Raw genomic sequence first — 72089 nt, 5'->3', positions numbered from 1 at the left:
AGCTACTCTTTGCCCCTAAAGGGGCATTTGTATGGGCATTGTCGCGTACCTAAAAATGGCAGGGTGGTGAAAGAATCCACCTGGATGCAGGTGGATTCTTTCACCACCCTGCCATTTTCGGAATCCACCTGGATGCAGTGGTTTCCAAAAATGGCAGGGTGGTTCCGTCACCACAATAGACTGCCCTTCCGAAAATGGCAGGGTGGTTTGATGGTTCCGTCACCACAATAGATTGCCCTCTGGGCAGGCTTTCCCACTAGTATTGTAATAAAAATAATTTCAACATAAATTTAGTAAAATCCCTTAAATGTGGACAAATAAAGAGATATTTATCCTTCTTGAGATGGACAACTAAATAAATAAAGCATATAAAGTATTTAGATTATATTGCAAGTTTGTCCTTTGACGTCATAATAACTGAGACACTATTAAATTGAATTTAAATATTTTATTTATTATACACAAGCTCAGCCAATAAACTGCAAAATTACAAGTTGTGCGCTAAACTGAATGCATAAATAATGTAAAAAAATGAGCGGTATTGCACTCTCCATAGCGCTGCCATTACAAGTTACTGAAAAACCTTATTTTGTTGTGCAATATGGTGTGATAAGCTCCATACCACACAAAATCCAAGGCCTGACTTGATGTGCTTGTGCACGTTTTCCCCCATAGACATCAATGGAGAGAAAGTGTTAAATAAAAACTAACACCTGTGATCACGGAATGGCGATCGCCATAACGCAATCTCCATTGATGTCTATGGGGAAAAGAAAGTTATGTAACACCCTAACATAAACCCCTAGTCTAAATATCTCTAAACCGCTGCCCTTGCATCGCTAACACCTAAATAAACCTATTAACCCCTAAACCGACGACCCCCCATATCGCTTCTACTATAATAAACGTATTAACCCCTAAACCCCCAACCCCCCACATCGCTACTACTATAATAAACCTATTAACCCCTAAACCGCCACCTCCCCACATCGCTAACACCTAAATAAACCTATTAACCCCTAAACCGCTGCCCCCCCACATCGCTACTACTATAATAAACCTATTAATCCCTAAACCGCCGCCCCCACAGCGCTACTACTATAATAAACCCATTAACCCCTAAACCGCCACCCCACATTGCTACTAATAAAATAAACCTATTAACCCCTAAACCGCCATCCCCCACAACGCAATAAACCTAATTAAACTATTAACCCCTGAACTGCCATTCCCCACAACGCAAATAACTACTTGAATCACTAAGCCCCCTAACCTAACACACCCTAAATTAACCCCAATTACATAAAATAAAAAAAGTTAAAATTAAAAATCCTAACATTACTTAAAAAAACCAACCTAAGATTAAATTAAAATAAATAAATCTAAAATTACAAAAAAATAAAAAGTCTAAAATTACAGAAAAAATAAACCAAATTATCAAATTATCAAACAAAACAAAATTAAACCTAATCTAATACCCCTACCCCTATAAAAATAAAAAGCCCCCCCCCCAAAATAAAAACATCCCTTAATCTAACACTAAGATACCAATAGCCCTTAAAATGGCCTTTTGTAGGGCATTACCCTAAGTTAAACAGCTCTTTTACCTCAAAACGTCCCTCTAACAGTAAACCTCCCTACCCTCCAAACCCCCCAAAATAAAAAACCTAACACTAAAAAAACCTAATCTACCCATTGTCCCTAAAGGGTCATTTGCATGGGCATTGCCCTTAAAAGGGCAATCAGCTCTTTTGCAGCCCATTAAAATAAAAAAAATCCCTAATCTAAAAAAAAGAACACCCCCCCAAAAAAAAAAACAACTAAATCTAACCCCCAAATAGGTACTCCTCACCGTTCCTGAAGGTCTGCTTCCAGGTGGCACAAACTTATTTTGCCCAATTGGTAACCTGACTAGTGCAAAAATCTGAACATGGAATATCTACTATATCATTTTCACAATTGCACTAACCCAACATGAAAATATGAATGCAAACAAGAATACTCCCAGCACTGCTGAATATATTAATTTTTTCAATTCATATGTTTTTGACAAATTCATTGGCAATGAATAATAAGAATCTATCAAGAGGGACCCTCCTCATTCACTCACTCCTCCTCACACATACCCACATCCACCAACAAAAAAACAAAAAACATACTACAGTATAGACTCCAAGTTGGAATAAACCAACCAAAAAAATAAATAAAAATATTACAACCTCCAAGGCGTCCCAAGGGGGAAATGACTTGCATCACCTATTAGTATAGTCACTGTGATGTGTATGAACCCCAATTGTAATCCGGTATTTGATATGGAGTGGTTGTCTTTATAACCATCTATCAACACTCGCAAATAGATGTCCCGGTCAGTTCAATGTGTGTGGTTTTGATATGAAAGTATGAATAGTTCAATGTTCTTAACATAATGGAATATGTTCTATTTATTCACAATGAAATATTTCTACATATATCTGAGTTGTTTTTTTAAACAAATATATATATTTATACCTATATATATATATATATATATATATATATATATATATATATATATATATATATAAAATTTTATATATATATATATATATATATATATATATATTAGGGCTGAGTTAGACTAGTCGACTAATCGATTAGTCGATCGGTCTCTCATTAATCGACTAGTACAGCATTAGTCGATTACTGATATATTAAATTTTGCTATATTTTGATAGTCAAAAACAGCCCGTAGCCAGCCTACCGGCCCGTAGCCTTAGCCTAAGCCTACTACCGATTGCAGATTGTCTCCCTTGGCAGCAGTTATGATGACGTGTTATTACTAGGTTTTAAAAATAAATTTTAAAAAAATAACAATTTTGCAATTACATTAAAAATATTTTGCATTTAGTACCTATTTTCTGGCAAGAGGGGGTAATTTCGACTAGTTGAAAGCAACAGCCCTCGACTAGTCGATTGTAAAAATATTAGTCATGCACACCTCTAATATATATATATATGAATATCTATTAAAAAATAAATTATACTTATTGAACATATTCTGTACAGAACATTGTATTGTGAAATATTTACAGTAAATACAGAGTTAAACATATATATATATATATATATATATATATATATATATATATACATACACATACAAATACATGTTTAGCAATGTATCTGTATGTATGTCTACGTTAAAGTATTTTTTTTTTATAACACCCGAGATCTCAGATCTTTGAGTCCTTATAACTTTTTAGTGCAATTTTTTTATTAAATATTATGAGTGTAACTATAATTTGTAATGTATTTTTGATGTGTTTTGTGCAAGTTTTTAGGTAAGACTTGTAGTGTAAATTGATTTTGCTCAACTTGTAATATAAGCGCAATTAAAAAGGATCACGCAAACACGATATCGCTTGTCCAAAAACGTTTACGCCTCACTTGTAATCTAGCCCTTAGTATTTAAAACATAGAGTTTGAACACAATCCTTTAGATTTTGTATAATGATTTTTTCTACAATATTCACCATTAAAGTATTTGTAGATTTTTATAGATATAATTTAATAAACTTTTCTAAAGGTTTGTGCTGGACTGCATAAGTGGATGAATAATACAATACTACACTACTAGACAATCTTTTTGGTGTGTGCTTCCTCAGTCCCTTGATTTTCAGAATTCAAAATAATTAGAATAGTAGTAATTTGTCAGGATAGAAACACCAAATAATTTAGCTGAAAAGGTATCAACATTTGAAAAGGACTAAAAGACTCAACTAAGAAAGAGTTTTAGATTTTAGGAAACAAAATTGCATCTTAAAACACGCTTCCATTGACACTCTTTTTTTCCTACCATAGTACATAGTTTTCAGTGGTATTGCTGGATGGCTGTGGGGGGGCACAACCCCCACAATCAACTCAGCCACAATTCCCACCTATGCCCAGGCCCACCCCCAGCTCTGTTGGTGGCACACTGGGCCAAGCCCATGACATGTCCTGGTCCTCCCATGACATGCATGGTCCCATCCTCCCATTAAAGCCCAATTTACAAATCACAAGTGGAAGTGTCCCCAGATATAATTTCAATTTCTTTAGATGTCACTGATAGTCAATACATATTGACATATGATTTTATTGTTGGTTAAATAAACCATACAATTACCTATTAAATTACTTCTATCAGTAAAAATAAGCAATACATAATCAATAAAAGAAGTATAGTAAACTGCACTTCAGCCAATAGGATTGAGCTTCAAACCTATTGGCTGATCCACTCAGCCAATAGGATTGAGCTCACATTCTATTGGCTGTTCCAATCAGCCAATAGAAGGCGAGCTCAATCCTATTGGTTGATTGCATCAGCCAATAGGATTTTTTCAACTTTAATTCCGATTGACTGATAGAGTTCTATCAGCCAATTGGAATTCAAAGGACGCCATCTTGGATGATGTCCCTTAAAGGAACCTTCATTCTTCAGTAGTCGTCGAAAGAAGAGGATGCTCCGCGCCAGATGTCTTGAAGATGGAGCCACTTCGCGTCGGAAGGATGAAGATAGAAGATGCCATCTGGATGAAGACTTCTGCCTTCTGGAGGACCACTTCTTGCCGCTTGGATGAAGACTTCTCCCGGCTTCGTTGAGGATTTCTTGCTGCTTGGATGAAGACTTCTCCTGCCTTCATTGAGGATGGATGTCCGGTCTTCAAAAACTGTAAGTGGATCTTCGGGTGTTAGTGTTAGTTTTTTTTAAGGGTTTATTGGGTGGGTTTTATTTTTAGCTTAGGGTTTGGGCTGAAAATGAGCTAAATGCCCTTTTAAGGGCAATGCCCATCCAAATGCCCCTTTCAGGGCAATGGGGAGCTAAGGTTTTTTTAGATAGGATTTTATTTGGGGGGGTTGGTTGTGTGGGTGGTGGGTTTTACTGTTGGGGGTTGTTTGTATTTTTTTTACAGGTAAAAGAGCTGATTTCTTTGGGGCATTGCCCCGCAAAAGGCCCTTTTAAGGGCTATTGGCAGTTTAGTGTAGGCTAGGGGTTTTATTATTTTCGGGGAGCTTTTTTATTTTGATAGGGCTATTAGATTAGGTGTAATTAGTTTAAATATTTGATAATTTCTTAATTTTGTGTAATTTAGTGTTTATTTTTTTGTAATTTAGTTAATTGTATTTAATTAATGTAATTGATTTAATTGTAGTGTAAGGTTAGGTGTTAGTGTAAGACAGGTTAGGTTTTATTTTACAGGTAAGTTTGTATTTATTTTAACTAGGTAGTTAGTAAATAGTTAATAACTATTTACTAACTAGTCTACCTAGTTAAAATAAATACAAACTTACCTGTGAAATAAAAATAAAACCTAAGATAGATACAATGTAACTATTAGTTATATTGTAGCTATCTTAGGTTTTATTTTATAGGTAAGTATTTAGTTTTAAATAGGAATTATTTAGGTATTAATTGTATTTTTTATTTAGATTTATTTTAATTATGTTAAAGTTAGTGGGTGTTAGGGTTAGACTTAGGGTTAGGTTTTGGGGTTAATAACTTTAGTATAGTGGCAGCGATTTTGAGGGCAGCAGATTAGGGGTTAATAACAGTAATGTAGGTTGCGGCGATGTTAGGGACAGCATATTAGGGGTTAATAATATTTAACTAGTGTTTGCGATGCGGGATTATGGCGGTTTAGGGGTTAATATGTTTATTATAGTGGCGGCGATTTCGGGAGCGACAGATTAAGGGTTTGTAATTTTAGTTTAGTGTTTGCGATGCGGGAGGGCCTCAGTTTAGGGGTTAATAGGTAGTTTATGGGCGTTAGTGTACTTTTTAGCACTTTAGTTATGAGTTTTATGTTACGGCTTTGTAACATAAAAACAGAATTTATGCTTACCTGATAAATTACTTTCCCAACGGTGTGTCTGGTCCACGGCGTCATCCATTACTTGTGGGAATATTCTCTTCCCCAACAGGAAATGGCAAAGAGCACAGCAAAAGCTGCCCATATAGCCTCTCCTCAGGCTCCGCCCCCCAGTCATTCGACCGACGGTTAGGAGAAAAAAAGGAGAAACTATAGGGTGCCGTGGTGACTGTAGTGTATAGAGAAAGAAAATTTTCAAACCTGATTAAAAAACCAGGGCGGGCCGTGGACCGGACACACCGTTGGAGAAAGTAATTTATCAGGTAAGCATAAATTCTGTTTTCTCCAACATTGGTGTGTCCGGTCCACAGCGTCATCCATTACTTGTGGGAACCAATACCAAAGCTTTAGGACACGGATGAAGGGAGGGAGCAAATCAGGTTACCTAAACAGAAGGCACCACGGCTTGCAAAACCTTTCTCCCAAAAATAGCCTCCGAAGAAGCATAAGTATCAAATTTGTAGAATTTGGCAAAGGTGTGCAGAGAAGACCAAGTCGCTGCCTTACATATCTGATCAACAGAAGCCTCGTTCTTGAAGGCCCATGTGGAAGCCACAACCCTAGTAGAGTGAGCTGTGATTCGTTCAGGAGGCTGCCGTCCGGCAGTCTCATAAGCCAATCGGATGATGCTTTTCAGCCAGAAAGAAAGAGAGGTAGCAGTAGCTTTTTGTCCTCTCCTATTACCAGAGTAAACGACAAACAAAGATGAAGTTTGTCTGAAATCCTTTGTTGCGTCTAAATAGAACTTTAAAGCACAGACCACATCTAAATTGTGTAACAAACGTTCCTTCTTTGAAACTGGATTCGGACACAGAGAAGGAACAACTATTTCCTGGTTAAAGGTATACTAACCCCTCATTTTTTCTTTCAGGATTCAGATACAGCATACAATTTTAAGCAACTTTCTAATTTACTCCTATTATTAATTTTTCTTTGTTCTCATGTTATCTTGATTTGAAAAAGCAGTAATAAAAGGTTAGGAGCCGTCCCATTTTTTAGTTCAGCACCTTGGTAGAGCTGCTGATTGGTTTGCTACATTTAGCCACAAATCAGCAAGTGCTACCCATGTGCTGAACAAAAAATGGTCTGGCTCTAAAGCTTACAGTACTGCTTTTTCAAATCAAGATAGCATGAGAACAAAGAAAAATTGATAATAGGAGTAAATTAGAAAGGTGCTTAAAATCTCATGCTCTATCTGAATCATGAAATAAAAAATTTGGGTTTAGTATCCCTTTAATATTCTTGTTGGAAACTACTTTTGGAAGAAAACCAGGTTTAGTACGCAAAACAGCCTTATCTGAATGGAACACCAGATAGGGTGGATCACACTGCAAAGCTGATAATTCAGAAACTCTTCTAGCAGAAGAAATAGCAACCAAAAACAGAACTTTCCAAGATAGAAACTTGATATCTATGGAATGTAAAGGTTCAAACGGAACCCCTTGAAGAACTGAAAGAACTAAATTTAGACTCCAAGGAGGAGTCATGGGTCTATAAACAGGCTTGATTCTGACCAAAGCCTGTACAAAAGCTTGTACATCTGGCACAGCTGCCAGTCGTTTGTGTAACAAAACAGATAAAGCAGAAATCTGTCCTTTTAGAGAACTCGCTGACAACCCTTTATCCAAACCCTCTTGGAGAAAAGAGAGAATCTTAGGAATTTTAATCTTACTCCAGGAGAGTCCCTTGGATTCACACCAACAGATATATTTTTTCCATATTTTATGGTAAATCTTTCTAGTCACAGGTTTTCTGGCTTGAACCAGAGTATCTATCACTGAATTGGAAAACCCACGCTTGGATAAAATCAAGCGTTCAATTTCCAAGCAGTCAGTTGCAGAGAAACTAGATTTGGATGTTCGAATGGACCTTGTACTAGAAGATCCTGTCTCAAAGGTAGCTTCCATGGTGGAGCCGATGACATATCCACCAGGTCTGCATACCAAGTCCTGCGTGGCCACGCAGGAGCTATCAGAATCACCGAGGCCTTCTCCTGTTTGATCCTGGCTACGAGCCTGGGAAGGAGAGGAAACGGTGGAAACACATAAGCTAGGTTGAACGACCAAGGCGCCACTAATGCATCCACTAGAGTCGCCTTGGGATCCCTGGATCTGGACCCGTAGCAAGGAACCTTGAAGTTCTGACGAGACGCCATCAGATCCATGTCTGGAATGCCCCATAATTGGGTTAACTGGGCAAAGACCTCCGGGTGGAGTTCCCACTCCCCCAGATGGAAAGTCTGACGACTCAGATAATCCGCCTCCCAGTTGTCTACTCCTGGGATGTGAATTGCAGATAGATGGCAGGAGTGATCCTCGGCCCATTTGATGATCTTGGATACCTCTCTCAAGGAACTCTTTGTTCCTCCCTGATGGTTGATGTAAGCTACAGTCGTCATGTTGTCCAACTGGAATCCTATGAATCCGGCCTTCGCTAGTTGAGGCCAAGCCCGGAGAGCATTGAATATCGCTCTCAGTTCCAGGATGTTTATCGGGAGAAGAGACTCTTCCCGAGACCATAGACCCTGAGCTTTCAGGGAATCCCAGACCGTGCCCCAGCCTAATAGACTGGCGTCGGTCGTGACAATGACCCACTCTGGTCTGCGGAAACTCATTCCCTGAGACAGGTGATCCTGAGTCAACCACCAACGGAGTGAGTCTCTGGTTATCTGGTCTACTTGAATCTGAGGAGACAAGTCTGCATAGTCCCCAATCCACTGATTGAGCATGCACAGTTGTAATGGTCTTAGATGAATTCGAGCAAAAGGAACTATGTCCATTGCTGCAACCATCAATCCTACTACTTCCATGCACTGAGCTATGGAAGGCTGCAGAATAGAGTGAAGAACTTGACAAGCGTTTAGAAGCTTTGACTTTCTGAATTCTGTCAGGAAGATCTTCATTTCTAAAGAATCTATTATTGTTCCCAAAAAGGGAACTCTTGTTGACGGAGACAGGGAACTCTTTTCTACGTTCACCTTCCACCCGTGAGATCTGAGAAAGGCTAGAACAATATCTGTATGAGCCTTTGCCTTGGAAAGAGACAACGCTTGAATTAGAATGTCGTCTAGATAAGGTGCCACTGCAATGCCCCTCGGTCTTAGAACCGCCAGAAGGGACCCTAGCACCTTTGTGAAAATTCTGGGAGCAGTGGCTAAACCGAACGGGAGAGCCACGAACTGGTAATGTTTGTCCAGAAAGGCGAACCTTAGGAACTGATGATGATCTTTGTGGATAGGAATATGTAGGTACGCATCCTTTAAATCCACGGTAGTCATATATTGACCCTCCTGGATTGTAGGTAAAATTGTTCGAATGGTTTCCATTTTGAACGATGGAACTCTGAGAAACTTGTTTAGAATTTTTAAATCCAGAATTGGTCTGAAAGTTCCCTCTTTTTTGGGAACTACAAACAGGTTTGAGTAAAACCCCTGACCTTGTTCCACTGTTGGAACTGGGAGTATCACTCCCATCTTTAACAGGTCTTCTACACAATGTAATAATGCCTGTCTCTTTATTTGGTCTGAAGATAAGTGAGACATGTGGAACCTTCCCCTTGGAGGAAGTTCCTTGAATTCTAGAAGATAACCCTGAGAGACTATTTCAAGTGTCCAGGGATCCGGAACATCTCTTACCCAAGCCTGAGCAAAGAGAGAGAGTCTGCCCCCTACTAGATCCGGTCCCGGATAGGGGGCTACCCCTTCATGCTGTCTTGGTAGCAGCAGCAGGCTTCTTGGCCTGTTTACCCTTGATCCAGCCTTGCATTGGTTTCCAAGCTGGTTTAGCCTGGGAAGCGTTACCCTCTTGTCTAGAGGCTGCAGAGTTAGAAGCCGGTCCGTTCCTGAAATTACGAAAGGAACGAAAATTGGACTTATTCTTAGCCTTGAAAGGCCTATCCTGTGGGAGGGCATGGCCCTTCCCCCCAGTGATGTCTGAAATAATTTCTTTCAATTCTGGCCCAAAAAGGGTCTTACCTTTGAAAGGGATATTAAGCAATTTTGTCTTGGAAGATACATCCGCCGACCAAGACTTTAGCCAGAGCGCTCTGCGCGCCACAATTGCAAACCCTGAATTTTTCGCCGCTAATCTCGCTAATTGCAAAGCGGCATCTAAAATAAAGGAATTAGCTAACTTAAGTGCGTGAATTCTGTCCATGACTTCCTCATATGGAGTCTCCTTATTGAGCGACTTTTCTAGTTCATCGAACCAGAAACACGCCGCCGTAGTGACAGGAATAATGCACAAAATTGGTTGGAGGAGGTAACCTTGCTGAACAAAAATCTTTTTAAGCAAACCCTCCAATTTTTTATCCATAGGATCTTTGAAAGCACAATTGTCCTCAATGGGAATAGTCGTGCGTTTGGCTAACGTAGAAACTGCCCCCTCAACCTTAGGGACTGTTTGCCATGTGTCCTTCCTTGGGTCGACCATGGGGAACAATTTCTTAAATATAGGAGGTGGGACAAAAGGTATGCCTGGTTTCTCCCACTCCTTATTCACTATGTCCGCCACCCTTTTAGGTATCGGAAAGGCATCAGGGTGCACCGGGACCTCTAGGAATTTGTCCATCTTGCACAATTTTTCTGGAATGACCAAAGAGTCACAATCATCCAGTGTAGTTAGCACCTCCTTAAGTAATGCGCGGAGATGCTCTAACTTAAATTTAAACGTCACAACATCAGGTTCTGCCTGTTGAGAAATACTTCCTGAATCAGAAAGTTCTCCCTCCGACAAACCCTCCCTCACTTCCACTTCTGACTGGTGTGAGGGTATGACAGATAAATTATCGTCAGCGCCTTCTTGCTCCACTGTATTTAAAACTGAGCAATCACGCTTTCTTTGAAATGCTGGCATTTTGGATAAAATATTAGCTATGGAATTATCCATTACTGCCGTTAATTGTTGCATAGTAACAAGCATTGGCGCGCTAGATGTACTAGGGGTCGCCTGCGCGGGAATAACTGGTATTGACACAGAAGGAGAGGATGAAGAACTATCCCCACTACCTTCATTTGAGGAATCATCTTGGGCAACCTTATTAAATGTGACAGTACTGTCCTTACTTTGTCTGGACGCCATGGCACAATTATCACATACATTTGAAGGGGGGACCACCTTGGCCTCCATACATACAGAACATGTTCTATCTGAAGGTACAGACATGTTAGACAGGCTTAAACAGGCTAATAATGCAAAAAAAACGTTTTTAAACAAAACCGTTACTGTCTCTTTAAATGTTAAACAGAGCACACTTTATTTCTGAATGTGTGAAAAACTATGAAGTAAATATCCAATCTTTACCAAAATTTCACCACAGTGTCTTAATGCTTTTAAAGTATTGCACCCCAATTTTCAAGCTTTTAACCCCTTAAATGAGGAAACCGGAGCCGTTTAATCAATTAGCAATTTTAACCCCACTACAGTCCCAGCCCCAGCGTTTGCTGCGACTTCACCTGTCCTTGGGGGTTATACGATACCAAATTAAGCCTTCCAGGAACGTTTTTAATGATCACCAGACCCTCTCACATGAAGCTGCATGCACTGCATCCAAAAGAAACTGCGCAATTATGGCGCGAAAATGAGGCTCTGCCTACTATAGTGAAAGGCCCTTCCTGACTGGGAAGGTGTCTAAACGACTGCCTGGCGCCTAAAAACGTTCCCAAACACTAAAAGTTTAGAAAATCACTTCAAACTTCATAAAAAACTTAAATAAAGCAATCGATTTAGCCCACAAGAGTGTCAACCAGTGTATAGCCCATAATAAGCCTTCATTCTGTTAAGAGTCTAAGAAAATGGCTTACCGATCCCCAAGAGGGAAAATGACAGTCTTCTAGCATTACACAGTCTTGTTAGAAAATGGACTAGTCATACCTTGAGCAGAAAAGTCTGCAAACTGTTCCCCCCAACTGAAGTTCTCTGGGCTCAACAGTCCTGCGTGGGAACAGCAATTGATTTTAGTTACTGCTGCTAAAATCATACTCCTCTTTTAAACAGAACTCTTCATCCCTTTCTGTTTTAGAGTAAATAGTACAAACCGGCACTATTTTAAAATAACAAACTCTTGATAGAAGAATAAAAAATTACAACTAAACACCACATACTCTTCACCATCTCCGTGGAGATGCTACTTGTTCAGAGCGGCAAAGAGAATGACTGGGGGGCGGAGCCTGAGGAGGGGCTATATGGGCAGCTTTTGCTGTGCTCTTTGCCATTTCCTGTTGGGGAAGAGAATATTCCCACAAGTAATGGATGACGCCGTGGACCGGACACACCAATGTTGGAGAAAGCCATAACTACTGACTTTCAGTTTACGGTACGGATGTTGTAGTTATAGGCTGTACCGCTCACTTTTTGGCCTGCAAAACTCGTAATACCAGCAGTAGTGAAAAAGCATCGTTATGAAGCTTTTTCACTCATAATGCAAAACTCGTAATCTAGCCGATAGTTACTTGAGATGTCCAATACATAAAATCTCCCACATTAAACATGAACAGTCAGCAATAAGGAAAAACAATAAGTACAACTGGTGTATGTAAATATCTGTTTTGTTAGGTAAAGAAGTCTTACTGTATAGAATCAAAGGTGTCTCCAGGTGTCTGACTGTTGGTGTTTCATGGTGTTCCAGAGGCGTAGACAGGAATTTTCATCCATGCCTTATATATCTCACCTTAAAGGGATATTAAAAAGTAAACAAACTGAAGATAGAATGATGCATACCAAGAAAAGATTAGTTGTATCTTCTGCAAAAGCAAGCTCAGATTTATTCTTTCAAATAAGTTTAGGGGAGGGTGAAGTTTGGAAATTAATTGCAAAATCAATTGCAGCACAAATTTGTTTTTAAAATGTTTGGATTTGACTGATATGTATTTTATAGCAAGGCAGCAGAAATGTCTTGTAATTACAATCACCTGGATTACGAGTCTTGCGTTAGGGTTAAAAAGCAGCTTTGAGAGGTCCCAACACCCGCTGGTATTACGAGTCTTGCAGGTACAGGTGTACTGCTCACTTTTTTTCCGCGACTCAAACATACGGCAAATCCACTTACGTCAATTGCGTATCCCATATTTTTAATGGGATTTTCCTAATGCCGGTATTATGAGCGGTACAGCGTCTCCTGTCAAGACTTGTACCGCATTTAAAAGTCAGTAGTTAAGAGTTTTATGGGCTAATGCCGTAACATAAAACTCTTAACTAAAGTGCTAAAAAGTACACTAACACCCATAAACTACCTATTAACCCCTAAACCGAGCCCCCCCCACATCGCAAACACTTAAATAAAATTTTTAACCCCTAATCTGCCGACCGGACATCGCCACCACTTTAATAAATATATTAACCCCTAAACCGCCGCACCCCCGCCTTGCAAACACTAGTTAAATTTTATTAACCCCTAATCTGCCGTCCCTAGCATCGCCGACACCTACCTACATTTATTAACCCCTAATCTGTCGCCCCCAACGTCGCCACAACTATATTAAATGTATTAACCTCTAAATCTAAGTCTAACCCTAACCCTAACACCCCCCTAACTTAAATATAATTTAAATAAATCTAAATAAAATTACTACAATTAAATAAATAATTCCTATTTAAAACTAAATACTTACCTGTAAAATAAACCCTAAGCTAGCTACAATATAACTAATAGTTACATTGTAGCTAGCTTAGGGTTTATTTTTATTTTACAGGCAACTTTGTATTTATTTTAACTAGGTACAATAGTTATTAAATAGTTATTAACTATTTAATAACTACCTAGCTAAAATAAAGACAAATTGACCTTTAAAATAAAACCTAACCTAAGTTACAATTACCCCTAACACTACACTATAATTAAATTAATTCCCTACACTAACTACAATTAAATACAATTATCTAAATTACGAGAAAAACCCCCCCACTAAATTACAGAATATAATAAAATAAGCCAATAGGATTCAGCTTGCATTCTATTGACTGTTCCTATCAGCCAATAGAATGCGAGCTCAATCCTATTGGCTGATTGGATCAGCCAATAGGATTGAACTTCAATCCTATTAGCTGATTGCATCAGCCAATAGGATTTTTTCTACCTTAATTCCGATTGGCTGATAGAATTCTATCAGCCAATCGGAATTGAAGGGATGCCATCTTGAATGACGTCACTTAAAGGTACCGTCATTTAGTCGTCGGATCAAGACAGAAGAGGATGCTCCACGTCGGATTTCTTGAAGATGGACCCGCTCCGCTCCTTATGGATGAAGATAGAAGATGCCGCCTGGATGAAGACTTCTGCCCGTCTGGAGGACCTCTTCTTCCCGGCTTGGATGAAGACTTCTGCCTGTCTGGAGGACCACTTCTGCCTGGTTGGGTGAAGACGTCTCAAGGTAGGGTGATCTTCAAGGGGTTAGTGTTAGGTTTTATTAAGGGGGGATTGGGTGGGTTTTAGAGTAGGGTTGGATGTGTGGGTGATGGGTTGTAATGTTGGGGGGGTATTGTATTTTTTTTACAGGTAAAAGAGCTGATTACTTTGAGACAATGCCCTGCAAAAAACCCTTTTAAGGGCTATTTGAAATTCAGTGTAGGGTAGGGATTTTTATTATTTTGGGGGGCTTTTATGTTTTATTAGGGGGATTAGATTAGGTGTAATTAGTTTATTTTTTTTTATTATTTTATTATTTTCTGTAATTTAGTGTTTTTTTTCTTCGTAATTTAGATAATTGTATTTATTTGTAGTTAGTTTAGGGAATTAATTTAATTATAGTGTAGTGTTAGGTGTAATTGTAACTTAGGTTTTATTTTACAGGTCAATTTGTCTTTATTTTAGCTAGGTAGTTATTAAATAGTTAATAACTATTTAATAACTATTGTACCTAGTTAAAATAAATACAAAGTTGCCTGTAAAATAAAAATAACCCCTAAGCTAGCTACAATGTAACTATTAGTTATATTGTAGCTAGCTTAGGGTTTATTTTATAGGTAAGTATTTAGTTTTAAATAGGAATTATTTATTTAATTGTAGTAATTTTATTTAGATTTATTTAAATTATATTTAAGTTAGGGGTGTTAGGGTTAGGGTTAGACTTAGGTTTAGGGGTTAAGAACTTTAATATAGTGGCGGCAACATTGTGGATGGCAGATTAGGGGTTAATAATTGTAGTTAGGTTGCGGCAACATTGGGGGTGGCAGAGTAGGGGTTAATAAATATAATGTAGGTGTCGGCGATGTTGGGGGCAGCAGATTAGGGGTTCAGAAGTATAATGTAGGTGGCGGCGGTGTCCGGAGCGGCAGATTAGGGGTTAATAATATAATGTAGGTGTCGGCGATGTCAGGGGCGGCAGATTAGGGGTTAATAAGTGTAAGATTAGGGGTGTTTAGACTCGGGGTTCATGTTAGGGTGTTAGGTGTAGACATAAAAAGTATTTTCCCATAGGAATCAATGGGGCTGCGTTAGGAGCTGAACGCAGCTTTTTTGCAGGTGTTAGGTTTTTTTTCAGCTGAATCTGCCCCATTGATTCCTATGGGGAAATCGTGCATGAAAACGTTTTGCCAGCTCACCGCTAACGTAAGCAGCGCTGGTATTGAGGTGAGATGTGGAGCTAAATTTTGCTCTCTGCTCACTTTTCTGCGGCTTTCGCCGGGTTTGTAAAAATCCGTAATACCAGTGTTGTTTGTAGGTGAGCGGTGAGCTGAAACTGCTCGTTAGACCCGACAAAAACTCGTAATCTAGGTGAATCTGTTTTGTGTACCTTTAAAGGAGACACTAGTAGAAAGCATAAATCATTTTGCAAACAAATAACAAAATCAATGTACAATTGATACCTTTTAAAGGACAGTAAAGTCAAAATTAAACTTTTATTAATCAGACAGAGCATGCAATTTTAAACAACTTTTCAATTTACTTATATTATCTAATGTTCTTTGTTCTTTTGGCATTCTTTTTTGAAGCATATATCTAGGTAGGCTCAGGAGCAGCAATGTATTTACTAGAAGCTAGCTTTTGATTGGTGGCTGCACATATAAGCCACTTCTAAGTCGATTGCCCAGTGTGTTAAACTAGCTCCCAGTAGTGCATTGCTGCTCCTGAGCCTACACTTCTACAAAGGATATAATAAGAATAAAGCTAAATGACATTTTTCACTTTACTGTCCTTTTAATGGCTAAATAATAGTTGTTTTCTATTTTGTCGTCAGGAAGAATATATCACTATCCTGTTGTGCAAGTTTTTTCATTATATTAATTTGTGTACATTGTGGTATCCAACATATTCATGCAGAAAATACCTCTTAGTGATAATGTCCCTTTAAGGACTATAGAAGAATCGTTATTGAATGAAAAACATAAAAGTAATGTAGATTCAGTGAAACTGATCAACTAAAATTATTGTATGAATGGCAGATTTAGATTTGTACTCTTTCTAGTGTCAAGAAGCTTTGTAGTTATGCATATGTTGCCAGTATTCTATGCTTTATTCAAAGGGATATTTACATAAAGTGTCCTAACAAGTCATTCAGATTTATATCATAAGTAGTTAATATGGGTTGCAAATTTTAACATTCTACTACTTTAGTACCTGAATTACTTGTTTGGCTGCAATCTTTTTGTCTAATGTGTTTGCTTTGTCAGCAATTAGAACATAATATGTTTCTTTGTCCTGTGATTTACAGGTACATTGCGTACACAGCTTTGGTTTCAAGTTTACATGTTTGGGAAAATGTCCCAGGGCACATTCACATATTGTGTAATTGCCCCTTTTAGTTATGGCAATTGGCTGAGATCAGATTACTGGAATGGTAGGAAACTGTTGTGCCATACTCATTATGAGTGATGCTAGGGTGCTGAAGCTTTAGTGCTGACCACGCAAGATAGGATATGCTTTGTAGGTGAGAGGTAGCCTGGGAAACTAGTGTAATTACATGTGTATATTGTATGCACCCAGCTTGTGCTGTTCCATAGACAATTTATTGCACAGAGTTCTTTAATATACCCCTAGATATCAGGAAGGATATGTGCAGATATAATGCCACAGAAAAAAAAGCAATTCAAGGTAAAACTGCAGTATAGACAGGCCTTACTCCCAGATGTAAATCCTTGGTAAGTGCTCAGTAGTACTCACGGTCCCACTTTCACCTGTCTTCCGCGCTAAATTGTTTGTTTCTTCAGAGCACTGCACGGTGTCTCCATCTCAGCGCTCCCCTCGGGAGCTATTATGCGTTACTTAGTTCTGGTCCAGTCTGGTGCTCAGGATGCACGGAGAACTTCACCTAGTCCCCTAAACAAACATAAGCCAAATCCTTGCAGTAGTAGGATAGGTCTGGGTGGAAAAACAAGACGCCACTTCTTGCTTTAAAATAAAAGCTTCTTTATTGTCAAATCACATAAAAGGAAAATCTTTCCGTCAGGAGATTTAGGTTAGGTCAACTGACCTAAATCTCCTGACAGAAAGATTTTCCTTTTATGTGATTTGACAATAAAGAAGCTTTTATTTTAAAGCAAGAAGTGGCGTCTTGTTTTTCAACCCAGACCTATCCTACTACTGAGTGCAAGGATTTGGCTTATGCTTACTCCCAGATGCTAGCTACAAAGTTACCCCTATTTCTTCACTGTATGATGGGTATAAGGATTGTATAAGTACAATCAGGACCGGATAAGGAAATCAGATCAACCATGAACATTTTTGAAGACAAGCCCAGTCCCTGACCCTTCCCCACAGCCCATTCAACCATGCCCCCCCCCCCCCCCTGCAAACCCCCTATTACTTTTTGTCCTCAAGGATGCAGAGCTGCCTTGAATAGATGCGCTTTGCTGCAAATAAGGCTTGCTTTGTGTCCTGGCTGTGAAGCTCTTTCTGCACTTCTGGCCAGGATGTGGTCCTGTGGAGCTTGCGGCCCTCCAGGAAATTTCCTGGCATCCCTGTGGGCCAATATAGCACTTAGTACAATTCAATGTGGAAAGCAGACACTCTTCAGGACTCGAAAACAAATAGAATAGGGGGCGCCCTTGAGATCACTACATTGTTAAAGACCAAGTAGGATTAGACTATAGTAAGTGTTATAACCAACTATAAACTCTTCAGGACTATTGTAATCCTAATTGTCCGTGGACCTTCTTATAAGTGGGCCCAGGTGCAATTTTCTTTGCCTCCTCCACAGGTAATTCAGTAGTAAGCAATAGTAATACTATACATGCTGCTCTGTATAATGATTTCAAGGATAGGTAGATGATAGATAGATAAATAGACAGATGATAGATATATTATAGATAAATAGATATATGATAGATAGATAAATAGATAGACAGATGATAGATAGATTATAGATAGATAGACACATAGATGATAAATAGATAGAAAGACCTGCCACTTGCACTAATAAAAGGCACTAGCACATTAGGACTGTACATATTTTGCATAAAATCAAAATCATTAGACGTTTAGATGTAGATCTTTTCTTTTGATTGATCTAACTAATTCTAGCCCCCATCACATATTTACATATAATATAGTCTCCTTTCCCTTTAACAGTTCTTATATATATATATATATATATATATATATATATATATATATATAATATATATATAAAAGAAGACTGTGACAAAGGCGCTGTATAATCCAAAAGCACTATTACCAGAATGCTGCCCAAATATACCTATTAGGAAATAGAGGTTCCCTATAGACTCCTATCCCAATAAGCACCAATAAATAGAAAGGAAAGAGAGTGGTATTGAAATGCGCAAACTGTGAAAGAGCAATAATAAGTGCAATCTATTACAATTGCAACAAATAGAACTATGTATAGGTGCTCAAATGGAGATTGTAAGTAAATTCCGTTAAAAAATATAACACTAAAAATTGTCAAAATGGCTAAACACAAAATATTAATTAACTATACAGGCATAGCTAGTTGAAAATAAACTGATTGCCAGAATCATAAAAATATGTACTCATAATATAAAAAGGCATCAAAATATCGGCATAGGAGAGTCTATCTTGGACACCAGGATATTCCGCACCAGTTGATAGTAGTGAGACAGACTTGGAAATCCGTTCTAGGTCGTATTACATGGAAGGAGAAAAAGCAACAATAGTGCAATACTGTATATGTAATTAAAACATACACTTTATCCCAAATTAATGCTCACATTATTTAACCTCAATATCGTATGAGGTATTTGAAACACACATAAAAACAACATGAAAAACGTCCTAATGAGTGAACCGGGAAATCTCAAAGTCCCAAGAAGTAACAGCGTTAAAAGGTGTATCCCGATGCATTTCGAAGGTATTTACAGTCAGAACCTTCTTCCTCAGAGGATAATACCGATTAATTGCTGAGAAGCTGACTTTAAACCGGGGCGGCGGCATGCCCCTTCTCTCCCATTTTGCGCCGATTTAACTCCTGGTTCCGGCGAGCCTGAAACATTGCGCGGAAACCGAGGCATTGGGTCAAAAACGGCCCCCAAGAATGCAGCTAGATCTATATCTTTATGAAGTCCTAGTGTGGCAAGATTCTGTGTGTAAATCCAAAATGGTCTCTCTTTTCCGCAGTTGTAGTTCCCTGCTGCCCCCCCTCTTATTATTAGCTACACACACCAAGATGGTTCCTTTTAAATAGTTTGGATTTCTTTATAGTGTGCTGAAAGTGTATGACATTTTTCACCCATTTCAATGTTATTGATATGCTCCAATAGTCTTTTTTGTATGGTCTAATGGTGTGCCCAACATATTGTAGGCCACAGCTGCATTGCAGGAGGTAGACAACATACTCTGTTCTACAGTTGCAAAGGGTCTTGATCTCATTTTTTTTTGTTAGTGACCATTGATGTTATTTGGTTTATTGGTCATAAAATGATGTGTACATGCCACACAGTTTAACCTATTGCAGTTAAAAAAGCCTATTGTTGCCTTATTAAGCCAGTTAGTGTTCCTAGTGGTTCTACTTTTAATCTGGCTGGATGCTAGAACATTTTTTGGATTTTGGTTCTTATTAAGAATAGTCTTTCGGTTAATTTGCTGTAATATTTTTTTACAGGTTATCTTTTTTCAGGATATGCCAGCGTTTCTTTACAATCTTTTTGATATTATTAACCCCTAAACTGCCATCCCTAACATCGCCGACACCTAACTTCAAGTATTAACCCCTAATCTGCCGAACGAACCTCGCCGCTACTCTAATAAATGTATTAACCCCTAAAGCTAAGTCTAACCCTAACCCTAACACCCCCTAAGTTAAATATAATTTAAATCTAACGAAATAAAATAAATCTTATTAAATAAATTATTCCTATTTAAAGCTAAATACTTACCTGTAAAATAAATCCCAATATAGCTACAATATAAATTATAATTATATTGTAGCTATTTTAGGATTAATATTTATTTTACAGGCAACTTTGTATTTATTTTGACCAGGTACAATAGCTATTAAATAGTTAAGAACTATTTATTAGTTACCTAGTTAAAATAATAACAAAATTACCTGTAAAATAAATCCTAACCTAAGTTACAATTAAACCTAACACTACACTATCAATAAATAAATTAAATAAACTATCTACAATTATCTACAATTAAATCAACTAAACTAAATTACAAAAAATAAAAAAAGCTTACAAGAATTTTAAACTAATTACACCTACTCTAAGCCCCATAAAAAAATAACAAAGCCCCCCAAAATAAAAAAATGCCCTACCCTATTCTAAAATAAAAATTGTAAAGCTCTTTTACCTTACCAGCCCTTAAAAGGGCCTTTTGCGGGGCATGCCCCAAAGTAAACAGCTCTTTTGCCTGTAAAATAAAACATACAATACCCCCCCCAACATTACAACCCACCACCCACATACCCCTTATCTAACCCAAACCCCCCTTAAATAAACCTAACACTGAGTCCCTAATCGGATTGGCTGATTGAATCAGCCAATCAGATTGAGCTCGCATTCTATTGACTGATCAGAACAGCCAATAGAATGCGAGCTCAATCTGATTGGCTGATTGGATCAGCCAATCCGATTGAACTTGAATCTGATTGGCTGATTCAATCAGCCAATCAGATTTTTCCTACCTTAATTCCGATTGGCTGATAGAATCCTATCAGCCAATCGGAATTCGAGGGACGCCATCTTGTATGACGTCCCTTAAAGGAACCTTCATTCGTCGTTAGTCCATCGGTGAAGAAGGATGGCTCCGCGTTGGCTGCTTGAAGATGGTCCCGCTCCGCCCTGGATGGAAGAAGATAGAAGATGTAGCCTGGATGAAGATGTTTGCCGGTCCGGATGTCCTCTTCTTGCCCGATAGGATGAAGACTTTGGACCCTCTGGAGGAGCTCTTCTTGCCGGATAGGATGAAGACTTCGGACCCTCTTCTGGACGGATCGGTGATACCCGGCGTGGTGAAGACAAGGTAGGGAGATCTTCAGGGACTTAGTGTTAGGTTTATTTAAGGGGGGTTTGGGTTAGATTAGGGGTATGTGGGTGGTGGGTTGTAATATTGGGGGGGTATTGTATGTTTTATTTTACAGGCAAAAGAGCTGTTTACTTTGGGGCATGCCCCGCAAAAGACCCTTTTGGGCTGGTAAGGTAAAAGAGCTTTACAATTTTTATTTTAGAATAGGGTAGGGCATTTTTTTATTTTGGGGGGCTTTGTTATTTTTTTATGGGGCTTAGAGTAGGTGTAATTAGTTTAAAATTCTTGTAAGCTTTTTTTATTTTTTGTAATTTTGTGTTTTTTTTTTGTAATTTAGTTTAGTTGATTTAATTGTAGATAGTTGTAGATAGTTTATTTAATTTATTTATTGATAGTGTAGTGTTAGGTTTAATTGTAACTTAGGTTAGGATTTATTTTACAGGTAATTTTGTTATTATTTTAACTAGGTAACTATTAAATAGTTCTTAACTATTTAATAGCTATTGTACCTGGTTAAAATAAATACAAATTTGCCTGTAAAATAAATATTAATCCTAAAATAGCTACAATATAATTATTAGTTATATTGTAGCTATATTAGGGTTTATTTTACAGGTAAGTATTTAGCTTTAAATAGGAATAATTTATTTAATAAGATTTATTTTATTTCGTTAGATTTAAATTATATTTAATTTAGGGGGGTGTTAGGGTTAGATTTAGCTTTAGGGGTTAATAAATTTATTAGAGTAGCGGCGAGGTCCGGTCGGCAGATTAGGGGTTAATACTTGAAGTTAGGTGTCGGCGATGTTAGGGAGGGCAGACTAGGAGTTAATAGTATTTTTATAGGGTTTTTGAGGCGGGAGAGAGGCGGATTAGGGGTTAATAACTTTATTATAGTAGCGGTGAGGTCCGGTCGGTAGATTAGGGGTTAATAAGTGTAGGTAGGTAGCAGCGACGTTGGGGGGGGGGGCAGATTAGGGGTTAATAAATATTATGTAGGGGTCGGCGGTGTTAGGGGCAGCAGATTAGGGGTACATAGGGATAACGTAGGTTGCGGCGGTGTACGGAGCGGCAGATTAGGGGTTAAAAATAATATGCAGGGGGCAGCGATAGCGGGGGCAGCAGATTAGAGGTTAATAAGTGTAAGGTTAGGGGTGTTTAGACTCGGGGTACATGTTAGGGTGTTAGGTGCAGACATAGGAAGTGTTTCCCCATAGGAAACAATGGGGCTGCGTTAGGAGCTGAACGCCGCTTTTTTGCAGGTGTTAGTTTTTTTTTCAGCTCCAAATGCCCCTTGTTTCCTATGGGGGAATCGTGCACGAGCACGTTTTTGAAGCTGGCCGCGTCCGTAAGCACCGCTGGTATTGAGAGTTGCAGTGGCGGTAAATATGCCTGTACGCTCCCTTTTTGAAGCCTAACGCAGCTCTTCTGTGAACTCTAAATACCAGCGGTATTTAAAAGGTGCGGGGGAAAAAAAGCATGCGTAGCTAACGCACCCCTTCTAACGCAAAACTCTAAATCTAGGCGTAAATGTATTTACAAAAAACAGTATGTACTGTATGTGCAAGAATTAAAAAAAAGTTTAATAACACCAATAGCTACTTGCTATTTTAATGGGATGTATGAGGTTGATGGGATGAACACAGTTTCTAAATATTTGGTGGAATATTAGATAAAGACACTCACATTTCATCATCAAGCATTTTTAAGCTTCCACTTCCTATCCATATATCAGAAACAGGAGCAGCAATGCACTAGTTGCAAAAAACCCCCAACACTTTGGCTTCTGACTTCAGCTCAGCACTTAAAGGGACATAATACTCATATGCTAAATTACTTGAAACTGATGCAGTATAACTGTAAAAAGCTGACAGGAAAATATCACCTGAGCGTCTCTATGAAAAAAAAAGAAGATATTTTACCTCACAATCTCCTCAGCTCAGCAGAGTAAGTTCTGTGTAAAAAGTTTATACTTCAGCTGCTGAGCAGCTGCAGGTAAAAAAATAATTACAAAAATGAAGAAATGAACAGCAGCCAATCAGCATCAGCAGTGCTGAGGTCATGAACTCTTACTGTGATCTCATGAGATTTGACTTAAAATGAAGGTTAACTTTGGTGAATGAAAGCCCGTTTTTTAAAAATACTATTAAAAACAGGGGCACTTTCATTCATCAAAGTTTACAAAGCAGCCGTTTTGTTAAAAAAATTACCTTTTTTTCTATTCGCTGCTACAGCAGCTTCCCCCACCTAGAGATACTCTATTCAGACATCTGCAATGACTAATCCTGCTTCCTCCAATCACTGCTTTCCCCCCAGAGTAGGCATTGCCTGTGGGGAAGCTGTGATTGGAGGAAGCAAGATTAGTCATTGCTGACGTGTGAATAGAGGATCTCTAGGTGGGGGAAGGTGCTGTAGCAGTGAAAAGAAAAAAAAGGTATTTTTTTTAACAAAACGGCTGCTTTGTAAACTTTGATAAATGAAAGTGCCCCTGTTTTTAATAGTATTTTTAAAAAAACGGGCTTTTATTCACCAAAGTTTACCTTCACTTTAACTCTCATCAGATTTCATAGTAAACTTCCTTAAACTGAATAGGGAAATAACATGAGAGTGCACAAGGCTCAACCCCTTGGCTGTCTCGGGACAGACATACTGCTTTGCTTCTTAGAAGTCCTTTACAATGGGATGTGGCTACTGAGTAACTTTTGAGGTAAAATATCTTTCTTTTCTACATAGAGATGTTCAGGTGATATTTTCTAGTCAGCTTTTTACAGCTATGCTGCATCACTTTCAAGTGTTTCAACATTTGGGTATTATGGCCCTTTAAGCTGCCTCCCTCAGTGCTTGGTGAGTCCGATTGACTGCTGCCCACGCTGCAAACACACTGCTGTCCCACTCACTGATTACACATGCAGTCACAAGCCGATTAAGGAGACTACACGTGCAGTCAGGAGCCAATGTGTCGCCAAAGCCGCCAATGGGAATAGTTTCAGTTCCCAATAAGCTGCGCCAATGGGTTAAGATGATCTGTGACCCACTAGGTATCAATCACGTTTCAACCATGTAACATAGTAACATAGTAGATAAGGTTGAAAAAAAGACTGAAGTCCATCGAGTTCAACCTATACAAATCTAAAATACTTACAAAAAGCTCCAGTTAAGCTTAAATAACCCCATTAAAATGTGACCCATTTAATACTAGCAATCATATCCATGAATTTTGTTAGTATACAGAAACTTATCCAGACTATTTTTAAATGTATCTATGGTATTGGCATTCACTACCTCCTTTGGTAATGAGTTCCACAATTTTATTGCTCTCACAGTGAAAAAACGTTTCCGTTGCAGGAGATTAAATCTCCTTTCCTCCAACCTTAAATTATGACCTCTTGTCAGAAACAATTTTCTTGGAATAAACAGAGCTTCTGCCATCTCTGTATATGGGCCTTGAATATATTTATATAAAGTAATCATGTCACCTCTCAAGCGCCTTTTTTCTAAAGAAAACAGACCCAGTTTGGCTAGCCTCTCCTCATAGGTTAATTTCTCCAATCCCCTTATTAGCTTTGTGGCCCTTCTCTGAACTTTTTCTAGTTCTGCAATATCTTTTTTAGCAATTGGTCCCCAGAACTGCACTCCAAACTCAAGGTGAGGTCTTACCAGGGCTTTATATAATGACAGAATTATGCTTTCCTCCCTTGAATCAATACCTCTTTTAATACATGCTAGTATCTTATTAGCCTTTGAAGCCGCTGCCCTGCATTGTGCACCCATCTTTAGCTTGTTATCTATTACTACTCCCAAATCCCTTTCCTCCTGTGTTTGGCTAAGTCTTGTCCCATTTAAAAAATACGTAGCCTGCTTATTTTTACTTCCAAAATGTAGAACCTTGCATTTTTCCGTATTAAATCTCATTTTCCATTCACTTGCCCATAGTTCTAATTTTAGCAAATCCCTTTGTAAAGACAGTTCGTCCTGCTCTGACCTTATGACCTTACTTAACTTAGTATCATCTGCAAAAATAGAGATGTCGCTATTTAATCCTTGCTCCAAGTCATTTATAAAAATATTAAAAAGAACAGGGCCCAGTACTGATCCCTGGGGGACGCCACTGATTACCTTTGTCCAATCTGAGTATGATCCATTTACTACTACTCGTTGCTCCCTATCTTTTATCCAGTTATTTATCCATGAGCTAACATTTTCAGCTATTCCCAGTCCCTTAATTTTGTGCATTAATCTCTCATGTGGCACTGTATCAAATGCCTTTGCAAAATCTAAGTATATCACATCCACTGATTCCCCTTTATCTATATTTTGACTTACTTCCTCGTAGAATCTAATCAGATTAGTTTGACATGATCTATTTCTCCTAAAGCCATGCTGATTAGAACTCATAATCTTGTTTACACGAATATGCTCATCAATATAATCCCTTATAATCCCTTCAAATATCTTCCCCACTATTGATGTCAGACTAACTGGTCTATAGCTTCCTGGATCATCCCTGCTTCCCTTTTTGAAGAGTGGCACCACATCAGCTTTACGCCAATCCTGGGGTACCATGCCTGAGGATAATGAGTCTTGAAAAATTAAGAGTAAAGGTTTGTCTATAACAGTGCTAAGTTCCCTCAACACCCTTGGGTGTATTCCATCTGGGCCTGGAGTTTTATTTACCTTAATATTTTCCAGTTTTTTCCTGATATCCTCTAAACAAAACCCAGTTAGTGGTATGGACTGGCATGTTCTATTATGTTCAAAAGTATCATTCAATGGTTCTTCTCTTGTGTATACTGAAGAAAAAAACTGGTTTAGTACCTCAGCCTTCTCCCTGTCATTATTTATCATGCTACCCTCCACACATTTTAATGTACCTATATTATCCTTCTTAGATTTTTTGCTATTTATGTACTTAAAGAACCTTTTAGGGTTAGACTTAGAATCCTTAGCAATTAATTTTTCATTTTCAATGTGATATGTATATATATATAAATCAAAAGAGACAAGCACTCCAGGCTCCAGTCCAACTGCCCGGGGTACAACAGAAAAGTACATATCAAAGAACAGAGAGTGCACTCACCAGGACTTTATCACAAAATTTATTTCCTAAAAATGAACGTTTTCGGGGATTAGCACTCAAAAGTGCATTCTCTGTTCTTTGATATATATATATATATATATATATATATATATATAAATATATTTACAAAGATTGGTGTAAGTGCACTCTCACCAACTCTTGCAACTTGTCAGGGTGCTATGAGGATAATAGTACAATGTAGCAAAGAAGCACTCACTGAACTGTTCCAACTGTGACAAAAAATTTTTTTAATGCAAAATAGTGACGTTTCGGGACAGCAACAGTCCCTTGTCAGAGGAAGGGACTGTTGCTGTCCCGAAACGTCACTATTTTGAATTAAAAAAATATATGTATCCTACACTTTTACTATTTCATCCAATCTTTGTAGCAACATTGTATGTCCTCAGTCATTCATATATCAGGATGCATTTCTGAAATTTACTATATAGGGGGAATATGCAATATTGCTGGTAAGGAATTACTCATCTCATGCATTTACGATACATTGTATATATTTTTTTAATTAATTTAACATACAGGTGCATTGCAGGGTATTGCACTGTTTTTTTATTTTATTTATGATTATATTTGATTTTATTGCAAGACAGGAGGCTTCATATTTTGCATCACATCTTTACTGAATCCAAACAGCAGCAAAGAAAACTGAACAATTTTTTTTTACATAACTTTAGAACAATACTGCACCAATCAGCACACAGCATCAGAATTATCCATAACTTCCTCTTTTCTTTGCTGCCTTCCAGACAGCAGGTCACGTAATTATGATCTATTTATAATTCCTTTCTTTATAATTTTGTTTCTTACTCTGAACTTTCTGCTTTTTTTCTGATACAGTAAAAATATGATCTTATATACTTCTTATTTTATATTTCCTTTTACTATCTTGTATACTTTTCATTTCATATTTCTATGTTATTGTTTAGAACTTTGTATGTATCATGTTGTGATCATATACCACATAGTATAAGTGTGACATGTTGCAGGATTTTGTTTCTCTGGTCCCATTCCAGGGTTATTTTTAACCATCCTTATCTCTGCAGTAGATAATTCAATCTGTATCCTGGCTTACCGCTCATTGATGGTAGTGGAGTTTTCCCCTGAGGTGACCGAGCACATTACTTTTTCGCTCCGTTCACCTTCAGACAGCCGCCTTGTGGCCTTCTTTCTTCAGATGCCATCGTAAGGGTTCCCTGCAGACGCCTGCCTGACCAGTGATTTAACTCTGGTCGGTCGTGCAAGCCGCTCCTCAACACGACACCGAATCGCAGTGTGGATGTAGTCCCTTTTTACAAAAGAAATGCTAAGGTTTGTAGGCCAATATCCAGGCCTTTTCCCCATTAGGTACTGTCCTCTTCCTTTGGCCGCTGCGTCTGCAGCTTCACTCCCTCAATCATCCTTATAATTTACTAGGCAATAAGCCTCCGCTCCGCGCCGCCTTCGCTCCGGATGAAGACAGAAGATGATGGAAGAAGACCTTCTCCGCTGGACTTCAGCAACGGTGAGTACCTATTTGTGGGTTAGACTAAGAGGCTGTCAGGGTTTTTTCCCTGTTTTGTTTGCCATGTGCTGCTGGCAGCCATTTTACTCACCTCTCTTGCTGACTATGGTGCTTTGTGGGGGATGCTGCTCATTTCCTGCGCTTCCTTTTATGGCCAGACTGGTGTGCATCATCTGTGTGATACAGGATGCAGTCTCAGAATTGTGATGTTATCACTTATAATTTAAACGGCCTCTGTTCAGTATGCTTTGCCTTTGCGTTGTCTCAGACCTGTTTGTGAGAGTTCCTGTGTATTACCTGGCTGTCTGACGTCCTTCCTGGTTCCTGATCCCTGGCTTGTTCCTGACTCTGCTGTTTTCCTTGTTCCTGATTCCGGCTCGTCTGACTATTCGCTTTGGCTCCTGACTCGGCTCGTCTGACTACCAGCTCTGGTTTTTACCCTATTCCGCTCAGTACGGAACTCTTTGACTGCCTCAAGGGAGCTACGGTCTTTACTAAACTTTATTTGAGAGGAGCGTACAATCTCGTTAGGATCAAGGAGAGCCGCGAATGGAAAATGTTTATCACCAGGAGCGTGCATTATGAGTATCTTGTAATGCCCTTTGGCCTATGTAATGCTCCTGCTGTTTTCCAGGAATTTATTAATGATGTCCTATGAGATATGTTGCAACAGTGTGTTGTGGTGTACTTAGACAACATTCTCATACACTCACCCACACTTGAGGCTCATCGTTCTGATGTTACATGGGTTCTTCAGATACTATGTGAGAACTGCCTGTTGTAAACTCGAGAAATGTGAGTTCCATCAGACTCAAGTAACCTTCCTAGGTTATGTTATCTCTGTTGCAGGGTTCTCCATGGATCCTGACAAGTTATCTGCAGTTCTGCAGAGGCCTCGCTCAGTTGGTCTTCGGTCTATTCAATGTTTTTTGGGGTTCACCAATTACTATAGAAAGTTTATTAAAAACTTTTCTTCCTTGGTCAAACCTATCACAGACATGACCCGTAAAGGGAATGATCCACTCCATTGGTCACCTACTGCCATTAAGACCTTTGATAGTCTTAAGACTGCCTTTGCTGCTGCTCCAGTTCTGGCTCATCCTAACCCTGTCCTGCCTTTCATTCTTGAGGTTGATGCGCCTGAGACTGGAGTAGGTGCCCTCTTGTCTCAACGTCCTACGCCTGACGGTTCCTTGCATCCGTGTGGTTTCTTCTCTAAGAAATTGTCTCCAGCGGAGTGCAATTATGGAATTGGCAAAAGGGAATTATTGGCCATAATTTTGGCACTCAAGTAATGGAGGCATCTTCTCGAGGGTACTAGCGTGCCATAAGACTGACCATAAGAATTTAACTTATCTATCTGAAGCAAATCGTTTGTCGGCCCGACAGGCCAGATGGGCGCTATTTTTGTCTCGGTTTAATTATGTGGTCTCCTACCTGCCTGGTAGTAAAAATGTTAGGGCTGATGCCCTCTCTCGACAATTTTCACCTCTGTCCATGGAGGAGTCTGTACCTACTCCTGTTATACCTCCTGACCATATTTTAGCTACCATACGTACTTATTTGACTTCTCCCTTGGGGGAGGAGATCCTGGCTGGGGGATCCAGCTTTCCTTCTCCTCGGCATATCACCCTCAATCCAATGGGGCTGCGGAACGGTCTAATCAAGCTCTGGAACAGTTCCTCCATTGCTATGTCTCAGATCACCACAATAATTGGTGTGAACTGTTACCTTGGGCAGAGTTTGCTCATAATAGTGCTATTAATGCTTCCTCCAAGTTATCCCCGTTCATGGCGAATTATGGGTTTCAACCATCCTTGTTGCCCGATTCATTCATGTCTCAGGGTATTCCGGCTTTGGAAGAGCATCTCCGGCAACTCCGTTCCATGTGGGTGCAGATTCAGGATTGCCTTCATTGTTCTATGCAGCGCCAAAAGTTCCAGGCTGATCGTAGGAGTCTGCACGAGCCTTCCTACCAGGTTGGTGAGAGAGTTTGGCTGTCCTCCCACAACTTGAACCTTCATGTGCCTTCCAATAAACTGTCTCCTCATTATGTTGGTCCTTTTCGAATACTCCGACGGGTCAATCCTGTGGCCTACACTCTTGACCTTCCTCCTGCAATGCGCATCTCCAATGTTTTTCATGTCTCCCTCTTGAAACCATTGGTTTGTAATCGGTTTACCACTGTGCTGCCTTGTCCCCATCTTATCTTTGTTGACAACCATGAGGAGTATGAGGTCAGCAGCATTATTGAATCTTGTATGTCCAGGGGCCGTGTACAGTATTTGGTTCACTGGGGGGGCTACGGTCCGGAGGAGCGTTCTTGGGTTCCCTCCTCTGATGTTCATGCTTCCGCCCTCCTCCGTGCCTTCCATGCCCGTTTCCCCAATAAGCCTTTTGTCTTCCCGCGGGGGAGGGGTTGCTGAGGGGAGGGTACTGCCAGGGTTTTTTCCCTGTTTTGTTTGCCATGTGCTGCTGGCAGCCATTTTACTCACCTCTCTTGCTGACTATGGTGCATTGTGGTGGATGCTGCTCATTTCCTGCACTTCCTTTTATGGCCAGACTGGTGTGCATCATCTGTGTGAGACAGGATGCAGTCTCAGAATTGTGATGTCATAACTTATTATTTAAAGAGCCTCTGTTCAGTATGCTTTGCCTTTGCGTTGTCTCAGACCTGTTTGTGAGAGTTCCTGTGTATTACCTGGCTGTCTGATGTCCTTCCTGGTTCCTGATCCCTGGCTTGTTCCTGACTCTGCTGTTTTCCTTGTTCCCGATTCTGGCTCGTCTGACTATTCGATTTGGCTCCTGACTCGGCTCGTCTGACTACCAGCTCTGGTTTTAACTCCTGGCTTGTTATTTGACTTGTGGACTTTTTATTATTTTTTTGTTATTAATAAAGGTGTGATTATTTTTGCACTTCTCGTCTCAGTCTGATTCCTGGCACCCTGACAGAGGTGGCCGCCAGCAGGGGGCTGTCAATCAACGCGATTGTACTCGATCGGGTTGAATTCCGGCGATTCCTGTCCGCCTCATCAGAGCAGGGGGCTGTCAATCAACGCGATTGTACTGACTCGCCAGAAACACGGCCCTTCAAGCTCCATTCGGAGCTTGATAAATGGGCCTCTATGTATTTTTTTATTTTTAAGATTAGGGATTTAATGGGCTTGTAAACGATCTGAATGCCCTTTTAATGGCAGTAAAAGACTTCTCAAGGTAGGGTGATCTTCAAGGGGTTAGTGTTAGGTATTATTAAGGGGGGATTGGGTGGGTTTTAGAGTAGGGTTGGGTGTGTGGGTGGTGGGTTTTAATGTTGGGGGGGTCATTGTACTTTTTTTACAGGTAAAAGAGCTGATTACTTTGGGGCAATGCCCCACAAAAGGCCATTTTAAGGGCTATTTGTAATTTAGTATAGGGTAGTGCTTTTTATTATTTTGGGGGGCTTTTTTATTTTATTAGGGGGATTAGATTAGGTGTAATTCGTTTAAAAAACTTGTAATTATTTTATTATTTTCTGTAATTTAGTGGGGTTTTTTTTTCGTACTTTAGATAATTTTATTTAATTGTATTTAATTGTAGTTAATTTAGGGAATTAATTGAATTATAGTGTAGTGTTAGATGTAATTGTAACTTAGGTTAGGTTTTATTTTACAGGTAAATTTGTCTTTATTTTACCTAGGTAGCTATTAAATAGTTAATAACTATTTAATAACTATTCTACCTAGTTAAAATACCTAGTTAAAATAAATACAAAGTTACCTGTAAAATAAAAATAAATCCTAAAATAGCTACAATGTAACTATTAGTTATATTGTAGCTAGCTTAGGGTTTATTTTATAGGTACGTATTTAGTTTTAAATAGGAATAATTTAGTAATTTTATTTAGATTTATTTAAATTATATTTTAGTTAGGGGGGTGTTAGGGTTAGACTTAGATTTAGGGGTTAATAACTTTAATATAGTGGCAGCGATGTTGGGGGTGGCAGATTAGGGGTTAATAAGTGTAGATAGGTTGCGGCGACATTGGGGGTTGCATATTAGGGGTTAATAAATATAATGTAGATGTCGGCGATGTTGGGGGCAGCAGATTAGGAGTTAATACATATAATGTAGGTGGCGGTGGTGTCCGGAGCGGAAGATTAGGGGTTAATAATATAAAGCAGGTGTCGGCGATGTTGGGGGCGTCAGATTAGGGGTTAATAAGTGTAAGATTAGGGGTGTTTAGACTCAGGGTTCATGTTAGGGTGTTAGGTGTAGACATACATTTTATTTCCCATAGGAATCAATGGGGCTGCGTTAGGAGCTTTACGTAAGCAGCGCTGGTATTGAGGTGAGATGTGGAGCAAAATTTTGCTCTACGCTCACTTTTCTGCAGCTAACGCCAGGTTTGTAAAAACCCATAATACCAGCGTTGTCTGCAAGTGAGCGGTGAGGGAAAACTGCTCGTTATTCAGGATTGCCTTCATTGTTCTATGCAGCGCCAAAAGTTCCAGGCTGATCGTAGGAGTCTGCACGAGCCTTCCTACCAGGTTGGTGAGAGAGTTTGGCTGTCCTCCCACAACTTGAACCTTCATGTGCCTTCCAATAAACTGTCTCCTCATTATGTTGGTCCTTTTCGAATACTCCGACGGGTCAATCCTGTGGCCTACGCTCTTGACCTTCCTCCTGCAATGCGCATCTCCAATGTTTTTCATGTCTCCCTCTTGAAACCATTGGTTTGTAATCGGTTTACCACTGTGCTGCCTTGTCCCCATCTTATCTTTGTTGACAACCATGAGGAGTATGAGGTCAGCAGCATTATTGAATCTTGTATGTCCAGGGGCCGTGTACAGTATTTGGTTCACTGGGGGGGCTACGGTCCGGAGGAGCGTTCTTGGGTTCCCTCCTCTGATGTTCATGCTTCCGCCCTCCTCCGTGCCTTCCATGCCCGTTTCCCCAATAAGCCTTTTGTCTTCCCGCGGGGGAGGGGTTGCTGAGGGGAGGGTACTGTCAGGGTTTTTTCCCTGTTTTGTTTGCCATGTGCTGCTGGCAGCCATTTTACTCACCTCTCTTGCTGACTATGGTGCATTGTGGTGGATGCTGCTCATTTCCTGCACTTCCTTTTATGGCCAGACTGGTGTGCATCATCTGTGTGAGACAGGATGCAGTCTCAGAATTGTGATGTCATAACTTATTATTTAAAGAGCCTCTGTTCAGTATGCTTTGCCTTTGCGTTGTCTCAGACCTGTTTGTGAGAGTTCCTGTGTATTACCTGGCTGTCTGACGTCCTTCCTGGTTCCTGATCCCTGGCTTGTTCCTGACTCTGCTGTTTTCCTTGTTCCCGATTCTGGCTCGTCTGACTATTCGATTTGGCTCCTGACTCGGCTCGTCTGACTACCAGCTCTGGTTTTAACTCCTGGCTTGTTATTTGACTTGTGGACTTTTTATTATTTTTTTGTTATTAATAAAGGTGTGATTATTTTTGCACTTCTCGTCTCAGTCTGATTCCTGGCACCCTGACAGAGGTGGCCGCCAGCAGGGGGCTGTCAATCAACGCGATTGTACTCGATCGGGTTGAATTCCGTCGATTCCTGTCCGCCTCATCAGAGCAGGGGGCTGTCAATCAACGCGATTGTACTGACTCGCCAGAAACACGGCCCTTCAAGCTCCATTCGGAGCTTGATAAATGGGCCTCTATGTATTTTTTTATTTTTAAGATTAGGGATTTAATGGGCTTGTAAACGATCTGAATGCCCTTTTAATGGCAGTAAAAGACTTCTCAAGGTAGGGTGATCTTCAAGGGGTTAGTGTTAGGTATTATTAAGGGGGGATTGGGTGGGTTTTAGAGTAGGGTTGGGTGTGTGGGTGGTGGGTTTTAATGTTGGGGGGGTCATTGTACTTTTTTTACAGGTAAAAGAGCTGATTACTTTGGGGCAATGCCCCACAAAAGGCCCTTTTAAGGGCTATTTGTAATTTAGTATAGGGTAGTGCTTTTTATTATTTTGGGGGGCTTTTTTATTTTATTAGGGGGATTAGATTAGGTGTAATTCGTTTAAAAAACTTGTAATTATTTTATTATTTTCTGTAATTTAGTGGGGTTTTTTTTCGTACTTTAGATAATTTTATTTAATTGTATTTAATTGTAGTTAATTTAGGGAATTAATTGAATTATAGTGTAGTGTTAGATGTAATTGTAACTTAGGTTAGGTTTTATTTTACAGGTAAATTTGTCTTTATTTTACCTAGGTAGCTATTAAATAGTTAATAACTATTTAATAACTATTCTACCTAGTTAAAATACCTAGTTAAAATAAATACAAAGTTACCTGTAAAATAAAAATAAATCCTAAAATAGCTACAATGTAACTATTAGTTATATTGTAGCTAGCTTAGGGTTTATTTTATAGGTACGTATTTAGTTTTAAATAGGAATAATTTAGTAATTTTATTTAGATTTATTTAAATTATATTTAAGTTAGGGGGGTGTTAGGGTTAGACTTAGATTTAGGGGTTAATAACTTTAATATAGTGGCAGCGATGTTGGGGGTGGCAGATTAGGGGTTAATAAGTGTAGATAGGTTGCGGCGACATTGGGGGTTGCATATTAGGGGTTAATAAATATAATGTAGATGTCGGCGATGTTGGGGGCAGCAGATTAGGAGTTAATACATATAATGTAGGTGGCGGTGGTGTCCGGAGCGGAAGATTAGGGGTTAATAATATAAAGCAGGTGTCGGCGATGTTGGGGGCGTCAGATTAGGGGTTAATAAGTGTAAGATTAGGGGTGTTTAGACTCAGGGTTCATGTTAGGGTGTTAGGTGTAGACATACATTTTATTTCCCATAGGAATCAATGGGGCTGCGTTAGGAGCTTTACGTAAGCAGCGCTGGTATTGAGGTGAGATGTGGAGCAAAATTTTGCTCTACGCTCACTTTTCTGCAGCTAACGCCAGGTTTGTAAAAACCCATAATACCAGCGTTGTCTGCAAGTGAGCGGTGAGGGAAAACTGCTCGTTAGCACCGCACACCATTACCGACAAAACTCGTAATCTAGCCATGAATTTTTATTTATTTTTTATTTCTCTCTTATGTTTTAAAATTTTTGTTATTTTTTAACATTCACCTGTGAGTAAGTATAGTTCATTGCAAAGTATATTCCACTTATGTTGTATTTTTGTTTTTGAATAGCAATGTATCTTTTGTTAACCTTTTGTATCTATCTCACTTTATATGCCTTAATATGGGATTCCGTAGCTGGTTGAATTACAGACATTACTATTGGATGATTCAACAATGTTTGCCATTGGTCAGTTATGTATTTATAAACCCTTGTCTATTGAATCAATGTAGCCTCTGATAAATCGCATGTGAGCATGCGTGAAACACATCAGGTGTTTTTGTTTGTAACCCTATGTTGTTATCTGGCATGGCCTAATAAACTAATCTCTTAGCAAAACTTCAGTTCCAACGTTTTTGTTTTTGTACTTTCATATTTTGCACACACCTATGTATAGACTGTTATGGGCTCCCCAGCACTTGGGTACTGGTACCACTGCAACTGCTGCAGTTTCACCCCTGTAGGTGTGTATAACCAGATGAGTCTTCCCATGTATTACTAAAAGCATATATATTTCTCTTAAATTGAAAAACAATACCTTACATATAATTTTAACTGTCATTAGTTGGTATAGTACATTCATAGTATATACAAGTATTACAATTTTTTCAGATTCCTTAACTAGATTAACTTAGCAGATACAATAAACCCAGAGGCAGAACTTTTTTTCACGTTCTGCAATGAGATTTTAGTGAAAATTTTCTGCAGGTTATTTTAAAATAAAATAAAATTTTAAATTAGGCAGTTACACTAATGCATCAGTTCATTGCAATGTGTTGATTAACTGGAGAATAAAGCAATTTTTTAAGTTTTATAATATGTTGCAGCAGTTGAAAATTGGGTTGCAAATTAGCTGCAGACAAAAAAAGAAATTGTAAAATATCTTTTGAATACATTTGTTTCCTTTTTCTCTTGGTCTAACATAAAAATGTAGTAATAAAAAAGGTGTATTGCTCTTACATTCAGAAAAACAGTTTTGCAGACTGGGAAAGGCTAGGGGGCGGGTTTGAAAAAATCTGAGAGCTAGTCAACAATCAATGTGCTGCTACTTTGCAGCACTACTGCATACTTGACTGTTCACTTAAAACAGCACTTTGCTGTGGATGCGCTGTGTTAAGGAAAATTTACACAGTGCAGCCAGAGCAAAGTTCTGTTTGCAGCGCTACTCCACATCAGGCTGTTCTCTTCAAGGTTAAAGCACTAACAGTTCAAACATGTGTCCTGGTTTTTTTTTTTTTGCAGACATGATGCATTTTCTGCAATAACATCTCAGATAACTCACTGCATGTTCTTCCTTGGGGACCATAAATAAATATTTACACATTCCACATTTGTATCCATTCAAAAAAGGGCTTTCCCATAGTGCAATCTACCAGGGTAAACTAAAATTTTAAGATGAGACTGATTACTTCTTCGTCCATCACGTTTCGATTAACAACGTTGCAGATATAGCATATCTTCTCTATATTGGGGTGTCTAAAACTAACCTTCAAGGCCTGCAAAAGCATGGTAGGGTGCACATTATTTTAAAGTAGTGCCTCATAGGGATCAAAACAGTGACTTAAGTGGGTGATTATGCTAAGACAAAAGGACACCCATGATGGAACATACTACACATACCATAGGAACTCAAAGCTTGCTGTGTTTAATATATGAAAATAAAAGTCTTCCAGGTCTTCTTCTCTGATGAGTCCAATTTTCATCTTTGCCCAACACCTGGTCATCTAATGGTTAGACGGAGACCTTGGAGAGGCCTACAAGCCACAGTATCTCACACCCACTATGAAATTTGCTGGAGGATCAGTGGGGAGTCTTCAGGAAGGTTGGAATTGGGCAGATTTATCTTTGTGAAGAATGCATGTATCAAGCCACGTACACGGTTATCTTGCTTCCTTCTGCTCTTACAATATTCCCCAACTTTAAGAATTGTTTTTTCTAGCAGGACCACACAGCCAGCTCAATCAAGGTGTGGATGGAGGACCCCCGGATCAAGACCCTGTCATGGCCAGCCCAATCTCCAGACCTAAACCCCATTGAAAAGCTCTGAAAGGTGATTAAGAGAAAAAATGGATGGTCACAAGCCATCAAACAAAGCTGAGTTGCTTGAATTGGCATACAAATCACCCAATAGCAATAAGAAAGACACATGGAGAGCATGCCAAGACAGATGAAAGCTGTGATTTAAAACCAGGGTTATTCCAAAAAACATTGATTTCTGAACTCTTGCTAAGTTAAAACATTAGTATTGTGTTGTTTAAAATGAATTTGTGCTTGTTTTCTTTGCATTACTCAAGGTCTGAAAATAATAAATGCTCTAAACGACAATATTTGTATTTGGAAATTAGGAGGAATGTTCCCTCCTCTGCCTATAAATAGTAAAAACAGAGTGTAAAATTCACGCAATCTATAGCAAACCCATTCAATATCACATTCTGCCCTCATCTTGAGAATCATTATTCTTCTTTTTTTTGGGGGGGGGGGGGCTCAAGGGTACTGTTACAAGGCACATGTGCAATAAAAACCTAATCCAGGGCAAAGAGGAAGCAGCAGTCAGACAAGGTGTCCATTTATAAAAAGTTTTCCGTTTGTTCATAAAATTTGGTAGGTTTCAGATACCAGTTCATGAATACAATGTTCTCATCTGTGTAAAATATCATTCAAGAGTGTTGCAATAAATAGAAGTCTAATATGACTCAATGTTCATCAGAATATTTTTGTTTAAGGACCACTTAACACAGTAGAATAGCATAAGAGCAAATGGATAATAAAAAGACAATGCAAAAGCACCTAGTTTGGATATCAAATTAGTAGTTTTTTTTTTTTTTTAAATGTCAAAATTAGTTACATTTTCCATCCTAATGCATTACATGACAGCCATCAGCCAATCAGAAAATGCATACAGTATATGCATATACTGTGAATCTTGCACATGCTCAGTAGGAGCTGGTGCCTCAAACTGTGCATATAAAAAGATTGTGCACATTTAGATAATGGAAGTGAATTGGAAAGTTGTTTAAAATTGTGTGCTCTATCTGAATCATTAAAGTTTAATTTTGAGTTGACTGTCCCTTTAAGTTTAGCTTTCGTTAATAAAATGTTTCCGTTCATTCATAAAGTTTGGTAGGTTTCATTTACCAGTTCCGTAATCCAATTTTCACATCTCTGTAAAATGTAATTCACGTTCAGAGTGCTGCAATAAATGGAAGACTAAAATGATGCAATGTTTAGTTAATACAATTTACTCATCTCAGAAGATTGAAACAATGATGCAATGTTCATCAGAAGATTTTTCTTTTGTTTAGGTTTCAGATACTAGTTTGTTCATCAAATTTTCTAATCTGTGTTTTCTATTCTATTTGAAATTAGTTTAGTTTCACAGGTTTTCAATTTGTTCATAAAGTGTCCACCTAATGTCTCTTCTATTATATTTTGCTGAAAAACAGGCTAAGCATTCTATAGAATACCTTGGCATTCTATGAAATCACCATACAGAGTCCAAACGAAGTACAGCCACTCCTCCCTGTGCAAGCTGGAATAAGGCCACCGCCAAGCCTTATGTGTAGTATACCAAACAGCAAAATTCACTATGAGGCCTATTTATCAAAGGTCTGTCGGACCTGATCCGACAGTGCGGATCAGGTCCGACAGACATTGCTGAATGCGGAGAGCAATACGCTCTCCATATTCAGAATTGCACCAGCAGCTCACAACACCGCCCCCTGCAGACTCACAGCCAATCGGCCGCCAGCAGGAGGGTGTCAATCAACCTGATCGTACTCGATCAGGTTGAATTGTGGCAATCTCTGTCCGCCTCATCAGAGCAGGCGGACAGGTTATGGAGCTGCGGTCTTTAGCGGGCCCTCAAGCTCCTTTCAGAGCTTGATAAATTGGCCTCTATATCTACTAGTGCACCAAGTTTGGAGTAATACTTCACACCAAGTTTAGAGCAATATTTCTCTACAAATTTGGTGCAATATTATTATCCCCTTGCTTTGTAATGAGAGACAAAGATGTAACATAATCCATAAGTAGTAATGTACTTATTTCATTTTTATCCCTATATCTACTAGTGCACCAAATCTAGATCAAAAATATTATTTAATTTAGAAAGTGTATACAATTTGAATAAAGTTTCTAATTACATGTTATATTTGCAATTATTCATGCTCAGAATAATAATAAATTTACACTATATACACATAGTGGTATAAATAAACAAAGAGATATGAAAGACAACATTGTTTATAACAAAAAAAGGAATTTAGGGACATGTAGATATGTTTGCAAAAGATTTTTGACATAACACATATAAATATACAAGTATGTGCAAAGATATATGTACAAATTCTAGCATTAATAATCATTTAAAAAAACAAAAAAAACCATGAGATAGACATATCATGATTTATAGAAATACAAATACACATTAATTTATGTGGAAATATCATATATCAGTTTTTGGTATAACAAATACATATAAAATAACTTTCTATGAGATATTATTGTTTGTTCAGGTATACATCTAGCTATTTCTTGGACATTAACAGATGAAAATTAAAAGATTAGCTTTAGAGAAATGTGCTTGTTCATGGACAGTAATGAAATGGTATAAATAAAGTTGGAAAAAACAGAATATCCACGACATTGATGACTCTTATTTATCAACAGTCCGATGCTTATCGCTCTGTACTTGACGCGCATGTTTTTGACAGACTTTTTAATAAATAAGGGTGTCGTATGTAGATTCGTGGGAGTGATGTTTGGAGAGCGTATTGACTCCAGCGAATGCGTCAAGATTGACGCAATGATAAATAGGCCCCTTTGCCCGTAACATACATATACACAAACAGTTCAAAGACTGAGAAGGCACTCACCGGGTCTTGACTCCTTATTACTTTATTGCATGTGATATTTCGTTATAACCCCCATCCTCAAACAATCATATAATTGTCTGAGGACAGGGGTTACCGCGAAACATCACATGCAATAAAGTAATAAGGAGTTAAGACAAAGTGAGTGTCTTCTCAGTCTTTGAACTGTGTGTGTATATATTTGAGTGCACCCCGGGCAAAGGAAATACCACATTTATAAAGATGGTAAACTACATCATGAAGATATATATATATATATATATATATAAATATATATATATATATATATATATATATATATATATATATATATATATATATATATAAATACGCAGGGGTGGAAAAATATCACTATAGTTTACCAGGCAGGATTTAAAAGTTACTAGCTGGAGGAAAAAAGTATAGTTCACTCAACAGTAGAAAAAGATTGTGTCAAACCCAAAGAAAAGACTATGGGGCATCAATCTCAACGCATTTGCAATATACTATACACTCGCCATACATCGCTGGCAGGAATCTACATTTGACGACCTTATTTATCAAAAAGTCTATCAAAAGCATGTGCATCAAGTCCGGCACGATTAGCATCGGACTATTGATAAATAAGAGTCATTGATGTCACGGATATCCTTATTTTTCAAATGATCTACCCTGAATGTCCATCAAATGAAAAAAAAAAATTCTGCTTATTCCAACTTTATTTATACCATTTAATTACTGTCCATGAACAAGCACATTTTTCTAAAGCTAATCTTTTATTTTTCACCTGTTAATGTCCAAGAAATAGCTAGATTTATACCTGAACAAACAATAATATGTGTGTGTTATGTCAGAAATCTTTTGCAAACATACTTACATGTCCCTAAATTATTTATGTTGTTGTGTTCATTTATACCACTATATGTATATATTGTAAATATATTATTATTCTAAGCAAGAATAATTGTGAATATAATGTAATCTGGGTATCATATGTATTTATTTGCAAACAATGGATATTTAAAAAACTGGGCCAGTTTTCTTTCTGCACCTGAGTATCACTTCCTAATTGAAGTCTAGTTTTAAACAGGTGTTAAAAAATGGGCTGGCATTTAAGATGACATTTCTTAATGAAAATGAAATTCAAGAGAAGGAAGAAAATAGGATGACATTAAAGAGGTGATTTTAATTTCTGCTGTATCTGATTCATGATGGTTTAATGTTAGGTAGACTATCCCTTTGAGCTATCATCTTGAGATTATATTGAATCAAACATCATTCGATTATTAAAATCATTGTAAAAAATATTACACTGTGTGGCCTAATGTCATCATCAATGTTAATCTTTAATACTAATTTCACATATACATTAGACATGTGCGGTTCGTTTCGGATTTATTCGGAAATTCGGAAAATTCGGTAAATTCGGAGATTCTGATCGATTCGGATCGATTCGGATTTCTGAATTAAAATACTTCCGAATCTACCGAATGAATCCGAAATAGCTGCCGTATCTCCGAATAAATCCGAATTAGCTCGGTAAAATTCGGCATTTCCCCATAGGAAACAATGGGAGTTTCGGCTGAAAAAAAACTAACACCGCAGCCCCATTGTTTCCTATGGGGAAACACTAAGTCTGCACCTAACACCCTAACATGTACCCCGAGTCTCTAAACACCCCTAATCTAACACTTATTAACCCCTAATCTGCCGCCCCCGCTATCGCTGACAACTGCATTATTTTATTAACCCCTAATCTGCCGACCGAATATCGCTGCCACCTACATTATAGCTATTAACCCCTAATCTGCTGTCCCTAACACCGCCGACCCCTACATTATAGTTATTAACCCCTAATCTGCCCCCCCCAACGTCGCCGCAATCTAACTACAAGTATTAACCCCTAATCTGCCGACCCGATATCGCCGCCGCCTACATTATAGCTATTAACCCCTAATCTGCTGTCCCTAACACCGCCGACCCCTACATTATAGTTATTAACCCCTAATCTGCCCCCCCAATATCGCCGCAATCTAACTACAAGTATTAACCCCTAATCTGCCGACCCGATATCGCCGCCACCTACATTATAGCTATTAACCCCTAATCTGCTGTCCCTAACACCGCCGACCCCTACATTATAGTTATTAACCCCTAATCTGCCCCCCCCAACGTCGCCGCAATCTAACTACAAGTATTAACCCCTAATCTGCCGACCGCAAATCGCCGCCACTATGATTAATGTATTAACCCCTAAACCGCCGCACTCCCGCCTCGCAAACACTATAATACATTTTATTAACCCTTAATCTGCCCTCCCTAACATCTCCGCCACCTACCTACAATTATTAACCCCTAATCTCCCGCCCCCAACGTCGCCGCTACTATAATAAGGTTATTAACCCCTAAACCTAAGTCTAACCCTAACACTAACACCCCCTAACTTAAATATAATTTAAATAAAACGAAATAAGTTTACTATAGTTAAATAAATGAATCCTATTTAAAACTAAAGACTTACCTGTAAAATAAACCCTAAAATAGCTGCAATATAACTAATAGTTACATTTTAGCTATTTTAGGATTTATTTTTATTTTACAGGCAACTTTGTATTTATTTTAACTAGGTACAATAGTTATTAAATAGTTAATAACTATTTAATAACTACCTAGCTAAAATAAATACAAATTTACCTGTAAAATAAATCCTAACCTAAATTACAATTACACCTAACACTACACTATCATTTAATTAATTAAATAAATGAATCATATTTAAAACTAAATACTTACCTGTAAAATAAACCCTAATATAGCTGCAATATAACTAATAGTTACATTGTAGCTATTTTAGCATTTATATTTATTTTACAGGCAACTTTGTTTTTATTTTAACTAGGTACAATAGCTATTAAATAGTTATTGACTAATTAATAGCTACCTAGTTAAAATAATTACAAAATTACCTGTAAAATAAATCCTAACCTAAGTTACAATTAAACCTAACACTACACTATCATTAAATAAATTAACTACAAGTACCTACAATTATCTACAATTAAATAAACTAAAGTACAAAAACCCCCCACTAAATTACAAAAAACCCCCCCACTAAATTACAAAAAAATATTACAAGAATTTTAAACTAATTACACCTAATCTAAGCCCCCTAATAAAATAACAAAGCCCCCCAAAATAAAAAAAATGCCCTACCCTATACTAAATTACAAAAGTTAACAGCTCTATTACTTTACCAGCCCTGAACAGGGCCCTTTGCGGGGCATGCCCCAAAGAAAACAGCTCTTTTGCCTGTAAAAAAAAAAAAACACAATCCCCCCCCCCACATTACAACCCACCACCCACATACCCCTACTCTAACCCAAACCCCCCTTAAATAAACCTAACACTACCCCCCTGAAGATCTCCCTACCTTGAGTCGTGTTCACCCAGCCAGGCCGAAGTCTTCATCCGATGGGGCAGAAGAGGACATCCAGACCGGCAGAAGTCTTCATCCAAGCGGGGCGAGAAGAGGTCTTCCATCCATCATACAAGTACCAAAATACAAACAAACACTAAATTACCAAAAATAATAAAATATTACAATAATTTTAAACTAATTACACCTAATCTAAGCCCCCTACTAGCTATTAATATAGCTACAATATAACTAATAGTTACATTGTAGCTATTTTAGGATTTATATTTATTTTACAGGCAACTTTGTATTTATTTTAACTAGGTACAATAGTTATTAAATAGTTAATAACTATTTAATAACTACCTAGCTAAAATAAATACAAATTTACCTGTAAAATAAATCATAACCTAAGTTACAATTACACCTAACACTACACTATCATTAAATTAACTAAATAAATGAATCCTATATAAAACTAAAGACTTACCTGTAAAATAAACCCTAATATAGCTGCAATATAACTAATAGTTACATTGTAGCTATTTTAGCATTTATATTTATTGTACAGGCAACTTTGCATTTATTTTAACTAGGTTCAATAGCTATTAAATAGATATTGACTATTTAATAGCTACCTAGTTAAAATAATTACAAAATTACCTGTAAAATAAATCCTAACCTAAGTTACAATTAAACCTAACACTACACTATCATTAAATAAATTAACTACAAGTACCTACAATTAAATACAATTAAATAAACTAAACTAAAGTACAACCCCCCCCACAAAATTACAAAAAATAAAAAAATATTACAAGAATTTTAAACTAATTACACCTAATCTAAGCCCCCTAATAAAATAACAAAGCCCCCCAAAATAAAAAAATGCCCTACCCTATACTAAATTACAAAAGTTAATAGCTCTATTACCTTACCAGCCCTTAAAAGGGCCTTTTGCGGGGGCATGCCCCAAAGAAAACAGCTCTTTTGCCTGTAAAAAAAAAACACAATACCCCCCCCACATTACAACCCAACACCCACATACCCCTACTCTAACCCAAACCCCCCTTAAATAAACCTAACATTACCCCCCTGAAGATCTCCCTACCTTGAGTCGTGTTCACCAAGCCGGGCCGAAGTCTTCATCCGATGGGGCAGAAGAGGACATCCAGACCGGCAGAAGTCTTCATCCGAGCGGGGCAAGAAGAGGTCTTCCATCCATCAGAAAAGTACAAAAAAACAAACAAACACTAAATTACCAAAAATAATAAAATATTACAATAATTTTAAACTAATTACACCTAATCTAAGCCCCCTACTAGCTATTAATATAGCTACAATATAACTAATAGTTACATTGTAGCTATTTTAGGATTTATATTTATTTTACAGGCAACTTTGTATTTATTTTAACTAGGTACAATAGCTATTAAATAGTTAAGAACTATTTAATAACTACCTAGCTAAAATAAATACAAATTTACCTGTAAAATAAATCCTAACCTAAGTTACAATTACACCTAACACTACACTGTAATTAAATTAACTAAATAAATGAATCCTATATAAAACTAAAGACTTACCTGTAAAATAAACCCTAATATAGCTACAATATAACTAATGGTTACATTGTAGCTATTTTAGCATTTATATTTATTTTACAGGCAACTTTGTATTTATTTTAACTAGGTACAATAGCTATTAAATAGATATTTACTGTTTAATAGCTACCTAGTTAAAATAATTACAAAATTACCTGTAAAATAAATCCTAACCTTAGTTACAATTAAACCTAACACTACACTATCATTAAATAAATTAACTACAAGTACCTACAATTAAATACAATGAAATAAACTAAACTAAAGTACAAAAAAACAAACACTAAATTACAAAAAATAAAAAAATTATAAGAATTTTAAACTAATTACACCTAATCTAAGCCCCCTAATAAAATAACATAGCCCCCCAAAATAAAAAAATGCCCTACCCTATACTAAATTACAAAAGTAATCAGCTCTATTACCTTACCAGCCCTTAAAAGGGCCTTTTGCGGGGGCATGCCCCATAGAAAACAGCTCTTTTGCCTGTAAAAAAAAAACACAATACCCCCCCCCACATTACAACCCACCACCCACATACCCCTACTCTAACCCAAACCCCCCTTAAATAAACCTAACACTACCCCCCTGAAGATCTCCCTACCGTGTCTTCACCCAGCGGGCCGAAGTCTTCATCTGATCGGGCAGAAGAGGACATCCAGACCGGCAGAAGTCTTCATCCAAGCGGGGCAAGAAGAGGTCTTCCATCCATCAGAAGTCTTGATCCAGGCGGCATCTTCTCTGTTCATCCATCCGGAGCGGAGCGGCAGCATCCTGAAGACATCCCACGCAGAGCATCCTCTTCTTTCTTGATCCGACGACTAAGTGACTGTACCTTTAAGTGACGTCATCCAAGATGTTCCGATCAGCCAATAGAATGCGAAGTCAATCTGATTGGCTGATTGGATCAGCCAATCGGATTGAACTTGAATCTGATTGGCTGATTGAATCAGCCAATCAGATTTTTCCTACCTTAATTCCGATTGGCTGATAGAATCCTATCAGCCAATCGGAATTCAAGGGACGTCATCTTGGATGACGTCACTTAAAGGTACAGTCACTTAGTCGTCGGATCAAGAAAGAAGAGGATGCTCTGCGTGGGATGTCTTCAGGATGCTGCCGCTCCGGATGGATGAACAGAGAAGATGCCGCCTGGATCAAGACTTCTGATGGATGGAAGACCTCTTCTTGCCCCGCTTGGATGAAGACTTCTGCCGGTCTGGATGTCCTCTTCTGCCCGATCGGATGAAGACTTCGGCCCGCTGGGTGAAGACACGGTAGGGAGATCTTCAGGGGGGTAGTGTTAGGTTTATTTAAGGGGGGTTTGGGTTAGAGTAGGGGTATGTGGGTGGTGGGTTGTAATGTGGGGGGGGTATTGTGTTTTTTTTTACAGGCAAAAGAGCTGTTTTCTATGGGGCATGCCCCCCGCAAAAGGCCCTTTTAAGGGCTGGTAAGGTAATAGAGCTGATTACTTTTGTAATTTAGTATAGGGTAGGGCATTTTTTTATTTTGGGGGGCTTTGTTATTTTATTAGGGGGCTTAGATTAGGTGTAATTAGTTTAAAATTCTTGTAATATTTTTTTATTTTTTGTAATTTAGTGGGGGGGGGGTTGTACTTTAGTTTAGTTTATTTAATTGTATTTAATTGTAGGTACTTGTAGTTAATTTATTTAATGATAGTGTAGTGTTAGGTTTAATTGTAACTTAGATTAGGATTTATTTTACAGGTAATTTTGTAATTATTTTAACTAGGTAGCTATTAAATAGTCAATATCTATTTAATAGCTATTGAACCTAGTTAAAATAAATACAAAGTTGCCTGTACAATAAATATAAATGCTAAAATATCTACAATGTAACTATTAGTTATATTGCAGCTATATTAGGGTTTATTTTACAGGTAAGTCTTTAGTTTTATATAGGATTCATTTATTTAGTTAATTTAATGATAGTGTAGTGTTAGGTGTAATTGTAACTTAGGTTATGATTTATTTTACAGGTAAATTTGTATTTATTTTAGCTAGGTAGTTATTAAATAGTTATTAACTATTTAATAACTATTGTACCTAGTTAAAATAAATAAAAAGTTGCCTGTAAAATAAATATAAATCCTAAAATAGCTACAATGTAACTATTAGTTATATTGTAGCTATATTAATAGCTAGTAGGGGGCTTAGATTAGGTGTAATTAGTTTAAAATTATGGTAATATTTTATTATTTTTGGTAATTTAGTGTTTGTTTGTATTTTGGTACTTGTATGATGGATGGAAGACCTCTTCTTGCCCTGCTTGGATGAAGACTTCTGCCGGTCTGGATGTCCTCTTCTGCCCCATCGGATGAAGACTTCGGCCCGGCTGGGTGAACACGACTCAAGGTAGGGAGATCTTCAGGGGGGTAGTGTTAGGTTTATTTAAGGGGGGTTTGGGTTAGAGTAGGGGTATGTGGGTGGTGGGTTGTAATGTGGGGGGGGGGATTGTGTTTTTTTTTTACAGGCAAAAGAGCTGTTTTCTTTGGGGCATGCCCCGCAAAGGGCCCTGTTCAGGGCTGGTAAGGTAATAGAGCTGTTAACTTTTGTAATTTAGTATAGGGTAGGGCATTTTTTTTTATTTTGGGGGGCTTTGTTATTTTATTAGGGGGCTTAGATTAGGTGTAATTAGTTTAAAATTCTTGTAATATTTTTTTATTTTTTGTAATTTAGTGTTTTTTTTTTTTTGTAATTTAGTGGGGGGTTTTTGTACTTTAGTTTATTTAATTGTAGATAATTGTAGGTACTTGTAGTTAATTTATTTAATGATAGTGTAGTGTTAGGTTTAATTGTAACTTAGGTTAGGATTTATTTTACAGGTAATTTTGTAATTATTTTAACTAGGTAGCTATTAATTAGTCAATAACTATTTAATAGCTATTGTACCTAGTTAAAATAAATACAAAGTTGCCTGTAAAATAAATATAAATTCTAAAATAGCTACAATGTAACTATTAGTTATATTGCAGCTATATTAGGGTTTATTTTACAGGTAAGTATTTAGTTTTAAATATGATTCATTTATTTAATTAATTTAATGATAGTGTAGTGTTAGGTGTAATTGTAACTTAGGTTAGGATTTATTTTACAGGTAAATTTGTATTTATTTTAGCTAGGTAGTTATTAAATAGTTATTAACTATTTAATAACTATTGTACCTAGTTAAAATAAATACAAAGTTGCCTGTAAAATAAAAATAAATCCTAAAATAGCTAAAATGTAACTATTAGTTATATTGCAGCTATCTTAGGGTTTATTTTACAGGTAAGTCTTTAGTTTTAAATAGGATTCATTTATTTAACTATAGTAAACTTATTTCGTTTTATTTAAATTATATTTAAGTTAGGGGGTGTTAGTGTTAGGGTTAGACTTAGGTTTAGGGGTTAATAACCTTATTATAGTAGCGGCGACATTGGGGGCGGGAGATTAGGGGTTAATAATTGTAGGTAGATTGCGGCGACGTTGGGGGGGGGCAGATTAGGGGTTAATAACTATAATGTAGGGGTCGGCGGTGTTAGGGACACCAGATTAGGGGTTAATAGCTATAATGTAGGCGGCGGCGATATCGGGTCGGCAGATTAGGGGTTAATACTTGTAGTTAGATTGCGGCGATGTGGGGGGGGCAGATTAGGGGTTAATAACTATAATGTAGGGGTCGGCGGTGTTAGGGACACCAGATTAGGGGTTAATAGCTATAATGTAGGCGGCGGCGATATCGGGTCGGCAGATTAGGGGTTAATACTTGTAGTTAGATTGCGGCGACGTTGGGGGGGGGCAGATTAGGGGTTAATAACTATAATGTAGGGGTCGGCGGTGTTAGGGACACCAGATTAGGGGGTAATAGCTATAATGTAGGCGGCGGCGATATTGGGTCGGCAGATTAGGGGTTAATACTTGTAGTTAGATTGCGGCGACGTTGGGGGGGGCAGATTAGGGGTTAATAACTATAATGTAGGGGTCGGCGGTGTTAGGGACAGCAGATTAGGGGTTAATAGCTATAATGTAGGCGGCGGCGATATCGGGTCGGCAGATTAGGGGTTAATACTTGTAGTTAGATTGCGGCGACGTTGGGGGGGGCAGATTAGGGGTTAGTAACTATAATGTAGGGGTCGGCGGTGTTAGGGACAGCAGATTAGGGGTTAATAGATATAATGTAGGTTGCGGCGATATCCGATCGGCAGATTAGGGGTTAAATAATGTTATTATAGGGTTTGCGATGTGGGGGGGGCCTCGGTTTAGTGGTTCATAGGTAGTTTATGGGTGTTAGTGACTTAGTGTACTAAAACATACCGAATTTCGGAACTGAATAGAACCGAATTTAGCCGAATCCGAATAAATCCGAAACGAATTTATTCGGATCCGAATAAATCCGAAACAAATTTATTCAAGTTTTGCCGAATCCGATTCGATCCGAAACGAAATTCGAAAAGTCCGAATCGATCCGAACGGAAAAAGAAACAAATTTTTTAGCCGTGCACATGTCTAATATACATACTTTAAAAGTATACAATGTAACAAATGGCAATTACAAGTTCTGATGGGTGATCAATGACACAAGTATGGAGCAATTTGATTCATTAGTGATAGTGTAAAATGTATATTTAAACCAGATTGGCTGATTTCATTAATCACGTGATTATGCATTTCCCAATAAAAAGTGGTGGAAAATTCTACTAGTTTGTGGGTTGTTTAGGAGTTTGAGTATTGCGTCAAATTTGGTGCGAAGTATTGCGTCAGATTTGGTGCGAAGTGGAGAGTGGGACTTGTATTACATGCGTTAAACATGGTGCAAATAGATTTCTTCAAAAAGGAAGTTAGCTATATTATGTAATGTATTTATTTAGTTTTTATCCCTATATCTACTAGTGCTGCTGCCAGACAGGCATTGCCTGTCATTATCAATGCATTTGTTGACTCACATCTACTTGTGCAGCCTTTTGCTGGTTTACTAATCTCCTTCTTCTGCGTCTGAAAGGTCAGGGACTGTGTTCCTTTCTTTCATTCCTGTACAAATAATTTGTCCCCTTGCTTTGTAATGAACTCTACAACAGAGATGAAACATAACCCATAAGTACGGCAGACAAAGGCACAGACAAAGGCTGTGGCGGACATTTTCCAAAGTACAGACCTTAGTGAAGGACACCAAGGTACATTTGAAATTAACTTATTTTATAGTGCTGGATGTTATTATACTGAGGCAGATACCACTGACCCTATAACCATCCCTTGTCTGGCTATACCCATGTGCCAGTGTCACTACTGTGTCATTATATAGCTCTGGGTGTTATTATACTGATGCAGATACCACTGACCCTATAACCAGCCCTCCTCTGACTTTACCCATGTGCCAGTGTCACTACTGTGTCATTATATAGTGCTGGGTGTTATTATACTGATGCAGATACCACTGATCCTATAACCAGCCCTCCTCTGGCTATACACATGTGCCAGTGTCACTACTGTGTCATTATATAGTGCTGAGTGTTATTATACAGATGCAGATACCACTGATCCTATAACCAGTCCTCCTCTGGCTATACCCATGTGCCAGTGTCACTACTGTGTCATTATATAGTGCTGAGTGTTATTATACAGATGCAGATACCACTGATTCTATAACCAGTCCTCCTCTGGCTATACCCATAAGCCAGTGTAACTACTGTGTCATTATATAGTGCTGGGTGTTATTATACTGATGCAGATACCACTGATCCTATAACCAGCCCTCCTCTGGCTATACACATGTGCCAGTGTCACTACTGTGTCATTATATAGTGTTGGGTGTTATTATACTGATGCAGATACCACTGACCCTATAACCAGCCCTTGTCTGGCTATATGCATGTGCCAGTGTCACTACTGTGTCTTTGTATAGAGATGGGTGTTATACAGATGCAGATACACATCCAGTATTTCACTCAGGCTTTATTTATTCCATAACTTATCACCCAATATCGCTAGCAGTCTCTTGACAAGCCACTAACTTTATTCACACTACAAATTTTTTTTATTCCTAATATTTAATAAGAAAGAAAAGATATACTAAGGTTGTGGCGGACACTGCAAGGGCTAGTCACAGACACCAGTGCCCATGTACGGACACCTTGCCTATCCCTGAAGTAGGGTAACATCTCCCTACTTGATTTTATTTAGTAATAAGTGCAGATCTTAATGTATTTTGTTATCACAAAAGGTTAAAGGGACATGAAACTTTTTTTTTTAAAGAGCTTTATTGAAAAAAATTTAAGGCATTACAGGTGAGTTCAGGACATGAATTAAGCTATATAAAGATGACAAATACAGAGAAAAAGAAAACAAAAGTACATTCTCTTTTAGTCTAGAAAGTTTAATGAGAACATGTGTTGCTGGATATAGTTCCATCTGCTGAATGTCTGAGATGTGATATTTTACAAAATCTTAGGTGAAACCTGTGTTATGAGCTCTTGTTTCCAAAACAATATAACCTTTCAATACCACACTTTGTAAACTTTAAGCTATTAATGTATGTGATCAATATTTAAGACCTTTCAATAAAAAATTTATATTAATTTGTTAAATATATATAGTTGTTTCAGTCGATTAAACAAGGTGCTAATTGAGTAGAGTAGAAGGACCATGGGGAAGGGAAAAGAGGGGGGAGAGAAAAAATTTCAGGGAGAGTGGGAATTCATTTTTGTTGGTGGGGTGGTTTGCCAGATTAATGGAGAGAAAGTATCGGGCCTTTATCAGTGGCCTCCCAAAGTTCCCAAATAAGGAAATATAGATTGTGCTGCTGGCGTGAGCGGTAAGCGTAGTTTTCCATGGATTTAAAGTAGGTGATTAGATGTACATAAGCCTGCCACTGTGGAGGATTGGGTTTTTTCCAGTTTCTGGCGATTATAAGTTTTGCTGCCATTAGAACCATTATTAGTAAACAACGCTCAGGTAAAGGGTGGCTATGTAGGTTTAAGTGTAGGAGGGCGACTTCAGAGGGCAGGTCCCCAACCAGGCCTAGGAGTTGGTGTAGTGTGAGTATTTTGGACCAGAAGGGTTTAATGATTGGGCAAGTCCACCAAATGTGGTATGGATCCCCAACCCGTGTGCATTTATGCCAGCACAGGTGGCAGGCGCTAGGGTAATTTGAGTGGTACAAAATGCCATCTTGTGAGGAGCTTGTAGTAAAGTTTGTATAGGGTCATATAGTGTATAGTTTATTTAGTGTGAGTGATCGCATCACCCCAGGATTGTGATTGTTTCCAATTTAGCTCCCAGGCCAGCATGTGTTTAGTTTTCATTAATGTCTGTGTGTTAAGCAGAAACTGGTAGTGGCAGGATAGTGGGGACCTGAGTTGGGTGTTTGTTGTCATGCGAAGTTCCCATGGGGTTATGGGTATGGGAGGATCATCTAGGAATCTCCATGATTTCTTTTGGGAGTGGAGTCTAATGAGGTCAAACTAGTGTTTAATCAGGGCAGAAACTCTCTCTCTCTGAGATCCTTGTGTGAGAGAAGATTTTCTTCTAAATAAAAGTCAGAGAGTTTGAGGTCAGAGAATGTCAGGGAGACCATATAGTGATCCTCTAACAGAGTGGATTGGTGACGGTGAGGGGAAATTTGTGGTTGGTGGCGGAGACAAAGCCATGTGTTTCTGCATTGAATGACTATTTTATTGTGTAAGGGGATGGAGGAAGAGCAGTGGGGAGCAATCCAAAGGAGGTCAGGTAGGGTCATATGGCCGGTAGGGAGGCTTGTTCTATTTCTAACCAGCGGGGAGGTGAGGTAACAGTGTTCCATGCTGAGATGTGGCTGAGCATTGCCGATTCGTAGTACAGACGGACATTTGGGAGCCCCAATCCTCCTGTACTGAGGGGATTTTGAAGGAGGGTGGATGCTATTCTTTGGCATTTGCCATTCCACACATATCTATTGATGTAACATATGCCTGCCTGATATAACTGTCCCTTTAATACTGCCTTCCCTGCTACTGATAATCATACTGTCTGGGGAGTGTCTGCATTTAACTTACCTGCCAAATAATTAATCATTCATGCACCTGATTCCCTCAGCCTATTTTTAAATAATCTCAGGCCTAATGTGCATTGCATTAGCTTTAAAGTTTTGTTCCAGAACAAAAGAGGTCTGTGACTGTTCCAGTATGGATTTTACCAGCATAATCAAACTACAGCCTTTCCTTTTAAGCTAAGCAAAAAATCATCTAATCACAAGTATTTCATATAATTCCATTTTGTTTCCTGGACACTGCTACTTAACAAACTCTGAACTTATTCTAAATTTCAAGTATGCATTTGGTTATAATTACTCTCTAATTGTTAAAACAGCATCATACTCAGAACTTTATAACTATTCACTGCTACAAGTTGTCATAGCTGAAAAATCCTCCTGCAAATATTATATATTAATATATTCAGAACTCTGCATCTATGTGTTCAGTTAAACAGCTTTCCTGTGATTCTCCAATATATGCGCAAACAGTATTTAATGCCTTAAACTTGCAATTTGACTATCACCTGTGCTGCTCTGCTTATTACTCTGTCATATAGCCCTAAATAATATTATGTATTGTGAACCTCCAGCAACTCTTTGCATCTATGATACATAATCTTCTACTAGTTTACTCTGAAGCCTGAACATCTTACATTGCTATATTTTTCACTCATGAATCATGCAGCTACTCCTATTAACTATAAGTCACAGTATCAATTTATGTTTCCATTGAAGCCAGAATATATTTTATACATATGTTTTACTCTCCATGAATTCTACAATAACTTCTTGCAACAATGAATCACAGAATATTATCTATCCACGTCCAGGATATTCTTCCCCGGGTCAGGGGTTGGTGTCTCCAATTCCCTACCACTGCCCCGAGGGTCTTTGTCCTGAGCGCATATACACTGAAACATGACAATTGATCACAGCGGCTATTCTGCCAAACCAGCAGATCTCATCATATCTCCTGGAATTTAGGTCTTGTTAGAGTTGGGTCAATAAGTAATTGAAATTTTTGTGCAAAATTATTTTAGTATCGTGGGATAAGAATACTCCTAGGTGTTTTAGTCTATTTTGGGACCATTGGAAGTTGTAAGTTTTTTAAGGTAAGACTGGGTAGACTGTGGTAGGTTCAAGGGGTAGGCCTTGGTTTTGCTTATGTTCAATTTGTAATAGGAGATAGTTCTGAAATGATCTAAAAGATCAAATAGGGCGGGGAGGGAGGTCTCTGGGTCAGTGATAAACAGAGTCAGGTCATCAGCATATAAAGCTATTTTTTGGTGGGAATCGTGTATAAGAAGGCCCTGAATTTGGATGGAATTTCTAATAGCTGCCGCCAGTGGTTCAATGGAGAGGGCAAAGAGTAAGGGGGACAGGGGCAGGGGAAAACCCTGTCTGGTCCTGTTGTTGATATTAATTAAATCTAAGCAGAAACCCTAACTCCTGAACCCTGGCAGTGGGGGATGAATATAGTGCCTGAATAGCTTTGATAAAATGATTTGGGAGACCAAAGGTGTTAAGGGTGGGGAACATGTACTCCCACCTCACCCTGTCAAACACCTTTTCAGCATCCATTGACAGGGCGAGGCGGGGCATTCCGATGTCAGAGACTTCTGTAAATATATTGAGATGCTGTCTCGTGTTGTCTGAGCCCTGTCTGCCTTGGACAAAGCCTACCTGATCAGGGTTCACCAAGGTCAGGAGATGTCTGTTCAATTGGGTGGCTGTAATTTTGGCGTAGAGCTTAAAGGACATGAAACATTTTTATTATACTTCATAATTCAGAGGGTTTATTAATACCCTCCTTCCGTGTCATAAAAGTATCACAAATGTAAAAATATTCTGCATGTTCATTGTTAACTCTCTGCAATGACAAACAGCATAGAAAAAAAACCTTTTCAGACTCCCATTGATTTCTATGGCATTCGCGGCCACAGAGGTGGTGGTTTGAAAGATAGGTATGGTGCGTTGGAATAGACGCGAGCATACTTGATGAATGTTTGATAAATTGGTAAGAGGGTCAAATAGAGTCGAATGGGAAGGCGGATTATCCGTAATATGCTCGAATAGAGTCGAATATGAAGGCGGATGATCTGTATTACGCTTGAATAACACAAGCAAAGATTTGCGTCTGATTGATATCCCGGGAGCGTATATTATGTTGAACATTTCAACATTCATACTGTGTTAACTAGGGCGGATCAACTTTGCGTCTAATTTGACGCGCACTTCCAGCGCATTCACAGTTGAAGCTTTGATAAATTGGCCCCTATGCTTAGACCACTTCATTGGACGATAAAATTGAATAAAAAAAAAAATACACATGCACAGAAAGCAATATAAATATAGCAGTGTTCGATTGCTAATGTGGTTCACCAAGATAAATATCTAAAAACATATACAATTCAAATATAAAAACATAAACTTGGAGAGTTCAAAGTTCCTAAAACTAGGATTCTTAAAACCGATGAAAAATTACTGTTGTAATATGGACCCAAAATGATGGAAAAAGTCTGTTTGTTAGTATATAAAAAAAAATGCTTTCTAACTGGATAATGCCACTTTGATTCAAGCAGTAGGATGATATGAATGTTTATAGTAGAGGTAAATATGTGTAGCACTTTTAAATACATTTAAATGAGCATGAGCTTGCCTAGTTCAGTTTATTGGGAGCTTGAGGCTTTGCACAATTCATTAATACTGCATATAGCAATCAGGATACAGCACCTATTGCAGATCCTGTCTGGATTATGAGATATAAGTAGTTGTGAGACAAGCACTTAGTTGTAGTTATTGGGGTACAGCTGCTTATGCTTCCACCTTTGAGGATTGCTCCTTTTGTGCTCACCTCCTATAAGGTAAATTAGTAGTTACTTTGGCTGTTTGCTGGAACCAACTCACAACATGCCAGGTTTCAGTACCAGGTAAGCAGACCAGGTAAGCAGACAGGAACCAAGTGTCACAGCAGAAGGACAAAACAAAATAATAATCCAAGGTTAGAGTTATGTAGGTCAGAAGCCAGGATAGCAGTCTATAATTCAAGTTACAGACAAGAGTAAGGCAAGGTGCATTAACCAGGATACATGCCAGGGTCAGGATCAAAGATATAAGCCAGAAACAGAAATGCCAGGACTTCCATAGAGAATAACCAAGCACCAGACTGCCATTACCATGACCTTTTGACAGGGTCATTTTTGACATCAAGGTTACAAATAGTGCTTCCCTTAGGGCAGGGAACACATTAGCTACTATAAGCAGAAGACTTTAGAAGGTCATGTGCACTAAACTTAACACACATTCCTGGCTTCACCTTTAACATAAGAGAAAACACAGAGCACCCTGCATGGTCAGTAGTGCTAATCTGATGCCTCCTAATGCCGCCCCGGACGTCGGCAGCCTTCACAGATTCTCCTAGCAGCTCTACAGGTAAGTTTAGCGCAGTCTCTAATGTTCATTAGGATGCTTTTGGAAACCTGACACCTCCTGACCTTTAAGCCTCCCACTTAGGTCAGGTTAGAAGGCTTCTTCCAAGTGACATAAGCTCATTAAGCGTCCATTCATAGAAATGTTGTAATCCAGAAGTGCGAAATATGAAGCTTTAAAGGAATAAAGGGACACAAGACCAAAAATGTTTCTTTCATGATTCAGCTAGAGCATACAATTAAAAAAAACTTTCCAATTTACTTTTATTATACAATTTGCTTCATTCTCTTGGTATCTTTTGTTGAAGCAGCAGCAATGCAGTCGAAGCTAGCTGAAAGAGGCATCCACCAATCAGCATCTTTTGAGCCTACTTAACCCCTTAAGGACCAGCGACGTACCCTGTATGTCGCTGGCCTTTTTTTGGGACTTGATTGTTTTATAGCGCGGTCTTGCCACCAGCATTGAGACTGCTTTATTCCACAAAGCCTGCTGGAGGGAGGGCATTAATAGTGTGTTCTTGTTAGACTTGTGCTATTATACCCTGAAAAACCCCTTAACAACCAGTGACATACAGGCTACATTGTGGTCATTAAGGGGTTAAGCATACTTTTCAACAAAGGATACAAAGATAACAAAACAAATTAGATCATAGAAATAAATTGGAAAGTTAATTAAAACTGTAGGCTTTCTTTGAATTATAAAAGAAATAAATTGTGTTTCATTGTAGATGAGGTTGAAAAAAGACCATCAAGTTCAACCTATACAAATCTTAAATTTATTTACAATAAAAGTTCCAGATGATCTTAAATTAATTCTATTAAAAAGGTGACCCATTCAACACAATCAATCATATCCCTGAATTCTGTTTCTAGCTAGAAATGTATCTAAACCAAGTTTAAATGTTTCTAAGGTATTGGCATTTACTACCTTAGATAATGAGTTCCACAATTTGATTGCTCTTACAGTGAAACAACTTTACGTTGCTGGGGATTAAATCTTCTTTTCTCCAGTCTTAAATTGTGATTACTTATCAATCAATTTTCTTAAAAAAAACAGAGCTTCTGCCATCTCTGTATATGGGCCTTGAATATATTTATATAAAGTAATCATGTCACCTCTTAAGAACCTTTTTTCTAGAGAAAACAGACCCAGTTTGGCTAATGTCTCCTCAAAGCTTAAATTCTCCATTCCCCTTATTTGCTGCTCTTTTCTGAACTATTTCTAAGTCTTTTTTAGAGATTTTCCCCCCAGAACTGCACTCCATACTCAAGGTGAAGTCTTAGAAGGGAAATAATTAGTTTGAAAGAGGGCAGTAACTGTAAAATTGACAAAGAAAAACCACCACCACACCTTCAGAGAAATCTCTTTCCCCCTTTAAACCCTACTTCTTTCATACAGGTGGAGAGAGTCCACCATCCATTAATCATGGGAACTACTCTTCCTGACCACAAGGAGGAGTTAAAGATTCCCAGACTTCAAGAGCACTAAAAACCTCTATGGTAACTAGTCTTGTATTTTACCTCCACTGGAGGTAGGTGAAGAATGAAGGTGCTCCAGACGTTTCTATGATAGGGGTCTCAGAATGAGTTTAGGCCCAATTTTTCCCTCAGAGTGCTGTTGTTTGACAGAGGGATGTATTGGGTACTGGCACAATTATACATTTTTGGGAGTTAGTGACAAACCTGCCACAGGTGCCACTGGGTCCTTTGCCTCCTCATGTTGGGATGTCAGTATACTCCTATTCTGTTTCCTCTGCTGTAATGTTTCATCACTGGTTTAGCTGTCTACTGGTTTCCTCTGTTCTATCTCTAGTAGTTGGGTGCCTGCCTACGGGTAAGTACTTTTCTTGTTATTATTATGGCACTCATATAAGCCTGTTGGGCTATGGTGTATGTTTCTTGGAATAAAAAAGAGGTTCTACCATCTCTGTATATGGGCAGTGAATATATTTATATAAATTAATCATGTCACCTCTCAAGAGTCCTTTTTCTAGAGAAAAACAGACCCAGTTTGGCTAACCTTTCCTCATAGCTTAAATTTTCCATTCCCTTTATTAGTTTTGTGGGCCTTCCCTGAACTTTTTCTAAGTCTGCAGTCTTTTTTAGAGATTGGTCCCCAGAACTGCACTTCATACTCAAGGTGAGGTCTTATCAGGGATTTATATAGTGACAGAATTATGCTTTCCTCCCTTGCATCAATGCCTCTTTTAATACATGTTAGTATCTTTTTAGCCTTAGAAGCCAGCGCCCTGCATTGTGCATCCATCTTTAGCTTGTTATCTATTACTACTCCTAAATCCCTTTAATTCTCTGTTTAGCTAAGTCTAGTCCCATTTAAATAAAAGGTTGCCTGCTTATCTTTACTTCCAAAATATAGAACCTTATATTTTCCAGTATTTAATCTCATTTTCCAATTACCTGCCCATTATTCTAACTTTTGTAAATCCCCTAGTAAAACAATTTTATCCTACACTGACCTAATGACCTTACACAACTATGTATCATCTGCAAAAGTAGAGATGTTGCTATTTAATCCTTGCCCCAAGTCATTTATTAAACATATTAAAAAGAACATGGTCCTGGGGGACTCAACTGATTACCTTTGTCCAATCTGAGTATGATCTGTTTACTACTTCATTGCTTCCTGTCTTTTATCCAGTTATTTATCCATGAGCTAACATTTTCAGCTATTCCCAGCTCCATAATTTTGTAGATTAATCTCTCATGTGGCATTGTATAAAACACCTTAGTAAAATCCAAGTATATTACATCCACTGATTCCCCGTTATATATATTTTTACTTGCTTTCACATAGAATCTAATAAGATTAGTGGGTCCAGATAATATTCATCCAAGGGTTTTAAGAGAACTTTGATCCATGATTTAATCAGTCACCGTTAACAGGAGTTGTTTCAAAACACTGGAAAATTGCCAAATGTAGTACCACTTCATAAAAATAGTAGTGAAGATTCTGCTAACAATAGGCCAGTCCGTTTGACCTCAATTGCAGGGAATTTAATGGCAACTCTTTTACAGGAAAGACTTGTGTCTTACCTTCAGACAAACAACTTAGAAGACAAAATACAGCATAATATTACCAAGGCCAATTATAGTCTTAATGGTACATTACTGAATGTAATTAAAGAGGAATGGAGTCATTATTTCAGATGATCTAAAATGTGGTACACGCATTGGGAGAGGTATTAGTAGCAGAAATAGCAAGGTTCTTATGCCACTTTACAGATCATTAGTTAGGCCACATTTGGAATACTGTGTACAGATCTGGAGACCATGGGGGATATTTATCAAAGCGTCAACTATATTGCATTTGCGGGTGTCAGTACGCTCGCCTAACATCGCCGAACTCTATTGATAACCCAATTATTGGTAAGGGCTTGTATGTTCTAGTTTGTTTTAAGATGGAACACTAGACAAAATGAAAAGAGCCACGGATTTGAACATGATGGTTGACTTTTCTTAATACCCCCCCCCCCCTCCGTAGGATGGCACAAATGTGGCAGATGTGAACAAAGTAAACATTGTCCGAAACAACTAAAATACTTTAAGGGTGTAAATCATTCCAAAAAATATAATATCAAACAGTTTATAAATTGTGAGACTAAATTTGTAATCTACATGCTAAAGTATTCATGGGATTTGATATATATTGGAAGAACGTGTAGATCTATAAAAAGACGCATATATGATCATTTGTATAATATTAAACATGGTTTTCAGAAACACTCTGTCTCCCATCATTTTGACAAGGTACACAGAAGGGACACAAGGCACCTATCAGTGTTTGGTACTGAGCACATCAAAGTTGACAGAAGACGTAGAGATCAACTTAAAAGATTGAGCCAATGAGAATCTTATTGCATAAAAACCTTGGACACTTTATATCCAAATGGACTTAATGAGAACTTTGATCTAATGTGCTTTATTATATAAATTTTCAGTGGATACAAGGGTTTGTGTAAATTATCCACAACAGTATCTGTTTATATTGTATTTTATCTAGTTACATTTTTGGCTATTTATAGATTTCAGTTCTAAATATTACTTTAATAGTTCTTATTCACTTTTATAGTATTATACACATTTTCTTTTCACTCATCAATATTTCATTTATATATTATATAGGTCACTAGTCAATATGGAAATTGAGATCAACTCACCAATGGGATATGAGTTTAAGGTACCTCACTATTTCGGTAGTGACAAGTGCCATGGCCATTTAACATATGGTGAATATGATCTGTTAATTTCAACTAACCAAGACTAAGAATATGTTAAGGTGTGAAGGACTGTTTCCAACCGGAAGGGTTTCAAGTCTCCGACACTGCATAATCGTCTTGGAACATTATATATTTTTATAAAAATTGTATTCAAACTTGTTAAGTAATATGTAATAAGATTTATTACCACTTTTAAAATTGTTATGGCTAGATTTAGAGTCCTGCGGCCAAAGGGGTGCGTTAGCTACACATGCTTTTTCCCCCCCGCACCTTTTAATTACCGCTGGTATTTAGAGTTCACAGAAGGGCTGCATTAGGCTCCAAAAAGGGAGCGTAGAGCATAATTTACCGCCACTGCAACTCTCAATACCAGCAGTGCTTACGGACGCGGCCAGCTTCAAAAACGTGCTCGTGCACGATTCCCCCATAGGAAACAATGGGGCCGTTTGAGCTGAAAAAAAACCTAACACCTGCAAAAAAGCAGCGTTCAGCTCCTAACGCAGCCCCATTGTTTCCTATGGGGAAACACTTCCTAAGTCTGCACCTAACACCCTAACATGCACCCCTAGTCTAAACACCCCTAACCTTACACTTATTAACCCCTAATCTGCCGCACCCGCTATCGCTGACCCCTGAATATTATTATTAACCCCTAATCTGCCGCTTCGTACACTGCCGCAACCTACGTTATCCCTATGAACCCCTAATCTGCTGCCCCTAACCCCTGCCGACCCCTATATTATATTTATTACCCCCTAATCTGCCCCCCCAACGTCGCCGCCACCTACCTACAATTATTAACCCCTAATCTGCCAACCGGACCTCACCGCTACTCTAATAAATGTATTAACCCCTAAAGCTAAGTCTAACCCTAACCCTAACACCCCCCTAACTTAAATATAATTTTTATCTAACGAAATAAAATAAATCTTATTAAATAAATTATTCCTATTTAAAGCTAAATACTTACCTGTAAAATAAACCCTAATATAGCTACAATATAAATAATAATTATATTGTAGCTATTTTAGGATTAATATTTATTTTACAGGCAACTTTGTATTTATTTTAACCAGGTACAATAGCTATTAAATAGTTAATGACTATTTAATAGTTACCTAGTTAAAATAATTACAAAATTACCTGTAAAATAAATCCTAAGCTAAGTTACAATTAAACCTAACACTACACTATCAATAAATAAATAAATTAAATACAAATACCTACAAATAAATACAAATAAATACACTAACTAAAGTACAAAAAATAAAAAAAGAACTAAGTTACAAAAAATAAAAAAATAATTTACAAACATTATAAAAATATTACAACAATTTTAAGCTAATTACACCTACTCTAAGCCCCCTAATAAAATAACAAAGCCCCCCAAAATAAAAAAATTCCCTACCCTATTCTAAAATAAAAATTGAAAAGCTCTTTTACCTTACCAGCCCTTAAATTTGCAGGGCATGCCCCAAAGAATTCTGCTCTTTTGCCTGTAAAAAAAAACATACAATACCCCCCCAACATTACAACCCACCACCCACATACCCCTAATCTAACCCAAACCCCCCTTAAATAAACCTAACACTAAGCCCCTGAAGATCTTCCTACCTTATCTTCACCACGCTGGGTATCACCGATCCGTCCAGAAGAGGGTCCGAAATCTTCCTCCTATCCGGGGCTGAAGAGGTCCATCATCCGGCTGAAGCCTTCATCCAAGCGGGGGCTGAAGAGATCCATCATCCGGCTGAAGTCTTCATCCAAGCGGGGGCTGAAGAGGTCCATCATCCGGCTGAAGTCTTCTATAAAGCGGCATCTTCAATCTTCTTTCTTCTGGCTCCATCTTCATCCCGCCGATGCGGAACATCCTTCCTCCACGACGAACTCCTGAGGAATGAAGGTTCCTTTAAGGGACGTCATCCAAGATGGCGTCCCTCGAATTCCGATTGGCTGATAGGATTCTATCAGCCAATCTGAATTAAGGTAGGAAAATTCTGATTCAGATTCAAGTGCAATCCGATTGGCTGATCCAATCAGCCAATCAGATTGAGCTTGCATTCTATTGGCTGATTGGAACAGCCAATAGAATGCGAGCTCAATCTGATTGGCTGATTGGATCAGCCAATCGGATTGAACTTCAATCTGATTGACTGATTCCATCAGCCAATCAGAATTTTCCTACCTTAATTCCGATTGGCTGATAGAATCCTATCAGCCAATCGGAATTCGAGGGACGCCATCTTGGATGACGTCCCTTAAAGGAACCTTCATTCCTCAGGAGTTCGTCGTGGAGGAAGGATGTTCCGCATCGGCGGGATGAAGATGGAGCCGGAAGAAAGAAGATTGAAAATGCCGCATGATAGAAGACTTCAGCCGGATGATGGACCTCTTCAGCCCCCGCTTGGATGAAGACTTCAGCCGGATGATGGACCTCTTCAGCCCCGGATAGGAGGAAGACTTCGGACCCTCTTCTGGACGGATCGTGATACCCGGCGTGGTGAAGATAAGGTAGGAAGATCTTCAGGGGCTTAGTGTTAGGTTTATTTAAGGGGGGTTTGGGTTAGATTAGGGGTATGTGGGTGGTGGGTTGTAATGTTGGGTGGGTATTGTATGTTTTTTTTTACAGGCAAAAGAGCAGAATTATTTGGGGCATGCCCCGCAAAGGCCCTTTTAAGGGCTGGTAAGGTAAAAGAGCTTTCAAATTTTTATTTTAGAATAGGGTATGGAATTTTTTTTATTTTGGGGGGCTTTGTTATTTTATTAGGGGGCTTAGAGAAGGTGTAATTAGCTTTAAATTGTTGTAATATTTTTATAATGTTTGTAAATTATTTTTTTATTTTTTGTAACTTAGTTCTTTTTTTATTTGTTGTACTTTAGTTAGTGTATTTATTTGTATTTATTTGTAGGTATTTGTATTTAATTTATTTATTGATAGTGTAGTGTTAGGTTTAATTGTAACTTAGGTTAGGATTTATTTTACAGGTAATTTTGTAATTATTTTAACTAGGTAGCTATTAAATAGTTATTAACTATTTAATAGCTATTGTACCTGGTTAAAATAAATACAAAGTTGCCTGTAAAATAAATATTAATCCTAAAAAAACTACAATATAATTATTATTTATATTGTAGCTATATTAGGGTTTATTTTACAGGTAAGTATTTAGCTTTAAATAGGAATAATTTATTTAATAAGATTTATTTTATTTTGTTAGATTTAAATTATATTTAACTTAGGGGGGTGTTAGGGTTAGACTTAGCTTTAGGGGTTAATACATTTATTAGAGTAGCGGTGAGGTCCGGTCGGCAGATTAGGGGTTAATAATTGTAGGTAAGGTAGCAGCGACGTTGGGGGGGGCAGATTAGGGGTTAATAAATATTATGTAGGTGTTGGCGGTGTTAGGGGCAGCAGATTAGGGGTACATAGGGATAATGTAGTTTGCGGCGGTGTGCGGTCGGCAGATTAGGGGTTAAAAAAATGTAATAGAGTGGCGGCGATGTGGGGGGGCCTCGGTTTAGGGGTACATAGGTAGTTTATGGGTGTTAGTGTACTTCAGAGCAGTGTTTTTCAACCAGTGTGCCGTGGCACACTAGTGTGCCATGAGAGATCCTCAGGTGTGCCACTGCAGACTGACAACAGTGTGACATATTTTTTAAACTTTGCTTGTTTTTTACTCCCAGTGCAGGGGTAGTTTGTAGGAGGCATGGCATAACAGCACAATATATACAGTATGTGTGTGTTTGTGTGTATGTGTATATATATATGCTGTATTAGGCTACAATGTGTGATTTTTTTTTAAATTTTGGGATGGTGGTGTGCCACAGGATTTTTTAATGTAAAAAAGTGTGCCACGGCAAAAAAAAGGTTAAAAATCACTGCTTTAGAGCACAGTAGTTAAGAGCTTTATGAACCGGCGTTAGCCCAGAAAGCTCTTAACTCCTGGCTTTTCTCTGCGGCTGGAGTTTTGTCGTTAGATTTCTAACGCTCACTTCAGCCAAGACTCTAAATACCAGCGTTAGAAAGATCCCATTGAAAAGATATGATACACAATTGGCGTAGGGGGATCTGCGGTATGGAAAAGTCGCGGCTGGAAAGTGAGCGTTAGACCCTTTCCTGACTGACTCTAAATACCAGCGGGTGGCCAAAACCCCCTAACGCTGGTTTTGACGGCTAACGCAGAACTCTAAATCTAGGCGTATGTTTGTTTCACATATATACACAATACCTTATTATTAGTCACAAAATAGAACATATCCATAACCATTTTATAGATATATTGAGTGTTTTAATTTTAGGCTCAATAATATTAATTTTATTGTTAATACTCCAGAATTTAGAATAATAACTTACTAATAGAAAGTATATTATGTTTGGTATAAGGAAATATTATTTGTTCTTGTATATTAGTTGTTAGATATGTTTTTAGTAAGATTTGTTTAGGATCTATTCTATCCATAACCATATAATCCCAGCTCCGTTTACTTGGCTAAATAGGTTTAAGATTAGTTTTTAATCTATAGACCACCAAAAATTATGTTCAACACCTAGTCTAAAACCATACAGTTTATTATCTTCTGACTGGCTGAAAATGTTTGAAACCAGTGCTACCTTTGGAAACTGTTACAAATTATCGGCTAGATTACGAGTTTTGCGTTATGAGCGGCTCGGTTCTAACTTGCAAGTTATTTCCACCGCTCACCTCCCTATAGCGCTGCTATTACAGGTTTTCATAAATCCGGCGTTAGCAGGCAATATTGCAGCGTTGAGCAAAATTCAGCTCCATACCGCACTCAAATACCAGTGCTGCTGTGAGCTGGTTTTACGTGCTTGTGCATGATTTCCCCATAGACATCAATGGGGAGAGCCGGCTAAATAAAAGCCTAACGGGGGGGCGGAGCTAACCGCCATTCAGGACAGTCGCATGTTTGTGGAGCTCTGCTAAGAAGTACACAAAATACTGTGACATTTGCCACTAAAACGGACTTAATTCACTTTTGCTGACTAAACTTTGTGCTCCTGCATAAAAGTGACCTCTCAGAGACTCCACAGCGGTGTTTTAGCAGCACCTCTCACTTACTCTTGGGCCTCGCAACTTGTGACGGAGATCTACCATACACAGCACCCGCTATTCCACACCCAAGCTTTTGTCCTCCGGAGGGTCGGGGCTCCGCTCCGAGGACCAGATACCCGAGGGCACACACTTTGGCCGACAATAACTGTACCTCAGTTCTCAGAAGCCTGAGACCGGATTGCCGTGGAACCTGCTCCGGACGTGCAGGGAGTACGCCTCGCATATCCTCCTATCAAGCAGGCCAGCCACGCACCACTGCTGCACCGGAGGGTCGGGGCTCCGCTCCGGTACAGCCGCATCACCCAAACTGCCAGACCGAGACCTGTGTGAGGCCCTACTCATAATTGCGCCAGTGTGCCCACGTGGCCCTTAGCCTCTCCGGACCTGCTAAAGATAAAGACCAGCACGGAAGCCTTGCGGAGCTTGTCTCTATTGTGTCGGAGGGCCGCCAGGAAGCCCACACCAAGCCCGGTTTCCTCTATACCTGCCGCTCCGTCTGGGAACATCGCCTACAGCCCTACAAGGCGCGAACGGCCGCCATCTTGCCTCATTGGCCTACCGGTCTCACAGTACCTCACAGCCTCCGCATGATAACCCAGGAGGCCGCATCCCTGTGCTAACTTAGGTGAGACCCCTTACTTCTTACACACTGCCCTCCCTCAGCCTCCCCCACCTCTACAACTCTCCTTCATACACTGCAGGGGGTCACTAGAACTACAATCCGGATCTGCCCCATCAGATTAACCTCTTAGGCTCCGGATCCCTGTTTATGCCATTTGGGGGTGAAAAACACTGAGTAACTGCGACCAGTAGCCTTTTCTGAGAAGCATAGAGGTCCCCCTTTCCTACCAGGGCTGTCTCTGGGAGACACACAGTGGTATCAATCTGCCCGGGAACCGGGATATACCCTTCCCTATACAAACTGACTCCCTAAGGTGCCCCAGGCACTAGAATTTTTCCTCAGCCCCTCGGCAAGTTTATGTTCAGGCCTACATAAATACTCATCTAAACCAAGGGACACCAATTAATTTTGGCCGCTATCAACTAACTAACCCAAGATTTACAATCTCAAAATATATGTAAGCATAAGCAGACTGCAGATTGAAGTCAGAACTGCTTAGTTTATCATACTTCTGGGCCTAACCTTTATTGTTCTGGTGCTAACTGCTTATACCCCTCATGAACACTGGGAACAAAAAGGGATTAATAAGAACTCTACCAGCATACCCCATTTATAAGACATTAAAGCACTCTGAGGATTCTATCTCATAGGAAGTTATTTTATCAGGAGCTATATTGGATTGGTATTTACAGTATATTTAGATAGTCTGCCTATCTGACCCTGCTGCCATTGTTTGTTTGTTTCTCAGCAGATACTTTTAAACAACATATCCTCAGTGAGACTTCAGTATCCATCCTGCTGTAACAACCTGTCCCACTATTGTGCAAAACTACTGCTGCTGCGCCAGCCTGTGTGCCTTTGGGCTTTTAGCTCAAAGTGGAGTGTTATTCTATTTAACTGTCTGTTTAACCACTACTTTTTCCTATAGGTCCTACCTACAGCAGTATACCTGCTATCTGCAATTTACAGGTTAGAAATTTTACTATCTGATTTTATTTGTCTCTGCATAAAACGTTGTGCTGCCACTGTACTGTTATTAGTTGATTAGATTTATAACCACTGACTTAGACACACTGATACAGGGGGGGCAGGGGATAGGGTCTGTTTCTTCTGGCTCCCCTATCGCACCTCACCCGCTCCGATCCAGCTTGTCTGGATTGGTCATTTCCTATACCCCTCTCCCTTCCTTTTGGTCGTATCCCACTCCCTGAGGTGCGTGGGGGGATCCTGGGGCCTTCCCCCTCCCCCCCCTCTTCATCCCCTCTGGGAGGCTACTGAACTAATCTATTCTAAACTGCTGGCTTAGACAGCAACTGTCATGTATTAAGTGTAAATAACTCCTATGGGTTGTACCTGGCCCCGCTCTCTCTATCTCACCTATGTATTACAGTATTGAAACACTAATCCTTAGTGATTGTAACTCTTCCTAGTCAGTTCCTATGTGTTAGCAACTTTTCTCTCAGGTCCCACAGTGGTCAAGGTGGTCTATCATTCAAATCAACAACTGCACCCCAAAGAAACACTAGCCATGCCTCACGCATCTAAAAGAAACCCTAGAACTCCCGCTGCACTCAAGAAAACGGTGCTCGACCATTTCTCTCAACCCCATAAAGACTCTCTCCCTTTGCGGAAGGAAGTGAGTGACCCAGAATCACAAGACGAGGACTCCCAGTCAAGCTCCCACTCTGGAGCCCACTTAAATCACTACATTACAGAGAGCACACTACAAAAGATGCTAGCAGCCCAAACCAAATCCATCACAGCTGAAATTCAGAGGAGCTCAGCTGAACTCAGGAAGGATATCGGGGAGATGGGTGACAGGATCGACACCTTAGAGAGACAACATGATGACCTAGCCACAGACAATTCCAACATCCTCGCGTACGCTGAAAACCTTGCAGAACAGATCTCCCAACTCGAATTAAAGCTGGCAGATGTAGAAGATAGGGCCAGAAGAAATAATATACGATTCAGAGGTATACCCGAGTCAGTCCTGCCGGGGACCCTACAGGAGTTTCTCATGGGCCTCTTCACTGCTTTGCTTGGCCCCCTGGAGGGTGATAGTCACAACATGGAGCAAGCACACAGGGCCCTGAGGCCGAGATCAATGTCTTCTGACAAACCGAGAGATGTGGTGGTCTGCTTTAATAACTTCAAATTCAAAGATCGCTTGATGCAGGCATCTTATAGCAAACCCAGCCTACCCGATGACTTCAAAGATATTCAACTCCTTCCTGATCTCTCATCGCATACGCTACAACAGCGCAAATTGTATGCTCCTATCACTACACAACTTAGGAAGGCCAACATTAAATATAGATGGGGATTCCCCACTAAATTAATAGTGACAAAGGACAATCAATCTCATGTTGTCTCCTCTCCTTCGTTAGGCAGTGCACTTCTAGCTAACTGGGGACTACAACCTGCGGCTGAACCTCAGACAGCTACCCAATCCAAGCTTCGTGTCTCAGCCCCAATTTGGTCTGTTAAAGAGCAGAGACCCAAACGCCAAAAACCTTATCCACCTGACCACATCCCGAGGCCTCAAGCCTCACCTACCTGATACCCCACTGGACTCATGCTCATATGCTAATCAGTTTTTGCTAACACTTATTATCTATATACAAATGTTTGTGTTAACCTGTTCAGAACAATGCAGGTTGGCTGGCCTCTGGTTAGACCGCCAGATTTGAAATTGACCAGCGCCCACATGGAAAATTTCCATGCATGTTGTGGCGGTCCGGGCAGATGACTAGCCTCCCTGCATTCTCTTAGAGAGCGGGGCTATACGTTTAATAGCCCATTCTGTTGATTTGGTTTAGCTCCCCCCCCCAGACTTTGGAACCCACGCTTGGGTCCCACTTAGGTGGACTACTTCCACCAGTCCCTTTTCTTTTACCTTTCCTTTCATACTCCTTATCTCCTTTACCAATTCCCCCATCTACCCTATCTTTACGAGTTTAGAGTGCACAAATGACACCCCTCAGGTTTCTGACACTGAATGTTAGGGGTCTAAACACTTTTGGTAAACGCAGTTTGCTTGTTAGAACACTAAAATTTCATAAGGCAGATGTAGCCTTTCTTCAGGAAACACACCTTTTAGGAGATGTCTCCCCCGGCCCGTCATTTCGGGATTATCCCGTAGTAAAAACAGCCTCTTACTCTAAGAAAGCCAGAGGTGTCGCTATCCTCATTAACAAAAGAGTGGCCTTCGAACCGATTTATGAATTCAGAGATCCACAAGCAAGATTCCTTATCCTGATATGCAACCTTGACCATGTCACTTACACCTTAGTATCTGTATATTTACCTAATACCCTCCAGCCCAGATATCTGAAGAAAATCTTGCATAAAGTTGACCTAGTGAGACAGGGCAGAGTGATAGTGGCGGGTGACCTGAACATGGTGTGGGATGGTGGCCTTGACAGACAAACAAAACCATCTAAAAAAAGTCCCTCTTGCCCAGAGACCGTTAGTCGCAGATTCCGAGAGCTCATGTCACAATTTAATTTTTTTGATGTTTGGAGATCTCTGCATCCTCTGGACAGAGATTATACTCACTATTCTATACCCCACTCCACACACTCTAGATTAGATTACATGTTTTGTCACCCAGACTCCTTAGACATTATTTTTCGCACAATGATCTGTGCGTGCCCATGGTCAGACCATGACATGGATTTAATGGACATAGAGTCACAGAACACCATTAGGTCCAGACCCAACTGGAGACTACCCCACACCCTTCTTTCCGACATCCCCCTTAGAGAGGAGCTTAGGAAAGAGATAAACTTCACCCTGCGAACTAACGACACGCCCGGAATCCGGGAAGATACTCTGTGGGGAGCCTTTAAGGCCACCACTAGAGGCTTCTTTATTCAAAAACAAGCCCATTTGAGGAAACAGGCAGGCCTTTCTATGTCTCAAGCCCATCGTAAACTTAGGGATCTTGAATCCCAAAGTCATACAGCAGATAACATACAAATCATGGAGGAGATCAGAAATGTAAGGAGACTAGAATATACCAAAACCCAAAATAATTTGCTCAAACTGAAACAGCTTTTCTACACTAAAGGTAATAAAGCTGACACAATCTTAGCGAATAAATTAAGACATCGCACTAGCAACTCTCGCATTCATGAAATTAAACAAGACGCTCAATCCTACAAACTTCCGTCACAGATAGGCCAGCAGTTTAACAAGTATTACTCAACACTATATAACATCCAAAAGGATACCTCATTCCACCCAGCCCCATCAGAGGCTATAGGCCCTTTCCTGCGCTCCCTAGGATTACCTACACTAGATGAAGCTTCCGTTGATAGCTTAGATGGCCCGGTCACGTCCCAAGAGATTAAATTCGTTATTAAAAATCTGAAGTCCCTGAAAGCCCCTGGACCAGACGGCTTTACCGCAATATTTTATAAAACATACCTCCGGGAGGTTGTCCCCGTCCTGACCAGATTCTTCAACCTGGCTAGAGACGAAGGACAATTTAAAAAAGAGTTCCTAGAGGCCTCCATCACCACAATTCTCAAGCCCAACAAAGACCCAACACTCTGCACTAGCTATAGGCCCATATCTTTGATTAATACCGATGTTAAAATATATGCAAAAATCTTCGCGAATAGACTCGCAAGACTCCTCCCCTCACTTATTAACCCTGACCAGGTTGGCTTCATCCCTGGAAGAGAAGGTCCCGACAATACGAGAAGGCTCCTTAATATTCTTCTAGAAGCCAAAAGACTCAACAAACCAATTGCAGTGCTTTCTCTCGATGCTGAGAAAGCATTTGACCGGGTCAGATGGGACTTCCTGTGGAAAGTTCTAAAGATCTTTCGCTTCCCGACCTCCATCATTCAAGCAATACAAGCTTTGTACTCGGCCCCTACGGCCTCAGTTAAGGGCCTAGGATTCCATTCCTCCCCTTTTCCTATTTCAAATGGCACCCGGCAGGGTTGCCCCCTATCGCCCATCCTGTTTGCACTGGCCATTGAACCGCTCGCTGCTGCCATCATTGAACCGCTCGCTGCTGCCATTAGAACTGACAAAGAGATATCTGGAGTTATCTTGCACGGAACGGTCCACAAAGTGGCTCTGTTCGCAGATGACACCACCATACTCTCCGCAAACCCCCTCAGTGAGATTCCTAAACTTTTATCTACACTAGAAGCATTCAGTAGCCTGTCCTTTTATAGGCTAAATCAATCCAAAACCGAACTTTACACTCAGGGTTTCCCGGAATCTGTCACTAATTCACTACAAGACACATACAAATTTGTTATCAACAATACGTATGTCTCCCACTTAGGAGTTAAACTCTCCAACTCCATCCCCAACCTCATCTTAAATAATTATAAGCCCCTTTTAACCGAATTACACACTCTGTTCAATCAATGGAATTTCCGTTCCATATCTTGGCTAGGCCGGATAACAGCCCTTAAAATGAGCTTTCTTCCAAAATTAACATACATCATGCGCTGCCTCCCTATTAGAGTACCTAGAGCCCTGCTCACTCAGTTTCAGGGCGCCTGTACCAAGTATATATGGCAAAACAAACCCCCACGAGTGGCCCACAGACTCCTGCAATACCCCAGAATGCATGGAGGAGTGGCCTCCCCGTCCATACTCAGATACTATGAGGCCGCCATGCTCACACACATTACCCAATGGGGTATAAAAGATTCTGATAGCAAATGGAGGTCAATTGAACAGGCCTCCCTACCCTTCGGCCTTACCCTGAGGGACCTGATCTGGACCCCTCCACATTGCCGAAAAACCTTAGGCATAGAGAATCAGGTGGTCCGAGAATGCCTAGCCTCTTGGGAACTCCTGAGACATTACTCCCAGGTGGCCCCCCACCCATCCCCTATCACTTCATTAACTGGCCTAT

This window comes from Bombina bombina, chromosome 3, assembly GCF_027579735.1.
Source record: "Bombina bombina isolate aBomBom1 chromosome 3, aBomBom1.pri, whole genome shotgun sequence".
NCBI lineage: Eukaryota > Metazoa > Chordata > Amphibia > Anura > Bombinatoridae > Bombina > Bombina bombina.
This window is presented reverse-complemented; position numbering follows the sequence as displayed.